The sequence below is a fragment of the Staurois parvus genome, unplaced genomic scaffold (assembly GCF_062004578.1).
Source record: "Staurois parvus isolate SC_StPar_1 unplaced genomic scaffold, SC_StPar_1.0 ptg001245l, whole genome shotgun sequence".
In the NCBI taxonomy this organism is placed as follows: Eukaryota; Metazoa; Chordata; class Amphibia; order Anura; family Ranidae; genus Staurois; species Staurois parvus.
This window is the reverse complement of record NW_028319041.1, coordinates 853,746-925,834: the sequence shown is the minus strand read 5'-3', so window position 1 is coordinate 925,834 and position 72,089 is coordinate 853,746. Positions and strand designations below refer to the sequence as shown.

The 72,089-nt window shown below is 49.2% G+C and overlaps 2 protein-coding genes across 3 annotated transcripts in view; both read left to right on the top strand.

Moving 5' to 3' along the window:
• LOC149437922 (gap junction gamma-1 protein-like) overlaps nucleotides 1-1,050 on the top strand; it is a 1,764-nt gene extending 714 nt beyond the window's left edge. Inside the window, exon 1 of the mRNA XM_089660484.1 lies at nucleotides 1-1,050. This exon is cut by the window's left edge and continues 714 nt beyond it. Coding sequence (XP_089516610.1) covers nucleotides 1-538 — 538 coding nt within the window. The 3' untranslated portion in view covers nucleotides 539-1,050.
• Nucleotides 1,051-43,714: 42,664 nt separating this feature from the next.
• On the top strand, nucleotides 43,715-62,788 carry LOC149437921 (iron-sulfur cluster assembly factor IBA57, mitochondrial-like). Of its 2 annotated transcripts, none has more exons than XM_089660482.1 (3): nucleotides 43,715-43,979; nucleotides 49,363-49,703; nucleotides 62,179-62,788. In XM_089660482.1, the coding sequence occupies exons 1-3, from the start codon at nucleotides 43,747-43,749 to the stop codon at nucleotides 62,568-62,570; spliced, it is 966 nt and encodes a 321-aa protein (XP_089516608.1). In that variant the 5' UTR covers nucleotides 43,715-43,746; the 3' UTR covers nucleotides 62,571-62,788. The 2 variants fall into 2 exon arrangements, with proteins under 2 accessions (XP_089516608.1, XP_089516609.1); XM_089660483.1 differs by lacking the exon at nucleotides 43,715-43,979 and adding an exon at nucleotides 45,784-46,386.
• Nucleotides 62,789-72,089: the final 9,301 nt, after the last annotated feature.

The following is a 72,089-nucleotide window of genomic DNA, read 5'->3' as shown; positions in this document are numbered from 1 at the left end:
GCTGATTATGTATGCTGTGAGCTGCCTGTGCTTGTTGCTCAATATCTGTGAGATGTTTCACCTCGGAATTGGGACCCTGAGGGACGTAATTCGCAGCAAGAGGACTACTACCACCAGGCAGCCACCCTACAATTATTCATACCCAAAGAATATCACTTGCCCTCCAGAATACAATATGGTGGTGAAGTCCGACAAGTCCACAAAAGTGCCCAATAGCGTCATGGCCCATGAACAAAACTTGGCCAACGTTGCCCAAGAACAGAATTGCACAAGCCCTGACGACAACGTTCCATCAGACCTCACCACCTTACATAAACATTTGAGGGTTGCCCAAGAACAGTTAGACATTGCATTCCAGAGCTATAACTCTCAGGTCAATGGCCAGACATCAAGGACCAGTAGTCCTGCTTCTGGGGGGACGGTGGTGGAGCAAAATCGGGTAAACACTGCACATGAAAAGCAAGAAACAAAGCCCAAGGCTAGCTCAGATAAAAGTAGTACCAGCAGCAAAGATGGAAAAACTTCCGTATGGATTTAATCTGAGATTTAACAGGAAAGAAAATATTAAAATCCACTGGAATTCTGAATTTTTGTTAACATGCCAGTAATGGTTCCTTAGTTCAGGACCGAAGCACAATTTAAAATAAAATACTAAATACAATTTTTTACTTTTTTTCTACTTTTTTTTTTTCTAACCAAATACCAAGTATATGGCTTTATACATTCATATCTACTTACATTTTTCTAACTATCTGGAGAAACGGGGTAATACTCGATACTTTCAGGATTTACCACCATGAAGGACTACAAACAATCGCTTCGAGGGCCTCTCACTTTATTTCTACTCTATAGAATGGGTAATTCCCAATTAATTCCTCAACGGGACCCCTGGTTCTGTAGACTGAAAAGTCAGCTGGAATAACTGCTTTGCACAAAATAACTAATGGGATACAGACTGGGAAATGACAATTTATTCTGTAACTGAAATGGTTTTTTTTTGTTTAATTTGTAAGATATTGTTTTTATATAAAAAAAAGAACGTGGTTCAAATCATGTCTGAGTGTCTTTTACTTTTGTGACTGTTCTGTTGGCTCCAATCTAAGCATTTATAGTGTGATCTCTGGAACTTACAGTTGTGATGAGATAGCGATAACTTCAACCTCTGATGGATACCACAGTCAGTGACTCAATGAGAATGTCATCTTGTAGATCTTGTGAATTTTATTCCATAAACTGAGAGAATCTTACAACAATGAAATTCCATAGGTCAAAAGAACATGCTGTTTCCTGCTCCATGCCATGAGGCTTACTGCAATGTATCTCTGAGAAAGGGGGAGGGCCAGGGGCGGACTGACAACTCATGGGGCCCCCGGGCAATAGGGGATCATGGGGCCCCTGTGTCCTTGCCCAAACTCATAAAAGCCTATGAAAAAGGACCAGGGGCATCTCATGGGGCCCCCTACTGACCCCGGGCCCTTTGGGCAGTGCCCGAGTTTCCAAATGGTCAGTCCGCCCCTGGGGAGGGCTATCTATGCAACATTAGCTAAACTAAAGGAAAGGGAGGAGCAGAGTCAAAACACTGAAAACATTTAAAGGCATATGACAGTCAACATGACAGTCATGTGAAACATGGCAGTGACTTATTGGTACATGAAATGGGAAACATGAAAGAGAAAGAGAGGTCTTTGATCAAAGCATATATTCCATTTTCCAGTGGTGGAACTACCAGGGTCGCAACGGTCACACTTGTGTCCTTGCCCTGGCACTCTGCCACTGAGGGGGGACCTAAGATGGCAGAAACGGGGCCTGCTGCAGAACATGCAATGGGAGTAGAGATCAGTGGGAAGGGTCCCAGGCCTGGAGGGAAGGGCCCCAAGCTCACAGGGAAGGGCCCTGTACTCAGAGGGAAGGGTCACAGGACTAGAGCAAAAGGCCCTGGGAACGATGGGAAGGGCCCCAGGACCAGTGGCAAAGGCCCGGGACCGATTGAAAGGGACCTGGGATGGGGTCAGAGGGACTCTTCACTGTGTCTTACACTGGGGCCCTGAAGGGTCTAGTTATACCTCTGACATTTTCCCTAACTTTCTTAACAACAAAAAGTGAGAAGGTATCTCTTCAAAGAGAGACAGTTGTCACAGATGAATTTTCCTACCAAATTTACTCCAGGTGACAATGGCCACAGTGCAAGTAGAGAGGGTGAATCTCCCGAACAGGTATACCACTAACAATAAAAACCTTACAGGGGTTTAATCCAAGACACGTAACAGTCCCAGTAACAACGTTTGAAATCCGTTAGTTATGCTCGACCAGGGGCGGACTGACAACTCATGGGGCCCCCGGGCAATAGGAAATCATGGGGCCCCTGTGTCCAAGCCCACACTCAAACCACACCCAAAAAAGCCTATGAAAGGTACCAGGGGCATCTCATGGGGCCCCCTACTGACCCCGGGCCCTCGGGCAGTGTCCGAGTGGCTAAATGGTCAGTCCGCCCCTGCGCTCGACTCTTCAAAAATCTAGGGAGGTGTGTGGGACCTTGCTTCAAAAATAACTGCTATCAAGCCCATGCATAATTGTACCATAAACCCTATGGCAATTCTTCCATGCAGGACTCGGGCAATTCGCCCCATTAGGTAACCAGAGCGAGGAATGTAAATTAATTTAATACCATAGTATGCGGCCTAGTTATGCACCGATACCCTTTTTTTATTGGCGAGTATGAGTACCGATACTTTTGGTCAAGTTCTCGCCGATTCTGATTACCGATACTTTGGGGTGCGATTTGCGTCCATACAAAATGTATGGACGCAAAATGCACCGCAAAGAACAGCATGCAATTTGAACAGCAATGCGATTCTTGTTCAAATCGTATGGGGTTTCCCCACTGCTCCTGTGTGAACCCAGGCTGTCATAGGGTGTGGGGATGTATACTGTGGAGGCAGGTGCTCCATATTCCCAGTGGTAGGAGAGATTCTCCTCTCCTTGCAGGGATGACAGTTCGGACTAGAGGGATTTTGATTGGTCAGCACTGTCACATGGAGGAGGGTGAGGGACAGACTGACCAGAAAGTGATTTGTTGGGGGTGGAAGTTTAAGAGAATCTGTATTGAGGGGGGGACTTTGGAGGGGAGAGGACCTATGCTAGAAGTGGGGGTTTGGAGTTGAAATACAACCCTCCCCCCCACAAGAGCACAAGCCCTCTTCCCTCCCAAAGCGCCCCCCAGCATATATGTGATCCCCCTTCCATCCTACTAGCACAAGTGGAGAGAGGGGTGTCTAATGAGGAAAGGGGGGTCTGTACTTAGTGGAGGGGGATCTGTACTTAGTGGAGGAGGGTCTGTACTGAGGAAGTGGGGTGTGTACTTAGTGCAGGGGGACCTTTACTTAGTGAAGGGGGAGGTCTGTACTGAGGAACGGGGTCTATACTAAGGGAGGGGGGTCTGTACTTAGTGGAGGGGGGGGTGTCTGTACTTAGAAGAGCGGGGTCTGTACTGAGGTAGGGAGGTCAGTACTTAGTGAAGGGGGGGGTCTGTACTGAGGGAGGGCTGTCTGTATTTAGTGGAGGGGGGCCTGTACTTAGTGGAAGGGAATCTGTTCTGAAGGAGGGGGGGTCTGTACTGAGGACGGGGGGTCTGTACTTAGTGGAGGGGAGTCTGAACTGAGGGAGGGGGTTTGTACTTAGTAGAGGGGGTCTGTACTGAGGGAGGGGGGGGTCTGTACTGAGGAAGGGGAGTCTGTACTTGGTAGGGGGGTCTGTACTGAGGAAGGGGAGTCTGTACTTAGTAGAGGGGGGTCTGTACTGAGGGAGGGAGGTCTGTACTGAGGAAGGGAAGTCTGTACTTAGAGGAGGGAGGTCTGTACTGAGGAAGGGGAGTCTATACTTAGTGGAGGGGGGCCTGTACTTAGTGGAGGGGGAGTCTGTACTTAGTGGAGGGGAGTCTGTACCTGGTGTAGGGGGGTCCGTACTGAGGGAGGGGGGTCTTTACTGAGGAAGGGGAGTCTGTACTTAGTGGAGGGGACTCTGTACTTGGTGTAGGGGGGTCCGTACTGAGGGAGGGGGGTCTGTACTTAGTGGAAGGGGGTCTGTACTGAGGAAGGGGAGTCTGTACTTAGTGGAGGGGGAGTTTGTACTCGGTGGAGGGGGTTCATTGCAAAGTATCAGTGTCCGGTATCAGGAACATTTTTGTGAGCGTGAGTACTCGTGATAATACTTGGTATTGGCACCAATACCGATACTGGTCTCAGTATTGGTGCATCAATAATATGGTGAGTTCAGGAGATCTTGCGTGATTCTAAAGATGTTTATCTCAGCTGGCACAAGGCCATCATTTCACAGCAGGGATGAACTGCAGATTTGGAAGATAATCCAGTGTCCCATATTCTGCTGAATTTAGGAAGGCAACCCCTGGGTTCACAGATGGTCTTCCACAGTGGCAAAGCTGTTTGGGAAATATTCTCCAGAAGCCACATGTTGAAGATGAAGAGTAAATAGAAGCCCAAGAAGGTTCTGGCATAGTTGGAAGTAGCTAGAGCAGCCTTTCTCAGCCAGGGTTCCTCTAGAGGTTGCTAGGAAAGGAGCAATTTCTGCCTCTCAGATAAGTTGCTATTGATTGCACTACTGACCACTAATGATTGCATTGTTTGCCATGATCACCTTTGTAAGGAACATCCTTCCTACTAACCATCAATGTAAGGGACATTCTTCCCACTGACCCCCAATGTAAGGGACATTCTTCCCACTGACCATTAATGTAAGTGGCATTCTTCCCACTGACCACCAATGTAAGGGACATTCTTCCCACTGGCCCCCAATGTAAGGGGCATTCTTCCCACTGACCACCAATGTAAGGGACATTCTTCCCACTGACCACCAATGTAAGGGACATTCTTCCCACTGGCCCCCAATGTAAGGGGCATTCTTCCCACTGACCACCAATGTAAGGGACATTCTTCCCACTGACCCCCAATGTAAGGGACATTCTTCCCACTGACCCCCAATGTAAGGGACATTCTTCCCACTGACCATCAATGTAAAGGGCATTCTTCCCACTGACCCCCAATGTAAGGGGCATTCTTCCCACTGATCACCAATGTAAGGGACATTCTTCCCACTGGCCCCCAATGTAAGGGGCATTCTTCCCACTGACCATCAATGTAAGGGGCATTCTTCCCACTGACCATCAATGTAAGGGGCATTCTTCCCACTGATCACCAACGTAAGGGGCAATCTTCCCACTGACCACCAATGTAAGGAGCATTCTTCCCACTGATCACCAACGTAAGGGGCATTCTTCCCACTGATCACCAATGTAAGGGGCATTCTTCCCACTGACCACCAATGTAAGGGGCATTCTTCCCACTGACCACCAATGTAAGGGGCATTCTTCCCACTGATCACCAATGTAAGGACATTCTTGCCACCGATCACCAATGTAAGGAACATTCTTCCCACTGATCACCAATGTAAGGGACATTCTTCCCACTGATCACCAATGTAAGGGACATTCTTCCCACTGATCCCCAATGTAAGGGACATTCTTCCCACTGACCATCAATGTAAGGGACATTCTTTCCAATGATCACCAGTCAATGTAAGGGGGCATCTTCCCACTGACCACCAATGTAAGGGGGCATCTTCCAACTGACCATCAATGTAAGGGGCGTTCTTTCCACTGATCACCAATCTAAGGAGTATTTTTCTCCTTTACCATTCCACAGGGGATTCCCTGAGACCAGAAAGTTATTGCAAGAGTTCCTCATGTTAAAAAGTTTGAGAAAAGCAGAGCTAGAGGCTCCACCAGACCCAGGATACACAAAATAATGTTTAGCGGCGGGTGGTCAAGGTGATGATGATATCCACAATTGCAGACTAGAATGCCTGGATTTTAGGACATCCTTAAAATACACATACGTATAAACAGGGGTGGACTGAGAACTCATGGGGCCCCTGGGCAAAAGGAGATCATGTGTCCCCACCCACACTCAAGCCACACCTACACAAAGCTCATTGCCCTGCCTACATTACTTGCATTTGTGGCAGCCATCGTCCACATATTGCAACCCAGCTGCACAGAAGGGCCCGTCAGCAAACTGTGGAAGCTGTTGGGCCCTCATGTTCAGGAATGAGCCAATGTCCAATTCTTGCCTGCAGCTTAGGCTCACAGAGATTGCCCTTGCCATTGCTGGGAAGCCACCAAACACACGACAGGTTCAAAGGTGACAGCCATTTGAGAACCTGTCAGGTGCCCGTAGGCTTCCCAACCATGCCTCCAGGAATCTCTGTGAGCCTCATCATCTGGTTATTATAGCTCAGCTGCATAGATGGGGCATTTAAATATCCACCGCAGCATAGCCTGCATGGAAGGTCCTGGCTTCCTTCTGTAGAAGCCGATGGGCACTTTCAGGTTTAAAGATGGGCGGCAGGCATCTTTATGACGCAACCAGGGGCGTTTTATGAAAAGTGGGCCTGTGTACAAGATCATAATTTGGGCCCTAATACTAGATAAAGAAGCGCAGCGCACGGAGCGAGCTGATACAAAGTTTGATGTGGATTTCAGGGTCCGTAGGTAGCACCTGCTGGCTGTACAGTAAAGATGCCTGATGATTGAAGGGTTAAAGTGATGGTAAAGGGCCAAGATCTGTTACCTTCATGCATTCTATCCAGGGTCGGACTGACAACCCATGGGGCCCCCGGGCAATAGGGGATCATGGGGCCCCTGTGTCCTTGCCCATACTCAAAGCACCCCCCAAAAAGCCTATAAAAAGGTACCAGGGACATTTCATGGGGCCCCCTACTGCCCTGGGCCCTCTGGCAGTACCCGAGTGCTCCAATAGTCAGTCCTCCCCTGATTCTATCCATTAAACACATTAAATCACGGCACAGAGCAGGTAAGTATGACATGTATGGTACTTTAAAGGACGAAAATCTGCCTTTACAATCATTTTGACCGCTTTGTTCGGCCATTTCGGCTCCCACTCAGGTCCTTGCTCCTTGTTGCCAACCCCCCCCCCCCCCCCAACTACTTTTTTTTTTTTTTTACATGGAAACTACTGACAGAATGTATTTTTTACTGAGATTGTGAATTATGACAGAATTTCCCATTAGAAACAGCTTTAAGGTGGATGTCTCTCCTAGACGCACAGCGGGGTGCTTTCTAGCTGTTTTGGCGTGTTGTATAATGAGGATGGAATACGTTGTGACTCATCCGCACGTCTTGCATCATTCCCGGCTTTATTTATACAAAGAGGAATTCCAGTCAATAAGAAACAGAAAAAAAATCAGCTTTCGGCCGTGGCTTCCCTAGCAGAGCGCTTCCTTTTCATGCTGCGAGTGCGCTCTATGGCCGTTACTACTTTGCAGGGCTTTTTTTTTCTCTCAGAGAATGGGTGCAGGTACTCCCCCCTTCTGAGTCACCCTTGTCTCCACCCCCTACCACTTCGGAGCACCATCCCTTGTCTCCACCTACTACCCACCTCCGAGCACCGTTCCTTGGTTCCACCCCCTACCCACCTCCGAGCACATCCCTTGGTTCCACCCCCTACCCACCTCCGAGCACCATCCCTTGTCTCCACCTACTACCCACCTCCGAGCACCGTCCCTTGGTTCCACCCCCTACCCACCTCTGAGCACATCCCTTGGGTCCACCCCCTACCCACCTCCGATCACCATCCCTTGGTTCCACCCCCTACCCACCTCCAAGCACATCCCTTGGTTCCACCCTCTATCCAACTCCATGCACCGTCCCTTGGTTCCACCTCCGAGCATTGCCCCTTGGTTCCACCCCCTACCCACCTCTGAGCACTGCCCCTTGGTTCCACCCCCTACCCACCTCCGTGCACGGTCCCTCGACTCTACACCCTACCCACCTCCGAGCACATCCCTTGGTTCCACCCCCTACTCACCTCCGTGCACTGTTCCTTGGTTCCACCCTCTATCCACCTCTGTGCACCGTCTCTTGGTTCCACCCCCTACCCACCTCCGAGCACCATCCCTTAGTTCCACCCCCTACCCACCTCTGAGCACCATCCCTTGGTTCCACCCCCTAACCACCTCCATGCACCATCACTTGGTTTCACCCGCTATCCACCTCCGAGCACCATCCCTTGGTTCCACCCCCTACCCACCTCCAAACAGCGTCCCTTGGTTCCACCCCCTACCCACCTCCAAACACCATCCCTTGGTTCCACCCCCTACCCACCTGCTAGCACCATCCCTTGGTTCCACCCCATACACACCTCCAAACACCATTCCTTGGTTCCACCCCCTACCTACCTCCAAGCACCGTCTCTTGGGTCCACCCCCTACCCTGCTACCCACCTCTGAGCACTGTCCCTTAGTTCCACCCCCTACCCACCTCTGAGCACCATCCCTTGGTTCCACCCCCTAACCACCTCCATGTGCCATTCCTTGGTTTCACCCGCTAACCACCGCCAAGCACCTTCCCTTGGTTCCACCCGCTACCCATCTCCGAGCACTGTCCCTTGGTTCAACCTCTTACCCACCTCCGAGCACTGCCCCTTGGTTCCACACCCTACCCACCTGCTAGCACCATCCCTTGGTTCCACCCCCTACCCACCTCCAAACACCGTCCCTTGGTTCTACACCCTACCCACCTCCGAGCACATCCCTTGGTTTCTCCCCCTACTCACCTCCGAGCACTGTCCCTTGGTTCCACCGTCTATCCACCTCTGTGCACCGTCTCTTGGTTCCACCCACTACCCACCTACCCACCTCCAAGCACCGTCCCTTAGTTCCACCCCCTACCCACCTCTGAGCACCATCCCTTGGTTCCACCCCCTAACCACCTCCATGCACCATCACTTGGTTGCACCCACTACCCACTTGCGAGCACCTTCCCTTGGTTCCACCCCCTACCCATCTCCTAGCACTGTCCCTTGGTTCCACCCCCTAGCACCATCCCTTGGTTCCACCCCCTACCCACTTCCAAACACCGTCCCTTGGTTCCACCCCTACACACCTGTTAGCACCATCCCTTGGTTCCACCCCCTACACACCTCCAAACACCATCCCTTGGTTCCACCCACACCCACCTCCAAGCACCGTCTCTTGGTTCCACCCCCTACCCTGCTACCCACCTCTGAGCACCGTCCCTTAGTTCCACCCCCTACCCACCTCCGAGCACCATCCCTTGGTTCCATCCCCTAACCACCTCCATGTGCCATTCCTTGGTTTCACCCGCTACCCACCTCCGAGCACCTTCCCTTGGTTCCACCCCCTACCCATCTCCGAGCACTGTCCCTTGGTTCAACCCCTTACCCACCTCCAAGCACTGTCCCTTGGTTCCACCCCCTATCTACCTCCAAACACCGTCCCTTGGTTCCACCCCCTCCCCACCTCCGAGCACCGTCCCTTGGTTCAACCTCTCACCCACCTCCAAACACCGTCCCTGGGTTCCACACCCTCCCCACCTCCGAGCACCGTCCCTTGGTTCCACACCCTCCCCACCTCCGAGCACCGTCCCTTGGTTCCACACCCTACCCACCTGCTAGCACCATCCCTTGGTTCCACCCCCTACCCACCTCCAAACACCGTCCCTTGGTTCCACACCCTACCCACCTCCAAACACCATCCCTTGGCTCCACCCCCTACCCACCTCCAAACACCGTCCCTTGGTTCTACCCCCTACCCACCTCCAAGCACCGTCCCTTGGTTCCACCCCCTACCCACCTCCAAGCACCGTCCCTTGGTTCCACCCCCTACCCACCTCCAAGCACCGTCCCTTGGTTCCACACCCTACCCACCTCCGAGCACCGTTCCTTGGTTCCACCTCCTACCCACCTCACAGTACCGCCCCTTTTAGAGAATACAGAACCAAGTATATTGTGGTGCTAAGTAATTTTTATGGAATTTGTTAATGTTAACAAGAAAAGCAGAAAAACAGATCCCATGCAGTCAGCAACAATACATCCCCTGGCAACAATAGATCCCCTTAGCAACAATAGATCCCCCAGCCACAATAGATCCCCCTGGCAACAATAGACCCTACAGCAACAATAGACCCCCTGGCAACAATAGACCCCCCTGGCAACAATAGACCCCCATAACAATAGACCCACGTAACAAAAGACCCCCCGTAACAAAAGACCCCGGCAACAATAGATTCCTCAGCAACAAAAGGTCTCCCCCAGCAACAATAGATCCCCTCAGCAACAATTGACCCCTCAGCAGCAACAACAGATCTCTAAACTCTATAGAGGGGTAGTGAAGGATCGTGTGTCCCGGCAAAGCTGAGAACACGATCCTTCACTTACCCTAGTACAAGCACCACCCAGTGTACACCAAGCACATAGCTAGGCACACAGTTAACCCTTTGATCACCCTAGATGTTTAACCCCTTCCCAGCCAGTGTCATTAGAACAGAGTCAGTGCATATTTTTAGGACTGATCACTGTATTAGCGTCACTAGTTCCCAAAAAGTGTCAGTGAGTGTAAAAATGTCCGCCGCAATATCGCAGTCCCGCTATAAGTCACTGATCGCCGCCATTACTAGTAACGTAAAAAAAAAAAATTCTAGTATATGTCCCATAGTTTGTAGATGCTATAACTTTTGTGCAAACTAATCAATAAACACTTATTGGGATTTTTTTTTTACCAAAAATACAGTATGTAGCAGAATAGATTTTGGCCTAAGTTTATGAAGAAATATGATTTTTTACATTTTTTGCTATTGGATATGTTATATAGCAGAAAATAAAAAATATTGTGGGTTTTTTTTTCAAAATTGTCAGCCTTTTTTGTGCAGAAAAGTGAAAAACACAGCGGTGATCAAATATCACTGAAAGAAAGCTCTATTCATGGGGAAAAAGGACGTAAATTTCATTTGGGTGCAGCGTTGCATGATTGCGCAATTGTCAGTTGAAGTAACGCAGAGCCGGAATGAAAAAAATGGCCTGGTCAGGAAGGGGGGGGCTCTTCCAGAGGTCAAGTGGTTAAACCAGCGTTGTGGAGTTAAAAATTGAATAATCAATCTATTAAATTTTTTTCTATTATATTCTTTTCTATTCCTATTGTTTTCTATTCGATTTTTTCTATTATTTTATTCTCTATTCTATTATTTTCTTTGCTATTTTATTCCATTCTCTTTTAATCTATTCCTTTATTTTCTATTCTATTTTATTCTATTTTTATTCTCTCTTCTGTTCTTTTCTATTCTATTATTTTCTTTTTTATTCTATTCTGTTTTATTTTATTCTATTCTTTTTTAAATTTAAATTTTAGAAGACGGTTATACAAATTCTATTTTATTCAATTCTATTCTATTAAATTTGTTTCTATTCTATTCTATTTCTAATCTATGTCTATTCTATTTAAGTCTATTCTTTTATTCTCTATTCTATTTTATTATTTTCTTTTCTATTTTATTCTGTTTTCTTCTATTCTTTTCTTTTTGAAATTCACATTTTGAAAGATGGCTATATTTTCTCTATTTTATTCCATTCTGTTCTATTCTATTTTGTTCTATTCTATTCTTTTCTATTTTATTCTATTCTATTTCTCTATTTTCTGTGTTATTTAATTATATTATTTTCTATTCTATCATCTATTTTAGTATATTCTATTCTATTATATTCCTTTTTCTATTCTATTTTATTTTATTCTTTTCTATTCTGTTCTGTTTTATCTATTCTGTTCTATTTTATTCAAAATGAAAATTTTTGGAGGATGGCTATATTCTAACACTAATACACATAGGGGTTTATTTACTAAAGCTGGTCCAGTCAGAATCTCATGTACTTTTGTATGGAAACCTATCAGCTTCCAGTTTTTCTTTTCAAAGCCTAATTGAACAAGCTGAGGTTAGAAGCTGATTGGCTCCCATGCACAGATGCACCAGAATCTGAGTGAACCAGCATTAGTAAATACCCCCCACCCCCCCAAATACTTAAGTCCCCTCCTGATTCTGCGATGTGCACTGGAGTCTCAGCTATCCTGGGCCATCCTCCTCTCATTGGCTGAGACAGAAGCTGGAGCCATTGGCTTCCGCTGCTGTCAATCACAGCCAGTGAGCCAATGAGAAGAGAGAGCGGACGGGGCCGAGCCATGGCTCCATGTCTGAATGGATACACGGAGCAGCGGGTGCCCCCACAGCAAGGTAAATCCTTCAGTCAGCTCCAGCAAAGTTCAGCAGAACAGGTCCCCCAGCTAGCATAGCTGGGACCTCGATGAGCAGTAGAAAAGTGGACTGCCTAGATGGGCGGCGGCCCTTCAGGCTGGGATCTCCTCCTCCTCAACAAGAGCCCCTCTCTCTAGGTCTCAAACTATTTATGCTTCCTCCCAGCCACCTTCTGGGAACCTTTCCCAGGGATTGGCTGGAACTGAACAGCTGCACTGAATGAATGGACAGGAATAGTTCTGTATAGAGCTTCCCCTCCATTCACAAACTGAAACATAGTAAACACAGTTACATCCGTGACATTTCCTGGCTACTAAATATTCCACGCTCAACTGTTAGTGGGATTATAACAAAGTGGAAGCAACTGGGAACAACAGCCACTCAGCCACCAAGTGGTAGGCCACGTCACATGACAGGGCGGGGTCAGCGCATGCTGAAGCGCACAGTGCGCAGAAGTCGCCAACTGTCTGCAGAGTCAATAGCTAAAGACCTCCAAACTTGGTGTGGCCTTCAGATGAGCCCAACAACAGTGCGTAGAGAGCTTCATGGAATGGGTTTCCATGGCCGAGCAGCTGCATCCAAGCCTTCCATCACCAAGTGCAATGCAAAGCGTCGGATATCGTGGTGTAAAGCACGCTGCCACTGGACTCTAGAGCAGTGGAGACGTGTTCTCTGGAGTGACCAATCATGCTTCTCTGTCTGGCAATCCGATGGACATGTCTGGGTTTGGTGGTGGTCAGGAGAACGGTACTTGCCTGACTGCATTGTGCCAAGTTTGGTGGAGGGGGGATTATGGTGTGGGGTTTTTTTCAGGGATTGGGCTTGGCCCCCTAGTTCCAGTGAAGGGAACTCTTAAGGTGTCAGCATACCAAGACATTTTGGACAATTTCATGCTCCCAACTTTATGGGAAGAGTTTGAGGATGACCCTTTCCTGTTCCAACATGACTGCGCACCAGTGCACAAAGCAAGGTCCATAAAGACATGGAGGAGCCAGTTTGGGGTGGAGGAACTTGACTGTCCTGCACAGAGTCCTGACCTCAACCCCATAGAACACCTTTGGGATGAATTAGAGTGGAGACTGTGAGCCAAGCCTCCATCCCCGACATCAGTGCCTGACCTGACAAATGTGCTTCTGGAAGAATGGTCCAACCTTCCCATAGACACCCTCCTAAACCTTGTGGATGGCCTTCCCCATAAGAGTTGGAGCTGTTATAGCTTCAAAGGCGGGGCCAACTCAATATTAAACCCTACGGACTAAGACTGGGAGGCCATTAAAGTTCATGTGCGTGGAAAGGCCGGGGCCAACTCAATGTTGAACCCTACGGATTAAGACTGGGGGCCATTAAAGTTCATGAGCGTGGAAAGGCCAGGGCCAACTCAATATTGAACCCTACGGATTAAGACTGGGGGGGCCATTAAAGTTCATGAGCTTGTAAAGGCAGGAGGCCCAATACTTTTGGCAGTAAAGTGTATATGTCCGCGGGCATCAGAGCTTTCTGTGCTGAGTGTGAGCTCACAGCTCAGTGACTGAGGTGTCAAAGACAGCTCTCGGTCTCTGCTAATAATCAGTAGCCAGCGGGACTGGCTCCCAATCACATGACCACTCTGACAGCCAATCACGGTGGTCACACGATCGACCAATCCTGCCCACCACCTAGCACAAGGCCCTTGTTTAAGGGATGCTGGCTGGCTGGGAAGGGGTTAAGATACTGCATACCACTTTTTTGCATGAGAAAATATTATTTTTGATGCTTGACCTGGCAGAGCTCACCAACCATAACCAGCTTAGTTTTTGTTTAATTTGTCTGCTGACTCCAGCTTTATAAATTTATCCCGTGTCTCCAGCGTAAGAACAATAATCATGGAAGATTAGAAGTCATTTCGGAACACTCGACTCCTCGTTTACTTAAGAACGTTTTCTGCCTTGTAAAACCAAACAAGAGATGGGAATAAAGTAGAAGGACCATTAACGAGCTGACGATGATGCCACTATTAAATGTCCCTGGGGACGAAGTGACAAAGAATTATTAAGGGAAGGGCACCATCGTTTTATTGGCGATCTCAATTCTGCTTTATCTTTTGCCTTAAAAGGGCTTTTTTTTATCATTCAGGCCCGGTTTTCCCATAGTAACAAATAGGGTTGACGGGAAGCAAGATCACATTGTTGAAGAGAAGACCAAAACAATCTGAAATGAAACCATATTTTCTGTATTTGTGTCGGCTTTGGTATGTAATCACCAATAGCTGGTTTGATATCTTCTATTTACTTTGTACTAAACATCAGACATATTATGCAAAGGGAATGTGGCCAAAGGATTGTGGATACCTGAACATCACACCTATGAACATCCCAATCCAAACCCATGGCCAATAATATGGAGTTGGCCTCCCTTTGCAGCTATAACAGCCTCCACCCAACAGGGAAGGGTTCCTATAAAGTTTTGAAGCACGCCTGTGGCAGTTTGTGCCAATTCAGCCAAAAGAGTATTTGTGAGGTCAAGTACTGATGCTGGATAAGAGGATGTTAAGTAGGGCTGACATTAGATACTGAGGTTGGATGAAAAGACCTGGCATTCCAACCCATCCCAAAGGTGTTCAGTAGGGTTGATGTCAGGACTCTGTGCAGGACACTAGAGTTCCTCGACACCACATCATCGTCTTTATGAAGGCTGTTGTGTACACAGGGACACAGTCATGGTGGAATGGAAAAGGACCTTCACCAAACTGTAACCCATATGACCTTGGCGGACATCCCATTCCAAAACCATGGCCAATAATATGGAGTTGGCCTCCCTTTGCAGCTATAACAGTCTCCACCCAACAGGGAAGGGTTCCTATAAAGTTTTGGAGCGCGCCTGTGGGAGTTTGTGCCCATTCAGCCAAAAGAGTATTTGTGAGGTCAAGTACTGATGCTGGATAAGAGGATGTTAAGTAGGGCTGACATTAGATACTGAGGTTGGATGAAAAGACCTGGCATTCCAACCCATCCCAAAGGTGTTCAGTAGGGTTGATGTCTGGACTCTGTGCAGGACACTAGAGTTCCTCGACACCACATCATCGTCTTTATGAAGGTTGTTGTGTACACAGGGACACAGTCATGGTGGAATGGAAAAGGACCTTCACCAAACTGTAACCCATATGAACTTGGTGGACATCCCATTCCAAAACCATGGCCAATAATATGGAGTTGGCCTCCCTTTGCAGCTATAACAGCCTCCACCCACCTGGGAAGGGTTCCTATAAAGTTTTGGAGCGCGCCTGTGGGAGTTTGTGCCAATTCAGCCAAAAGAGTATTTGTGAGGTCAAGTACTGATGCTGGATAAGAGGATGTTAAGTAGGGCTGACATTAGATACTGAGGTTGGATGAAAAGACCTGGCATTCCAACCCATCCCAAAGGTGTTCAGTGGGGTTGATGTCAGGACTCTCTGTAACCCATATGACCTTGGCGGACATCCCGTTCCAAAACCACGGTCAATAATATGAAATTGGCCTCCCTTTGCAGATAGAACACCCTCCACTCTTCTGGGAAGGATTTTTACAAGGTTCTGGAATGTGTCTGTCAGGGCTCTGTCCTTGGGCGAGTTGCAGGCTGTCTCGTGCATGGTCTAAGCAAGCAGCTGAGCGAACCCCCACTGTAACCTTCGGGGCAACACAGGACTTTGCCTGATGACACTCCAATCCACCCTCCTGGCTGTGTGTTTTGCCCCCTCAATCCCCGGGGTTCCAGATTCTGGGCACCATCTCCAGGCCGAGAGCCAGGGGACACCAATAGAACTCGCACTCCAATAGAAAGATACAGTTCAGTGCGAATAGACTCTTGTTCCCAGTTCTGCCAGTGGCTGCTCTTGTTTCTGCATTAGATGTTCTGCCTGACCCGATATGGTGAAAACGCAGGGGTAGTCTAGCTCCATGGCTCCCTTTTCTCTCTCTCTCTCTAGGGGCTATAATGCAGATCCCCAGGCTACTCTGCCCTCCCCCAGGATGGGGGAGAGCAGTAGAGGACTGTAGATGATGTTGGCGCTTCCTTCCCTAAACTGCCCACCTCCAAACTAGGTCCTGCCTAGTCTCCCAGCCTTCTCCCAGAGGGAGAAAGGACCTTAAAGAAGAACCCACTCTACCACCTGCCTACAAGCCTGTTACCTGGAAATTACAACAGGTTCCTCAAAAACTGCCCTAATTAACATGGAACTAAAGCATTTAGAAAGCCTTCAGAAATCCATTAAGGAACAATGTTTGAAAGATCTTTCGAAAGTCTTTTCTTGGTTGCAGTTCCTTCTCGCTTCTCAACAGAGCAAATGATGTTGAAACAAATCACCAGTTGCAATCATCACCTCTGCTACCCTTATTCCTACAAAAACTGCTCTAATTAGCTTGGAACTAAAGCATTTATAAAGTCTTCAGAAATCCATCAAGGAGCAATGTTTGAAAGATATGGTTCTTATGGGAGTTCTTTAGAAAATTTTTATTTGGTTTCAGTTCCTTCACGCTTCTCTTCAACCATGAAAGTAACTTTGAAACAAGTCTCCAGTTGCAATCATGACCTCTGCTACCCTTATTTCTTCAAAACTGCCCTAATTAGCTTGGTTCTAAAACATTTATAAAGCCTTCAGAAATCCGTCAAGAAACAATTTTTGATAGATATGGTTCTTGAGGGAGTTCTTTAGAAAATCTTTTTTGGTTTCAGTTCTTTTACGCTTCTCAACAGAGAAAACAATGTTGACCTCTGCTACCCTTATTCCTCCAAAACTGCCCTAATTAGCTTGGATCTAAAGCATTTAGAACGTCTTCAGAAGTCCATCAAGGGACAACGTTTGAAAGATATAGTTCTTGAGGGAGTTCTTTAGAAAGTCTTTTTTTGGTTTCAGTTCCTTCACGCCTCTCCTCAACATACAAAGCGATGTTGAAGCCAGATACATGTTGGGTTTCGCCCAGCTAAATTCATCAACCGATGACCCCCACCGTTACTGATCAGCAGGAAGCGGCCATGGAAATGTCAACACAGATTAACACCATCAAAAACTGAGAGGATGTGTGTACACACCGAGTCAGGAAATAATTGTCCAGTGTATTTCCCATCATATTATACATAAGCCCTCTATAAATGAATGAGCTCCAAGGCCTACACCTCTCCAATTAGCCTTCGATTAAGACGTTCCATTGGCTTTATAACGCATTCCTCATTTGGCAGGAATGTAACGTGTAATCGGAAAATAAAATTTCAGAATGTTGCCAAAGGAATTGAACTGGTGAGAAATACCTTGAAAAAAATCTTTAGCTAGTTGAGAGAGCCAAACATAATATCAAATTAAGTACACCATGGGGCAGCTTTCCTTTAATCACCCCAACTACATTAGAAAATTTACAGAAGATAAGAGCGTGGAATTCGGATAAGATGTAATATTTCCATATGCCAGTGGGAGGGACGGGCTCATTAAAGATTGGAAAACATTGAAATTTTATGTAGAATGTTTCCAACATTTTCTTTCCTGAAGACATCATGGCAGTTACTAGCTTCAATGGAATGAACCCTTTAGCAACTTGAGGTTCCCCAGCAGAAGCTGGTGGTGTATAGGGTGCCTCAGATCACCAGTGGGCAAATCTCAGGAACCAAGTAGACAAAACCCAATATAAAAGTTTGGCTCATCGACACCAATAAAGAGTCAATGTTTCCAGCTCGGTGTCCGCTACATTGAAGGGATACAGGATTCTACATGGATTTGTCCACCATTGCTTAGGGGTTTACAGTTGCAAGAAAAAGTATGTGAACCCCTTGGGATTACGTGGAGTTTTGCATGAATTGGGCATAAAATGTGCTCTGAACGTCATCTAAGTCACAACAATAGAAGAACACAGTCTGCTGAACATAATACTACACAAACATTAGATGTTGCCATGGTTTATGGCACATAACATGTAAACATTCACAGTGCAGGCAGGAAAAAGTATGTGAACCTTTGCACTTAATGTGGACTTAATAACTGGTTGACCCTCCTTTGGCAGCAATAACCTCAACCAAACGTTTCCTGTAGTTGCAGATCAGACCTGCACAACGATCTGGAGTCATTTTGGACCACTCCTCTTCACAAAACTGTTTCAGTGTAGCAATATTCTTGGGATGTCTGGTGTGAATCGCTCTCTTAAGGTCATGGCACAGCATTTCAATCGGGTTGAGGTCAGGACTCTGACTGGGCCACTCCAGAAGGCGTTTTCTGTGCTGTTGCAGCCATTGTTTTGTTGAATTACTTGTATGCTTTGGGTCATTGTCCTGTTGCATCACCCATCCTCTGCGGAGCTTCAGTTGGCGGACAGATGGTCGTACGTTTTCCTGCAAAATGTCTTGATAAACTCTGGAATTCATTTTCCCATCAATGACAACAATCCGTCCAGGCCCTGAGGCAGCAAAGCAGCCCCAAACCATGATGCTCCCTCCGCCATGTTTCACAGTGGGGATGAGGTTTGATGTTGGTGTGCTGTGCCTTTTTTTCTCCACACATAGTGTTGTGTGTTCTTCCCAAACAACTCAATCTTGGTTTCATCTGTCCACAGTATATTTTGCCAGTAGTGCTGTGGAACATCCAGGTGCTCTTTTGAAAACTTCAAACGTGCTGCAATATTCTTTTTGGACAGCAATGGCTTCCTCCGTGGTGTCCTCCCATGTACTCCATTCTTGTTTCATGTTTTCCTTATTGTAGATGTGTCAACAAAAATGTTAGCATGTGCCAGAGATTTCTGTAGGTCTTTAGCTGACACTCTGGGATTCTTCTTTACCTCATGCAGCATTCTGCGCTGTGCTCTTGCAGTCTTTACAGGACGACCACGCCTAGGGAGAGAAGCAACAGTGCTAAACTTTCTCCATTTGTAGACAGTCTGTCTTTCCGTGGACACATGAACATCAAGGCTTTTGGAGATACTTTTGTAACCCTTTCCAGCTTCATGCATGTAACAATTCTTGATCGTAGGACTTCTGAGAGCTCTTTTCCGCGAGGCATGGTTCACATCAGACAGTGCTTCTTGAAACCAGTAAACCCAAAACAAGTGTGTGTTTTTTAAGGGCAGGACAGCTGTCAGCAACACATCCAATATCATCACACTGATTGGAGTCAAGGTTGGCTCACTCCTGGCTCCAATTAGCTCTGGGAGAAGTCATTAAGCTAGGGCCTCACATACTTTTTCCTCCCTGCACTGTGAATGTTTACATGTTATGTGCAATTAAACCACGGCAACATCTAATGTTTGTGTAGTATTATGTTCAGCAGACTGTGTTCTTCTATTGTTGTGACTTAGATGACGTTCAGAGCACATTTTATGCCCAATTCATGCAAAACTCCATGTAATCCCAAGGGGTTCACATACTTTTTCTTGCAACTGTATATGTTGGACAATTTACCACCAATACTGTCATTATGTGATGATGATCACCTCGCACTTTATATTTATTCATATATGCATTTATTAATATATTTTACCTTGTTTTAGCGCTGCACTTATTTTATTGAGATTGACAGCTTTCTGTTCAGCACTCTTATGCAGGCCATACACGGGTCAAATTCCAAACAACTTTTCTTTAGAAAATTGGAAATTTAGTGCATTTTGTAATCCAATGGCACCACCATTGATGTCGAAATTCAACCAGCCAAGCCTTCAATTTCACATGTTCTACAGAAAAGAATTTTCTTGGCCAAGAATTTTCTTTTCTTTCCAAGTCACAGCTCATTACTTTTTCCCCGCACGATTCTCCCATCATTGATTCGAAATTCGTTAATTTTTCAAAAAATTTCCAACATGCCCAATCACTCAAATTGTGACCCACTAATGGTGCGAAATTCGAATGAAATTTCTTAGAAAAGACTTTCGAAAGAAAATTCTTTCAGAATTCGACCCGTGTGTGGCCGGCTTTAGTTGTTAAGGAACTGGTATTCTAACAACCATTGACTTATCCCCACCAGGCACAATCAGCTGTCAATCAGGAATTTCAGGCTGACAAGTAAATGTAAACAAAGAGAAAACTTGAGATCCTCCCCAAAATTCATACCAGGGTTTTCAGGTCTCATATAAAATTGAAGGATGGTCCCATGAAAAAAAAAATGGAGTGGTGGGTGACCTCAAAAATCCCTACCAGACCTATATACAGGTGCAGGTTGACCTCCCTACACAGGTGGTGCTGTTGCATTCACCTTGCAGGGAGAGTGGAGGAGAGGAGGAATACCCATTCCTCTTGTGCCTCCATACGTGTCATCGGATGGGCTGTGTGATGAACGCGGTGCCCAACCCTTGCCCGTCTCACCAACTCGTGACCAAGGTCCGGCCAATCTCAAACCGCGTTGTCACTTGCGTAATGATACCACTCTCAGCTGCACCCTGCACAGAGATTTTCCAGCTCGCAGGACCACAATCTAAGTGCCAGTGTTACGGATCCGCCAGGTGGCACCTCTGGCAGCCCACTAGGCGGAATCACCCAGAGCGTGGGGTCTAAGTCCCGGTCTGCGTTTTCACCAGGGCCCCTGATGGTGGGGATGGACTTGGAGCAGAACCAGGACCAGGTCACGACCTCCGAGCAATACCACCCGTGGCAGAGGGAGCCTCCTGGGATAGGAGTAGGACAGAGTAGAGCCAGATGTGAGGAGGCCGGCAGGACCCGGCAGGATAAACCGGCGGTTGTCACCGTGGGAAATGGCGTGGTACCGAGACAGTAGGCAGAGAGTGGTCAGGTCGCACGCAGGGTCAGTTACCGGAGTCAGTCCGCAGAATGGTCAAACAAGCCGGGGGTCGGGACAGGAGAAGGCAGCGTAGTCAGGGACAATCCGGGTCAATCACCGGGGAAGGCAGCGTAGTCAGATAATCCGGGTCAGGGCAGGAGCAGGCAGAACGTCAAACAATCCGGGTCACAATCACAGGGAACACAGGTATCAGATCAGACCTTGCGGCGATTTGTGACAGTGCAGGGCATCTTTAAATATCGCGCCCTGCACTGTCATTGGCCGCCCAGGACGCGCCCCCGGGCTGTCATTGGTCGCCCAAGGCGCGCCCGCGGCTCCTACTGCGCATGCGCGGCCTCCTGTTAGCCGCGGCCCATCGGGATCTGGTGCCTGTGTCCCGGCATGAGCCGCCGCTATTGCGCATGCGCCAGGGACGGAGCCGCGGCGGACCCTGACAGCCAGCAGCCTGACAGCGATTGCCACTGGGTTAAGTTCCCATATGGAAGAAAAATATATTTGAAATATATTTTAAAAATATTCTTCCCAAATATATTGACATATATTTGAAATGCTGCAATTTTGGCCATATTCAATATATTTAAAAAAAAAAAAAAAAAAATATATATATATATATATATATATATATAAACAGTATATATGTATATATATTTATTGAAATATATTGAATACGGCCAAAATTGTAGCAGTTCAAATAAATGTCAATATATTTGGGAAGAATATTTTTAAAATATATTTCAAATATATTTTTCTTCCATGTGAGTTCACTAAGCAATTAACTCTTTAAACTCCAAACTGCCACGAGATAGCTTTGGGCCGATCATCCCTTCACAATATTAGCAAGAACAAGTATGCGGTCAGGTGCATTGCTTTAGCCAATCAAAATGCACTGTCAGGGCGCAGTGCATTGTGGGGCTGTTTGCCCGCCGAACGCACTTGCTGTCCGTGTGTTCACTGAATGGCTGATGTTCGAGTCGAACTAACAAACAGCCCATTTCTAAGGTCTGATTGCTCGAGCTTACGACGGTGACAGTTTTATTAGGGTTTCCAGAAATTGTGGGTTGGGTGATGGGCAGATCCGTGAGTCCGGCCAATGGGCTGATAAGAAAGTCCTGGCATCAGTTAACATTTGTGTATTGTGCAGGCTTCCTGGGGGGATGTAAAAGGAGACCACCACTGCCATTAGGCCCACTTGTGTCATGGGTGAACTCCGGACAACATGGCTGCCACACACACACAGCCATTCGTGTGCCTACGACGCGCAACCATGACAGCCTGCTGTTCCATTGGTCACTCGGGTGACCTCTGCGGCCATCTTTAGTGAGGGCAGAGCTTACAAAAAGCCCGAGTTCACTGCAGTTGGCACACATTCTGCGGGTGGCTAGGTTAGGGACAGGAACTGGCTTGAGAGTGCCTAGCATAGGGAAAGGTTCTGGAGGAGGAAGGACAGTCATCAGAACTCTATGGGGAACTTGTTATGGCTAAATGGTTAGTACTCGGGTCATTGGTTCGAATCCCAACCACAGCACCACCTGCCTAAAGTTTGCATGTTCTCCTTGTGCCTGTGTGGGTTTCCACCAGGTACTCCAGTTTCCTCTCACACTCCAAATACATGCTGGTAGGTTAATTGGTCCATCTAAATTGGCCCTAGTATGTGTATGTATGAGAGTTAGGGACCTTAGATTGTACGCTCCTCGGGGGCGGGGACTGATGTGAATGTACTATCTATATGTAAAGCGCTGCATATATTGACGGCGCTATATAAGTACCTGAAATAAATAACTTTTCTGCTGCTTATGCTCACATCAAGTCCCACATATTGCCTGTTTCTTACTGTTGGATAGACTCTGCCACTGTATCTAGAATGGTTTGCCAATAGAACCCCCGATTTCCAACCACTGCGTGTGCCATGCCTTCCCTCTGGGCCATCCCCCACCCCACAGCCTACAGACCCTTTGAGCCTGATATGGATTTTGAAGGGGAACCCCCTCCACACAAAAAATAAGAAAAAAAAAATGTGGGGTTCTACTCCAAAAGAAAAAAAAAACCCCATACCAGAACCTTATGCAAGCACGCAGTCTGGTTGGCTCCTCAACCCCATCCATGCTGATGAGGACAAGGGCCTCTTCCCCACAACCCTGGAGCAGTGGTTTTGGGGGTCTGCAGGTAGGGGGCTTATTGAAATCTGGAGACCCCCTGTAAAAATAAGAGATCCCCTAGATCTTGCCCCCTCCCATGCGAATGTGTAAGGCCCCTTTCAGACGGAACGGATCCATCAGGGTGACCTGCCTGCTCAGTGAGGGGATCTCTCCGCTGATTCCTACTGGGCAGGCGGATGACAGGTCTCTGCCCATTGTTTTCAATAGGACGGTCGGATGGAAATGGACCGCCTGTCCTATCTGATTGTCATCCGACCCGATCCGCCGGATGCATGGGGAACTGATCCCCATTCGTCTGTTTTTGGCGTACAGGATCAGGTTGGATGCTGGCGGATGTCAGCGGACTATTGTCCATAGAAGTCTATGGATGGATCATGAAACGGACAGGCGGACCCCATCGGTCCATAGAAGTCTATGGATGGACCATGAAACGGACAGGCGGACCCCATCGGTCCATAGAAGTCTATGGATGGACCATGAAACGGAGAGGCGGACCCCATCGGTCCATAGAAGTCTATGGATGGACAATGAAACGGAGAGGCGAACCCCATCGGACCATAAAAGTCTATGGATGGACCATGAAACGGACAGGCGGACCCCATCGGTCCATAGAAGTCTATGGATGGACCATGAAACGGACAGGCGGACCCCATCGGTCCATAGAAGTCTATGGATGGACCATGAAACGGACAGGCGGACCCCATCGGTCCATAGAAGTCTATGGATGGACCATGAAACGGACAGGCGGACCTCATCGGTCCATAGAAGTCTATGGATGGACCATGAAACGGACAGGCGGACCCCATCGGTCCATAGAAGTCTATGGATGGACCATGAAACGGACAGGCGGACCCCATCGGTCCATAAAAGTCTATGGATGGACCATGAAACGGAGAGGCGGACCCCATCGGTCCATAAAAGTCTATGGATGGACCATGAAACGGACAGGCGGACCCCATCGGTCCATAGAAGTCTATGGATGGACCACGAAACCGACAGGCGGACCCCATCGGTCCATAGAAGTCTATGGGTGGACCACGAAACCGACAGGCGGACCCCATCGGTCCATAGAAGTCTATGGATGGACCATGAAACGGACAGGCGGACCCCATCGGTCCATAGAAGTCTATGGATGGACCATGAAACGGCGAGGCGGACCCCATCGGTCCATAGAAGTCTATGGATGGACCATGAAACGGACAGGCGGACCCCATCGGTCCATAGAAGTCTATGGATGGACCATGAAACGGCGAGGCGGACCCCATCGGTCCATAGAAGTCTATGGATGGACCATGAAACGGACAGGCGGACCCCATCGGTCCATAGAAGTCTATGGATGGACCACGAAACGGACAGGCAGACCCCGTCGGTAAACAGAAGTCTATGGATGGACCATGAAACGGACAGGCGGACCCCATCGGTCCACTCATGTGAAAGGGGAACGGAGAGGCGGAATGTATGTCTATGTACAGTATGTGAATGTATATCTATGTATATCTATGTATGTGAATGTATGTCTATGTATGTGAATGTATATCTATGTATGTGAATGTATGTCTATGTATGTGAATGTATATCTATGTATGTGAATGTATATCTACGTATGTGAATGTATATCTATGTATGTATGTCTATGTAAGTGAATGTATGTCTATGTATGTGAATGTATATCTATGTATGTGAATGTATATCTATGTATGTGAATGTATGTCTATGTAAGTGAATGTATGTCTATGTATGTGAATGTATGTCTATGTATGTGAATGTATATCTATGTATATGAATGTATATCTATGTATGGGAATGTATATCTATGTATGTGAATGTATATCTATGTATGTGAATGTATGTCTATGTATGTGAATGTATGTCTATGTATGTGATCAGGTGTAAAAACTCCTGCTTGCAGCATCTTTGGTGAGTTAAAAAAGCCCCAAAATGCCTCTTCTCATTGACATCAATGGAAAACGCCTGAAAAGCGCCTAAAAACACCCCTGGTGCAGTTGTTAAGTCATGTGTTGTTTAAAAACGCTCAGAAAGTGTGGCAAAAGCGCAGTAAAAATGCCTACACATTTTTGCGGCGGATCAGAGTGACCCTAGATTCACACCCAAGCATTTTCCGCAGTGTTTTGCAGGAACGCAGTACAGTCCATTTAACATGATTTCCTCTGAGACAGGTCCACATCTCCACGTTTTCACGCGGTGCGTTTTTTGGAAAGGGGCGGGGACTTTTTTTTAATGCAAAATGTTGCATTTTTGTTTCAATAGCCTTCAATGGGAACGCTGCAGAAAAGCATGTATTGCATTTTTGCCACGTTTTTGATGCGTTTTGCTAGCAACAAGAAAAGAACAAAAAAAAGAAAAAAAAATGCAAAAACAGAAAAGCATGTATTGCGTTTTTGCCGCGTTTTGCATTTAAAAACTGCCTAGCAACAAGAAAAGAACAAAAAAAAATAATGCAAAAACAGAAAAGCATGTATTGAGTTTCTGCCGCGTTTTTGATGCGTTTTGCATTTAAAATCTGCCTAGCAACAAGAAAAGAACAAAAAAAAATTTAAAAAATGCAAAAACAGAAAAGCATCTATTGAGTTTTTGCCGCGTTTTTGATGCATTTTGCGTTTAAAATCTGCCTAGCAACAAGAAAAGAACAAAAAAAAAAAAAAAAAAAATGCAAAAACAGAAAAGCATGTATTGAGTTTTTGCCGCGTTTTTGATGCATTTTGCGTTTAAAATCTGCCTAGCAACAAGAAAAGAACAACAAAAAAAAAAAAAGCAAAATGCATATAAAAAAATCAAAAACGCGTCAAAAATCCCAAGTGCAAAAACCGAAAGCGCAATGCAAAACGCAATGCAGAAACGCATCAAACGCAACCTGCATAGGTGTGAACCTAGACTAAAAGCAACCTTTATCCGTATCGTCTAAGTCTATGCAGGTTGCGTTTGATGCGTTTCTGCATTGCGTTTTTGGCGCGTTTCGCTCTTTTTTTGCCATCTTCAACAAATGTTCCTTGTTGCTAGGCAGATTTTAAACGCAAAACGCATCAAAAATGCAGCAGAAATGCAATATATGCTTTTCTGCAGCGTTCCCATTGAAGTCTATAGAACCAAAAATGCAACTTATTGCGTTCAAAAACGTCCCCGACCCCGACCCTTTCCAAAAAACGCACCGGGTGAAAATGCGGAGATGTGAACGCGTCCCATAGGAAATCATGTTCAATGGACTGTACTGTGTTTCTGCAAAACGCGGCAGAAACGTTTCGGTGTGAACCCGGGGTGGGGGGGGGTAACAATTTTTTGGTTCTCTCGGCAGCCTGCCATTAGCCCCCCTAGTATAGGCTGGAGGTCTATGGGGGGGTCTCTGTGCGCATGGCGGCTGGCCCAGATGTTCGCCCTCCAGACCTCCGTGTGGATCATGAACAGGGAAGGGTCGCGGTCAGAGACAATTCGGGAAACAGGCGCAGGAAGTGACTGCGGTGTGTTTGTAGACATTGTCTTCATGGATGGTGAGGACGGTCAGATGGGAGTCCCATCACTTCCTGGGGTTCTCAACCTCAATAGTCGCCCGCCGCTGCCATTCGCGCACGCGGGGGGGGGGGGCTTGACAACAGCCCGCTATTGTCAGCATTTGTGTCAGAGAAAAAAAAAAACCTCTTTAGATCACATTCAGTGACGGTCAGATTAGTGTTCAGGACCGTGGAAGCCTGGGGTTCCTCAGGAGGTTCCAGTGAGCAATGGAGGATCGACTTCCCATCTACACTGACCACCTATGTAAGGGGGCGATTGTTCCACTGACAAGGGGTCACCTTTCCGTTCATCGCATGATGTCACCGGCTGTATGCGCTTCGTGTGGTTAGAATTCATTATTCTGTTTTTAGCGTACAGCAGTGGTCTCCAAACTGCGGCCCGGGGCTGACACCGACAGGGGGCACTATTATTACTAATCCGCCCACTGACACCAAGGATGGGGCACTATTCCTCCCACTGACACCAATGATGGGGCATTATTCCTCCCACTGACACCAATGATGGGGCACTATTCCTCCCACTGACACCAATGATGGGGCGCTATTCCTCCCACTGACACCAATGATGGGGCGCTATTCCTCCCACTGACACCAATGATGGGGCGCTATTCCTCCCACTGACACCAATGATGGGGCACTATTCCTCCCACTGATACCAATGATGGGGCACTATTCCTCCCACTGACACCAATGATGGGACACTATTCCTCCCACTGATACCAATGATGGGACACTATTCCTCCCACTGATACCAATGATGGGGCGCTATTCCTCCCACTGACACCAATGATGGGGCGCTATTCCTCCCACTGACACCAATGATGGGGCGCTATTCCTCCCACTGATACCAATGATGGGGCACTATTCCTCCCACTGATATCAATGATGGGGCACTATTCCTCCCACTGACACCAATGATGATGCACTATTCCTCCCACTGACACCAATGATGAGGCACTATTCCTCCCACTGACACCAATGATGATGCACTATTCCTCCCACTGACACCAATGATGGGGCGCTATTCCTCCCATTGACACCAATGATGGGACCCTATTCCTCCCACTGACACCAATGATGGGGCACTATTCCTCCCACTGACACCAATGATGGGACCCTATTCCTCCCACTGACACCAATGATGGGGCACTATTCCTCCCACTGACACCAATGATGAAGCACTATTCCTCCCACTGACACCAATGATGGGGCGCTATTCCTCCCACTGACACCAATGATGGGGCACTATTCCTCCCACTGACACCAATGATGGGGCACTATTCCTGCCACTGACACCAATGATGGGGCACTATTCCTCCCACTGACACCAATGATGGGGCACTATTCCTGCCACTGACACCAATGATGGGGCACTATTCCTCCCACTGACACCAATGATGGGGCACTATTCCTGCCACTGACACCAATGATGGGGCACTATTCCTCCCACTGACACCAATGATGGGGCACTATTCCTCCCACTGTCACCAATGATGGGGCACTATTCCTCCCACTGACACCAATGATGGGGCACTATTCCTCCCACTGACAACAATGATGGAGCAGTATTCCTCCCACTGACACCAATGATGGGACACTATTCCTCCCACTGATACTAATGATGGGGCACTATTCCTCCAGCTGATAGATTCCCCAGCAACAATAGACCCCCCCAGTAACAATAACCCCCCCAGCAACAATAACCCCCCCAGTAACAATAACCCCCCCAGCAACAATAACCCCCCAGCAACAATAAACCCCCAAGCAGTAATAGACCCCCCTAGCAACAATAGACCCCCCTAGCAACAATAAGCCCCCAAGCAACAATAGATTGCCCAGCAACCAGAGCCCCCAAGGAGCTTTAGACCCCTCAAGCAACAATAGACTCCCACCCTCAACAGTAGAGCCCTTCTGGCAACAATTTCCCACCCAGCAACAACAGACCCTCCAGCCTTCCTTGCCATTACATACATTCAGTGGCGGAGGTGCCGGGACTGCGTTCCCCCACGTTCACGCTGGAAAAAAGTCCTGTATACCATCTCCAGAATATGCTCCTTCTTAACCAATGAGATCGCAAAACTCCTAATTCACTCCCTGGTTATCTCTCGCCTCGACTACTGCAACTCCCTCCTCATTGGCTGACATCTACATAGGCCACACCCCCTCCAGTCCATCATGAACGCTGCTGCCAGACTCATCCACCTTACCAACCGTTCAGTGTCCTCCACCCCTCTCTGCCAATCCCTCCACTGGCCTCCACTCAGTGTCCTCCACCCCTCTCTGCCAATCCCTCCACTGGCCTCCACTCAGTGTCCTCCACCCCTCTCTGCCAATCCCTCCACTGGCCTCCATTCAGTGTCCTCCACCCCTCTCTGCCAATCCCTCCACTAACCTCCACTCGGTGTCCTCCACCCCTCTCTGCCGATCCCTCCACTGACCTCCACTCAGTGTCCTCCACCCCTCTCTGCCAATCCCTCCACTGGCCTCCACTCAGTGTCCTCCACCCCTCTCTGCCAATCCCTCCACTGGCCTCCACTCAGTGTCCTCCACCCCTCTCTGCCAATCCCTCCACTGGCCTCCACTCAGTGTCCTCCACCCCTCTCTGCCAATCCCTCCACTGGCCTCCACTCAGTGTCCTCCACCCCTCTCTGCCGATCCCTCCACTGGCCTCCACTCAGTGTCCTCCACCCCTCTCTGCCGATCCCTCCACTGGCCTCCACCCCTCTCTGCTGATCCCTCCACTGACCTCCACTCGGTGTCCTCCACCCCTCTCTGCCGATCCCTCCACTGACCTCCACTCGGTGTCCTCCACCCCTCTCTGCCAATCCCTCCACTGGCCTCCACTCGGTGTCCTCCACCCCTCTCTGCCAATACCTCCACTGGCCTCCATTCGGTGTCCTCCACCCCTCTCTGCCAATCCCTCCACTGGCCTCCATTCAGTGTCCTCCACCCCTCTCTGCCAATCCCTCCACTGACCTCCACTCGGTGTCCTCCACCCCTCTCTGCCAATCCCTCCACTGACCTCCACTCGGTGTCCTCCACCCCTCTCTGCCGATCCCTCCACTGACCTCCACTCGGTGTCCTACACCCCTCTCTGCCGATCCCTCCACTGACCTCCACTCGGTGTCCTCCACCCCTTTCTGCCGATCCCTCCACTGACCTCCACTCAGCGTCCTCCACCCCTCTCTGCCAATCCCTCCACTGGCCTCCAATCAGCGCCCTCCACCCCTCTCTTCCAATCCCTCCACTGGCCTCCAATCAGTGTCCTCCACCCCTCTCTGCCAATCCCTCCACTGGCCTCCAATCAGCGCCCTCCACCCCTCTCTTCCAATCCCTCCACTGGCCTCCAATCAGTGTCCTCCACCCCTCTCTGCCAATCCCTCCACTGGCTTCCACTCGCCCAATGAATAAAATTCAAAATACTAACAACAACTTACAAAGCCATCCACAACTCTGCCCCCGGCTACATCACCAACCTGGTCTGACAATATCAACCAAACCGCTCTCTTCGATCCTCCCAAGACCTTCTGCTCTCTAGTTCCCATGTCACCTCCTCCCATGCTCACCTCTAGGACTTCTTCCGAGCTTCTCCCATCCTATGGAACTCTCTACCCCAATCTGTCTGGCTGTCTCCTAATCTATCCACCTTTAGACGATCCCTGAAAACCTTTCTCTTTAAAGAAGTCTATCCTGCGTCTACCATTTATTTCCTCCATCAGCTCCTCCCCCACACAGCTATTACCTCTTGTATCACTCAACCCTTCCTCCTAGATTGTAAGCTCCCAGGATCAGGGCCCTCTGTTTCCTCTTGTACCAAATTGTATTGTAACTGTCATGTCCGCCTGCATTTTGTAAAGCGCTGCGCAAACTGTTGGAGCGATATAAATCCTGTATAATAATAATAATAGTAATAATTATATATATATACATAAAAAAATATTTCTATAATATGTTATATAATTATATAAATGGGCCCTCACCAATCGAGGAAATTTAATATAAAATATGAAGAGCCTTCTGTGCGCTCAGCTAATCATTACCCCTCCTAGAGGGCCCGCCGCATTCTATTACCAGTGGCCCTGTGCCCGGTCGTAAATCTGGGTGAGATTGCATTGTGCTGCTGCCCCCTACTGTTCTCTGTATTCCCAGCAGGCTGGCTGATAAAAAAACGAGACGGTCAATCTGATTGCACGCAGATTAGCGTGTTTGGTAGTCTCTTGTATGTGCCATAGGCAGGGGCAGTGGCAGGGGCGGACTGACAACTCATGGGGCCCCCCGGGCAATAGGGGATCATGGGGCCCCTGTGTCCTTGCCCAAACTCAAAAAAGCCTATGAAAAAGATACCAGGGGCATCTCATGGGGCCCCCTACTGACCCCGGGCCCTTGGGCAGTGCCCGAGTTTCCAAATGGTCAGTCTGCTCCTAGGCAGAGCTCACTGCCAGTAACACGGTATGGCTGCCTAGCGAACCAGTCAGCTGGCAAACTGCAGGGGGCGGCCACAGGGGCGGACTGACAATTCATGGGGCCCCCAGACAATAGGGGATCATGGGGCCCCTGTGTCCTTGCCCAAACTCAAAAAAGCCTATGAAAAAGGTACCAGGGGCATCTCATGGGGCCCCCTACTGACCCCGGGCCCTCGGGCAGTGCCCGAGTTTCTAAATGGTCAGTCTGCCCCTAGGGCGGACCGACAACTCATGGGGCCCACAGGCAATAGGGGATCATGGGGCCCCTGCGTCCTTGCCCACACTAAAAAAAAGCCTATAAAAGGTACTAGGTGCATTTCATGGGGCCCCCTACTGACCCCGGGCCCTCGGGCAGTGCCTGAGTTTCCAAATGGTCAGTCCGCCCGTGGGCCGAGCTCACTGCCAGTAACACGGTATGGATTCCTAGCGGACCAGTCAGCTGGCAAACTGCAGGGGGCGGCCATATGGGCGGACCAACAACTCATGGGGCCCCCGAGCAATAGGGGATCATGGGGCCCCTGTGTCCTTGCCCAAACTCAAAAAAGCCTATGAAAAAGGTACCGGGGCATCTCATGGGGCCCCCTACTGACCCCGGGCCCTCGGGCAGTGCCCGAGTTTCCAAATGGTCAGTCCGCCCCTTGGCAGAGCTCACTGCCAGTAACACGGTATGGCTGCCTAGTGGACCAGTCAGCTGGCAAACCACAGGGGCGGACCGACAACTCATGGGGCCCCCGGGCAATAGGGGATCATGGGGCCCCTGAGTCCTTGCCCACACTAAAAAAAAAAAGCCTATAAAAGGGACCAGGTGCATTTCATGGGGCCCCCTACTGACCCCGGGCCCTCGGGCAGTGCCCGAGTGCTCGAATGGTCAGTCCGCCCCTGGGCGGCCAGCTATCCCGAGTTGTGCGTCTACTACGCGTGGGCCACAATTGCGCAAGTATTCCAGCTGACGGGATAGCTGAGGGAATCTCACCCAACTGACACTGATTGTATCCGGCCAGCTAGAGTTTGGGTTTTCCCTTGCGATTCCCTCTAGTGGTGGCTGGTGGTATTTCAGGCTGCGATAAATGTGTCTTCCCTCCCCAAGGCAAGATCTCTCCATGTCCCTCCTCCACCAAACAAGGATCTTGTTATTGAGTTACTTTGGGCGTGATTTCTTTGTGGCTCCTCCTGGCAGTGTGTGTGTGTGTGGTCTTTTGGTATCCTACTTGTCCAGACCGGGGAATTTGGGGCACTCATGATCAGGGGTGGACTGACAACTCATGGGGCCCCTGGGTAATAAGGGATCATGGGGCCCCTGTGTCCTCGCCCACACTCAAACCACACCCAAAAAAGCCTATGAAAGGTACCAGGGGCATCTCACGGGGCCCCCTACTGAGCCTGGGGCCTCAGGCAGTGCCTGAATGGTCAGTCCGCCCCTGCTCGTGATAATTTATCAGCATGCTGATCAATTTCCAAGGATGCGTGCCAGACAGCGATACCTTACCCTTTAATGCTCTGTGACAGATGCTGGGCTTGCTAAACAGCCTTGTGGGTGATCAGCTCTGTTCCTGAGCTTCCTGAAGAGAATACAGAACAGTATAAATAAATACAAAACAAGATCACTGAAGATGTTTTCCATGCTCACATGCACAGCAGATGACACATCTATACCCCTGGACCCTCTGTACCCTTGGTCAGAGACAGATGCTGGGCTTGCTCCGATCTCCCTTGTCCCTGGGCCCTCTGTACCCCTGGCCTGTGACAGATACTGGGCTTGCTCTGATCTCCCTTTGCTCCTGGACCCTCTATACCCCTGGCCTGTGACAGATGCTGGGCTTGCTCCGATCTCCCTTGTCCCTGGACCCTCTGTACCCCTGGCCTGTGACAGATGCTGGCCTTGCTCCGATCTCCCTTGTCCCTGGGTCCTCTGTACCCCTGGGCTGTGACAGATGCTGGGCTTGCTCTCATCTCCCTTTGTTCCTGGACCCTCTATACCCCTAGTCTGTGACAGATGCTGGGCTTGCTCTCATCTCCCTTTGCTCCTGGACCCTCTATACCCCTAGTCTGTGACAGATGCTGGCCTTGCTCCGATCTCCCTTGTCCCTGGGCCCTCTGTACCCCTGGCCTGTGACAGATGCTGGGCTTGCTCTGATCTCCCTTTGTCCCTGGGCCCTCTGTACCCCTAGTCTGTGACAGATGCTGGGCTTGCTCTGATCTGTCTTTTCCCTGGACCCTCTCTACCCCTGGCATGTGACAGATGCTGGGCTTGCTCGGATCTGTCTTTTCACTGGACCCTCTCTACCCCTGGCATGTGACAGATGCTGGGCTTGCTCTGATCTCCCTTTGTTCCTGGACCCTCTATACCCCTAGTCTGTGACAGATGCTGGGCTTGCTCCAGCCTCCCTTCTCCCTGGACACTTTGTATCCCTGGTCCATGACAGATGCTGGGCTTGCGCTGACCTTCTTTGCCCCTGGACCCTCTGTACCCCTGGGCTGTGACAGATGCTGGGCTTGCTCTCATCTCCCTTTGTTCCTGGACCCTCTATACCCCTAGTCTGTGACAGATGCTGGGCTTGCTCTCATCTCCCTTTGCTCCTGGACCCTCTATACCCCTAGTCTGTGACAGATGCTGGCCTTGCTCCGATCTCCCTTGTCCCTGGGCCCTCTGTACCCCTGGCCTGTGACAGATGCTGGGCTTGCTCTGATCTCCCTTTGTCCCTGGGCCCTCTGTACCCCTAGTCTGTGACAGATGCTGGGCTTGCTCTGATCTGTCTTTTCCCTGGACCCTCTCTACCCCTGGCATGTGACAGATGCTGGGCTTGCTCGGATCTGTCTTTTCACTGGACCCTCTCTACCCCTGGCATGTGACAGATGCTGGGCTTGCTCTGATCTCCCTTTGTTCCTGGACCCTCTATACCCCTAGTCTGTGACAGATGCTGGGCTTGCTCCAGCCTCCCTTCTCCCTGGACACTTTGTATCCCTGGTCCATGACAGATGCTGGGCTTGCGCTGACCTTCTTTGCCCCTGGACCCTCTGTACCCCTGGTTTGTGACAGATGCTGGGCTTGCTCTGACATTCTTTGCCCCTGAACCCCCTGGTTTGTGACAGATGCTGGGCTTGCCCTAACTTTTCTTGCCCCTGGACACCTAGCCTATGACAGGTGCTGGGCTTGTTCCAGTCTCCCTTGTCCCTGGACCCTCTGTACCTCTCGTCCATGATAGATGCTGGGCTTGCTCTGAACTTCCTTGTTCCTGGACTCACTGTACCCCTGGTCTGTGACTAATGCTGGGCTTACTATGATCTTCCTTGCCCCTGGACACCAGACCTGTGACAGGTGCTGGACTTGCTCCAGTCTCCCTTGTACCTGGAACCTCTGTACCCCTGGTCCATGACAGATGCAGGGCTTGCTCTGACCTTTCTTGTCCATAGACTTTGTGTGCCCATAGCCTGTGACTGATGCTGGGCTTGCTCTGACCTTCCTTTCCACTAGATCCTCTGGACACCTGGCCTGTGACAGGTGCTGGGCTTGTTCCAGCCTCCCTTGCACCTGGAACGTCTGTAACCCTGGTCCATGACAGATGCTGGGCTTGTTCTGACCTTCCTTGTTCATGGACTGTGTACCCATGGCCTGTGACTGATGCTGGGCTTTCTCTGACCTTCCTTGCCCCTAGATCCTCTGGACACCTGGCCTGTGACAGGTGCTGGGCTTGCTCCAGCCTCCCTTATACCTGGAACCTCTGTACCCCTGGTGCAGGACCATGACAGATGCTGGGCTTGCTCTGACCTTCCTTGTCCATGGACTCTGTGTACCCATGGCCTGTGACTGATGCTGGACTTGCTCTGACCTTTCTTGCCCCTGGATCCTCTGGAAACCTGGCCTGTGACAGATGCTGGGCTTGCTCCAGCCTCCCTTGTACCTGGAACTTCTGTTCCCCTGGTCCATGACAGATGCTGGGCTTGCTAAAAAAGCCTTGTGAATGACCCAGCTCTGTTCCTGAGGCTACCGAAGCATCCCAGTTTAAAGATTCCAGAAGGGAGTACAGAACTGTATAAATAAACACAAAACAGAATCTCCGAAGATGTTTTTCATGCTCACATGCACAGCAGATGACACATAAAGAGAGTTTATAAAAAACAATCCAGAGCAGAAGATATAAACCAGACAAGAATGAGGCCGTGTGTGTGTACAGGCACAGAGCCCAGCACTCCGCAGAGCCCCCGGATCCTCCGAAGGAGCAAACAGCGAGCCAGGGAATTCACAATCTAGGTCGGTCCTCCATCATGGCCCTGTACAGCGCTCCTCTGTATATCTCACGGCTTTAAAGGGACCCAACCATCCAAATATGAAAGGTTATAGAATGCTATGGAAAGCAGAGTGGTGACTACCAAATCCACAAAAAAATCTGTAAATTCTGATATTCGATTCCTATAGAAGGGGCGTCCCCAGGCAGGTGTGGGGGGTGAGCGCCGCTCCAGGTGACACCTATCGCACGGGGTGACACCGGACCCGCTCCACCAAAAGGTACGTTTTAAAGCAATCCAACGATCCCCGCAGGATGGATCGGATCTGCAGATTGAGCATAATGGATCGGAGTCTGATCCATTATCCTCCCCAATCCGCAGATCCCATCCATCCTACGGGGATCGTCGGCTTGCAACCTATATGGTGTTAACTGATCTCTCCACGAAAAGGAAAGTTTTAAAGCAAACCAACGATCCCTGCAAGATGGATATGATCAGGGGAGCATAATGGATGGGACTCCAATCCATTCTGCTCAATCCGCAGATCCGATCCATCCAGCGGGGATCGTCGGCTTTCTTTAAAACTTACCTTTTCGTGGAGCGATCAGTTAACCCCGTATAGGTTGCAAGCCGACGATCCCCGCAGGATGGATCGGATCTGCGGATTGGGGAGGATAATGGAGCGGACTCCGATCCATTATGCTCAATCTGCAGATCCGATCCGTCCTGCGGGGATCGTCGGAGGGGGCGTCACCAAGTGTTACCGGGTGACACCAACCCTAGGGAGGCCCCTGCCTATAGATGCAGTATGTACAGTATAGATATCCCAAATGCAACACTGTAGACACCCAGCACAGTGGCCCCTGTTCCCACTGGACAGCACAGTGGTTCAAAAGATGCTGCTAGGTAAATGGGCTCTAGTATGTGCACAGCAGGGCTCAGACTGGGAGAGGGAGAAGCAGCACATGTCATTTCATGACAAGTAGCACACTAATAGGAGATAAAGGTGAGAGTGAGGGTAGCTTCAGAATGTTCTGCCCTATAGCCGACATGCAGCGGTGCCATTATTGGTGAAGGCTACCCCACGCATCTACTAATGCATGTGCCCAGGGCTGCTGTTAGAAACCACGGGGCCCCATACAGCCAACCCGGCAGACCCCCCCCCCCCCCAAAAAAAAAAAAGTTTACTAGGCTTCAGTTGTGAATGAACACAGTTAGTAATTAGTACCGATCACTCATTGTGTTCATTCAGGAAAAGAAGGAGCTATTAAATGTGAAATATTTACTGGAACTTCACCTACTCTCCATTCTGAAGGATCCTATTGTGTGCTTGCAGCTGCCTGTGGAAAGGAGTCGAGGCAAACTGGCAACGCTGTGGGGGTGGGGGCACACATGGGGGGCCTGGGCAGCAAGGGGGAAATGTATGGTGCACAGGGAGGGTGATGAGCGCGGCAGGGGGGGGCAATCACTGGAACCGATCCCCTGTATGGTTCCCTCTGCAGCAGCTGAGAACCAGCGGGAAGGAGAGGAGAAGCCAGCTTTCAACTGCTGCAGAGAGCCATACAGGCAGGGGCGGACTGACCATTTGGAAACTCTGGCACTGCCGAGGGCCCGAGGTCAGTAGGGGGCCCCGTGCGATGCCCCTGGTACCTTTTCCATAGGCTTTTTTGAGTTTTGGCAAGGACACAGGGGCCCCATGATCCCCTATTGCCCGGGGGCCCCATGAGTTGTCAGTCCGCCCCTGCATACAGGGGATCGGTTCCAGTAATTGCCCCCCCAGCCGTGACGATCACCCTCCCTATCCACATCTGATTCACCCAGCTGCCTGGGCCCCCCTGCTGTCCTGTGCCCCAAACAGGAGGCCTGGTGGTACCCCATTATCCAAGGCCCTGCGTGTGCCACACTGTATGGTGCTGCAGGACTAGTGATGGGCCCAAAACCCCCGTTCGGTTTGTCGTTGAACATTCAAACCTAACGAAAGTTCATGTCTTTGGGAGTGTGGGAGGAAACCGGAGTACCCGGAGGAAACCCACGCAGGCACAGGGAGAACATGCAAACTGCAGGCAGGTGGTGCCCTGGTTGGGATTTAACCTGACGATTCTAGTGCTACTAGGCGGAAGTGCTAACTACTTAGCCACTGTACTTCATCACATGTGGATGGTCTGCATGCAAATACAGCATGTCTAGGAACTCCTACTCCTCCAGACAGCTACCTGTTCATTTTGTATATTTGCATACGTCTTACACTGCATAGAGAAGCACAGAGGCCCAGTGATGATGTCAATGGGTCTGAAATAAAATAATAATGAAAAACCAGCAAATTTTAATAGAATGTTGATGTGCGTGTGTGTGTGTGTGTGTGCGGGGGGGGGCAAGCGGTAAATTTAGCATGAATAAAACTCAGTGTAATATGATCATTGTGGTGTGGAAGGGGCCAGGTCACTGGTGTGTACTTTGCTGCCCTCTACTGGACATACAGTATCTTTTCGCTTTGGAAAATTCTAATTGAGGTGATTGCATATTAGTGCTGAATTGTTTGTGTCGAAAATTCTAATCAAATTCGAAAGCAAGCCTAGGATACACAGCTAAACGACTCTGAAAACAAATTTAAATAACAAAATTGAAACAAAATTTTTCGTTCTGCACATGTCTATTTTTTTTTTGATTGCCTGACTGATTTAATAACCTTTTACTGTGATTATTACTCTACTGGAGCTTGGTGGAGAGGACATGTGGAGGAAAATTCACTCAGCAGAGATGATGTCAGTGGGGCCCAATGGTCAATTTTTTTTCATAGTTCGTGTTTTGTAGCCTCCCTAGCGGTCTGATTATGTCAGTATTTCTGTGCTCAAAGCGGTACGTTTTTTTGCATGGAAATATGTATTTTTTTTATTGTAGGCCTGTGATATTTAGGAATAACTCACTGAAATCTGTCCGAACAAGAGTCTAGTAAACATCCCGGGGATGATAAAATTTGAAACACGAAATCATAAATTATAATTTAATAATCATAAAATATAATAATAATAAATGTAATTCAATAATATAATCAAACCAAAAACACTGAAATGTGAAATATAGCGCCAAGTTCGCACATCGCTGAGCAAAGTCGCAGAATCGTTTTCAGTGTCTGATGAGGAATTTCCCCCACGAATCATTATCACTCAATTCTGCAAGTGGTTCTGATTTACTATCGCTGTTCTCTAGCCGGTCTAAAACCGCGTCTGACCTAAAGGGACACTTTTTGGACGCCATGGACGTTTCTCAGTCTCCAGGCAGAAAGAACAGTAAAAATGCAGGCAGGGCGCCGGACAAAGCACTCGGGACAAAATGTATGTGAAATGGTTTGATACAGGAATGTGATTTTAGTGGATTTAGTGAATGTCACTTTTTCACATTTTTGAATTTCCCACCAGTTCCGCCCCCGTACGTCCCGACGTCGCAGGGACCGGAACCTGGAAGACAGATGCCGGCATCAGCCGGAGGACATTGCCGGGGACACTGCAGGGGGGACATCACGGGAGCGCAGGACAAGGTAAGTGAAGAAGAGATCCCGGAACAACTCTGCAGTGTATTCCCGAGTGTAGCTCGGGGGGGGGGGGGTTACCGCTTGTGGTGCTGAAACTTTACCCCGAGCTACACTCAGGAATACCGCCAGGGGGGTTAAATAGCACAACAGCATTGGAAAATGTCCAAGAAAATGTCGTCTGATATACATAAGCGCGATCGACACGCTCAATTGACCGTAAGAGACAAAGGACAGGATTGTAATCCAGAATAAGAAAACAACTGCTGCAAAAGTGACTGCAGAGCTCAATCCCAGTCTTCCGAAGCCCGTGTCTACATAAACGGAGGGAAGTCCACGGGGCGAGCTGAATCGCCAAACCACTAGTGACCGATATTAATGCTCAGGAGAGGAGCGACGCAGTCGCCGGACCTCAATATCATAGTCGGTGTGGTCAATTCTGGAGAACAAGGTTCGGTCTCGTTTTCCGCCACCGGCATCTCTACGAAAACTGGAATGATTTTTGCATGAAGAGTGATTATCAGATTACATTATCCACCATCCAAGATTTATATTTGTCAGTTCCCAGGAGAATTCATTCCGTCTTGGATGATAAAAGGCGGTCCTACACCATATTAGGAGACGATTTCATTGTTTTACCTGGTGTTTCCATAATTTTGTCCAGCCCCTGTATATATACAATCTCCTAGATTGTAAACTCAAAAGAGCAGGGCCCTTGAACCCCTCATGTATTGTATTGTTACTGTATTGTCTCATGTTCTGTCCCCCTATAATGTACAGCGCTGAGCAAACGTTTTGGCGCTATATAAATACTGTATAAGTCCGTAGGGTTCAATATTGAGTTGGCCCCGCCCTTTGCAGCTATAACAGCTTCAACTCTTCTGGGAAGGCCGTCCTCAAGGTTTAGGAGGGTGTCTATGGGAAGGTTGGACCATTCTTCCAGAAGCACATTTGTCAGGTCAGGCACTGATGTCGGGGGAGGAGGCCTGGCTCACAGTCTCCCCTCTAATTCATCCCAAAGGTGTTCTATGGGGTTGAGGTCAGGACTCTGTGCAGGACAGTCAAGTTCCTCCACCCCAAACTGTCCTCCATGTCTTTATGGACCTTGCTTTGTGCACTGGTGGGCAGTCATGTTGGAACAGGAAGGGGCCATCCCCAAACTCTTCCCACATAGTTGGGAGCACGAAATTGTCCAAAATGTCGCCTTAAGAGTTTCCTTCACTGGAACTAGGGGGCCAAGCCCAACCCCTGAAAAACAACCCCCCACCATAATCCCCCCTCCACCAAACTTTACACTTGGCACAATGCAGTCAGGCAAGTACCGTTCTCCTGGCAACCGCCAAACCCAGACCCGTCCATCGGACTGCCAGACAGAGAAGTGTGATTGGTCACTCCAGAGAACATGTCTACTGCCCTAGAGTCCAGTGGCGGCGTGCTTTACACCACGGCATCCGATGCTTTGCATTGCACTTGGTGATGGAAGGCTTGGATGCAGCTGCTCGGCCATGGAAATCCATTCCATGAAGCTCTCTACGCACTGTTGTTGGGCTCATCTGAAGGCCACACCAAGTTTGGAGGTCTTTAGCTATTGACTCTGCAGACAGTTGGCGACTTCTGCGCACTGTGCGCTTCAGCATGCGCTGACCCCGCCCTGTCATGTGACGTGGCCTACCACTTGGTGGCTGAGTGGCTGTTGTTCCCAGTTGATTCCACTTTGTTATAATCCCCCACAGTTGATCGTGGAATATTTAGTAGCCAGGAAATGTCACGGATGGACTTATTGCACAGGTGACCACCTATCACGGGACCACGCTTGGAGTCACTGAGCTCCTGAGAGCGACATATTCTTTCACCAATGTTTGTAGAAGCAGTCTCCTCCGTCAGCTCGGGCACACTGCTGTGGATGGCTGGGCAAAGCACAGCCATCCAAAGCAGTGTGAGTACAGTGAAGCACACAGACACTGCCACCTAGTAAAACACGCCCAGCACATAGTTAACCCTTTGATCGCCCTTCATGTTAACCCCTTCCTACCCAGTGCCATTACAGTAGTACAGTGTCAGTGCTTTTTTTTAGCACTGATCACTGTATTGGTGTCACTGGGGATGTCAGTGACACCAAGTCAGTTTCCCAACAGTGTCAGAATGCCCGCCGCAGTCCCGCTATAAGTCGCTGATCGCCGCCATTACTAGTAAAAATGAAAAGAAAAAAAATCCCAGTATATATTCCGCCATTTGTAAACGCTATAACTTAAATGGAAACCAATTAATTTACACGTATTGGGATATTTTTTTTTGTCAGAATACATTTTGGCCTAAATTTATGACGAAATTAGATTTTTTACATTTTTACTGGACATGTTTAATAGCAAAAAGTCAAAAATATTGTTTAGTTTCTTTTTCAAAATTGTCTTTTTTTGCTTATAGCGCAAAAAAATAAAAACCGCAAAGGCGATCAAATACCGCCAAAAGAAAGCTCCACTCGTGTGGGGAAAAAAAGAATGTAAATTTCATTTGGGTGCAGCGTTGCATGACCGCGCAATTGTCAGTTAAAGTAACGCAGCGCCGTAACGCAAAACAATGGCCTGGTCAGGAAGGGGAGGGGGGGGGGGAATCCTCTGGAGGGTGAGGGGTTAATAAATTATATATTTGTGGGTTTCCAGCAAAAAAAATAAATAAATACTGTAAACAAAAAGTGGCAGAGAAAGAAGCCTGGTCCTCAAATGGTTTTAACCGTTGCGCCGCTACGTACAGACCTGACAGTGAGGGGGGGGGGGCTGCAGCCACCGGGAATGTGTATAGAACTGACAGGCAGACTGTTGCCTATGATTTGGAAGCAGCTGAGCGGCTGCGTTGCTGCCCGATCGCTTCCACAGCCCCCCAGTACCGCCCCCCCCCGCATGTGTGCTCCCGCCACATATCCAAGACCCGCCTGCCCATCTGCGGGCCCGGGGAGCACCATAGACGTATGTCCGCATTCCTACGCTTCTTTCTGTGACCCGGGAAGGCGACATGTGTGACGTCCAGGGGCGGACTGACCATTTGGAGGGCCCGGGGTCAGTAAGGGGCCCCATGAGATGCCCCTGGTACCTTTTTCATAGACTTTTTTGAGTTTGGGCAAGGACACGGGGGCCCCATGATCCCCTATTGCCCGGGGGCCCCATGAGTTGTCAGTCCGCCCCTGGTGACGTCATTTCCACATCACGGATGTCATTTTCTCAGCTAGCACAGCCGAGAAGCAATGTATGGCGATACACTGAGAGGAGCCCAAAGGAGACATTGGGGGTCTTTTAGACCCTGTATGTCTCAATAAAGAGAACCTGTCACCTACAAATCATCAGATAGGGGACTTTGTGTCCGTTATGTGATAAAGAAAAAAAGTCAAGTACAAAAAAAAAATTTTTATTGCAAAAAAATAAAAGTTACACCCAAGCACATAACATCCCCCCCCCCACCCCCACATGTACAAACATAAGCGCATATGTCAGGGCACCGATTGTGATACACGTTACATATAGCTGCGCACGACAGAGAGCAATAATTCTAGCGCCAGACCTCCTCCATCACACTATAGTGTAGTCCTATACTGATGACCGGTAGGGAGCTTTTGAAGCATCGCCTATAGAAAATAAAGGGTAACGCAGGTTTGCCGCCATTTCCCAGGTGCACACAAATTTAAAATGTTACTAAACCCAGGACAAGAGTTGCCACCTCATCCCTTTAAAACTAAACACCGCTCCGGACACTTTCCCCCCCTTCCGGTCCGGACACTTTCCCCCCCTTCCGGTCCGGACACTTTCCCCCCCTTCCAGTCCGGACACTTTCCCCCCCTTCCGGTCCGGACACTTCCCCCCCTTCCAGTCCGGACACTTTCCCCCCCTTCCGGTCCGGACACTTTCCCCCCCTTCCGGTCCGGACACTTTCCCCCCCTTCCAGTCCGGACACTTTCACCCCCTTCTGGTCCAGACATTCACCCCCTTCCTGTCCGGACACTTTCCCCCCCTTCCAGTCCGGACACTTTCACCCCCTTCCGGTCCGGACACTTTCCCCTCGTTCCAGTCCGGACACTTTCACCCCCTTCCGGTCCGGACACTTTCCCCCCCTTCCGGTCCAGACACTTTCACCCCCTTCCTATCCAGGCCAATTTTCAGCTCTGTCACACTTTGAATGACAATTGCGCGGTCATGCAACACTGTACCCATATAAGTTTTTTTAGCATTTTTTTGAGACAGATACAACTTTATTTTGGTGGTATTTATTCACCGCTGGGAGTTTTATTTTTTTTGCTAAATAAATAAAGTCCAAAAATTTTGAAAAAAAGTGCTTTTCTTATAAAAATTTTGCAAACAAATAATCTCTCTTCATAAATCTTGGCCAAATGTATTCCGTTATCTTTTTAGTAAAAAAAAATAACCCAAAATTAGTTTATACCCAAAAATTATAATTTTTAAAAAACATTTTTTACATTATTATATTATTTTTTTAAACATAATGTCACCCTAGCAGTACAGTGTCACCATAGTGACACTGTACTACTTGTGGGGGGGGTGAAGATTTTTTTTTTTATATACGGACACGTTCACCCCCTAGGCAGGAAGGGGGTAGAAGTGGCCAGTAGGCAGAAAGGGGATGAACGTGCCCGGTAGGCAGGAAGGGGATGAACGTGCCCGGTAGGCAGGAAGGGGGTGAACGTGCCCGGTAGGCAGGAAGGGGGTGAACGTGCCCAGTAGGCAGGAAGGGAGTGAACGTGCCCGGTAGGCAGGAAGTGGGTGAACGTGCCCGGTAGGCAGGAAGGGAGTGAACGTGCTCGGTAGGCAGGAAGGGGATGAACGTGCCCGGTAGGTGAGGGGTTAACCTTTTCGGTAAGTGTTGTTACTGCTGGAACCGAATTGATACATTTTGTAACTTTTGAGAAACCTGCAGTACCGCCTCCCCGCCGGCAGAGGGTACGCCGCAGCTAAAAGGCCACGTCACGTGAGAAGGACGTCCACGTGACTGACCGGAGTCATGGCGTGGCCGCGGCTTCTCTCCCTCCTGAGCCGTCCTTGGGTCCGCCGCCTGAGCGGCAGTTGCTATCCGCTGAGGGAGCACCGGGGGCTGCTGCGGCTCCGAGGCCCGAACACCCCGGCTTTCCTGCAGGGTCTCGTCACCAACGACACGGAGCGGCTGGAGGAGGGCGCCGTGTACGCTCACCTGCTCAACGTGCAGGGGCGGAGCTTGTATGATGTCATCCTGTACAGGTAACGTAAAGCGTGAGTACGCAGGGGCGGCCATCTTTACTCCGGGAAAAGGCTGGCAGTTTGTGTCCAATGTTGTCAGTGTTGGTGATGACGTGTACACATTATTGACTCCGATCGGTTTACGGTTGTAGATCATCAGAGGAATGACAACCCGCGGCAGGTTCTGGCACTAGTGATGACGTCATCATCCTTCCTATGAGATCATGGGAAAGCTCAGCCCAAGCTAAAGTGCCGGGGTCAGGAGTATGTAATTACAGAGTGTAGGGGGTCGGGAGTTCAGAGGTGTTCAGAGTGTAGGGTCAGGAGTATGTACTGTACAGAATGTAGGGGTCAGGTTTATGTAATGTACAGAGTGTAGGGATCAGCAGTGTGTAATGTGCAGAGTGTTGGGGTCAGGAATGTGTAACGTACAGAGTGTAGAGATCAGGTGTATGTACAGAGTGTGGGCCAGGATTGTGTATGTGTAGTGTAGGGGTCAGGAGTGTGTAATGTACAGAGTATAGGGGTAAGGTTTATGTGATGTACACTGTACACTACACACTCCTGACCCCTACACTCTGTACATTACACACCCCTGCCTCTACACTACACTATACATACACCTGATCTCTACACTCTGTAAGTTACACACTCCTGCCTCTACACTCTACATTACACACTCCTGATCCCTACACTCTCTACATACTGCTGATCCCTACACTCTCTACATACTCCTGATCCCTACACTCTGTACATCACATACCCTTATACTCTGTACATACACACTTCTGACCCCTACACTACAATATACATACATAATCCTGGCCCCACACTCTGTACATACACTTGATCTATACACTCTGTACGTTACACATTCCTGACCCCAACACTGCACATACATACTGCTGATCCCTACACTCTGTACATTACACACTCCTGACCCCTGCGCTCTGTATGCACATACTCCTGACCCCTGCACTATGTACATTACACACTCTTCACCCCTGCACTTTGTACATTATACACTCCTGACCCTTACAGAGTGTAGGGGTCAGGAGTAATATGTACAGAGTATGGGGGTCAGGAGTGTGTTTGTACGGAGTGTATGGGTTAGAAGTATGTACAGAGTGTAGAGGTCAGGTGTATGTATGTACAGAATTAAGGAATGTGTAATGTACAAATTGTAGGGGTCAGGAGTATGTATGTACAGGGTGTAGGGGTCAGGTGTTTATGTACAGATTGTAGGGGTCAGGAGTATGTATGTACAAAATTTAGGGGTCAGGAGTATGTATGTACAGAATTTAGGGGTTAGGAGTATGTACAGAGTGTAGGGGTCAGGAGTGTGTAATGTACAGATTGTAGGGGTCAGGAGTGTGTAATGTACAGATTGTAGGGGTCAGGAGTATGTATGTACAGAATTTAGGGGTTAGGAGTATGTATGTACATAGTTTAGGGGTTAGGAGTATGTACAGAGTGTAGGGGTCAGGAGTGTGTGTGTACAGAATTTAGGGGTGAGGCGTATGTATGTGCAGAATGTAGGGGTCAGGTGTGCGTGCTGTAAAGAGCATAGGGATCAGGAGTGTGTAATGTACAGAGTGTAGGGGTTAGGAGTATGTATGTACAGACTTTAGGGGTCAGGAGTATGTATGTACAGACTTTAGGGGTCAGGAGTATGTATGTACAGAATTTAGGGGTCAGGAGTCTGTATGTACAGAATTTAGGGGTCAGGAGTATGTGCATACAGCATGCAGGGGTCAGGAGTATGTATGTACAGACTTTATGGATCAGGAGTATGTATGTACAGAGTGTAGGGGTCAGGAGTCTGTGTGTACAGAGTGTAGGGGTCAGGAGTCTGTGTGTACAGAGTGTAGGGGTCAGGAGTCTGTGTGTACAGAGTGTAGGGGTCAGGAGTCTGTGTGTACGGAGTGTAGGGGTCAGGAGTCTGTGTGTACGGAGTGTAGGGGTCAGGAGTCTGTGTGTACGGAGTGTAGGGGTCAGGAGTCTGTGTGTACAGAGTGTAGGGGTCAGGAGTCTGTGTGTAGAGGTCAGGTGTGTGTGCTGTAAAGAGCATCGGGAGTGTTTAATGTGCAAAGCACAGGGGTCAGCAGTATGTAATAGGGCACCAGGTAAGAGATGCGTCTCATAGAGGCAGCCGGCAGCCATGACACACATGAGGGAGATCCCTCGTCTGGAAGACATAGACACGGTTGTTGGAGTTCAGAGATAAGAAAGAAGCAGCAAAGGGCTGACGTGGCTCTTCTCCTCCGCAGATCTCCGGCTGTGCCGTGTCAGGAGAAGCAGAGCCAGCCCAGGATTTATCTGAGATGAGCGGCAGTGCTCTGGGTTGGCGAGATAAAGTATCTGCACCCCTCCCACCGCCACATCCATGGAGTTGGAGTAAAGATGGACACCTCCAGCTCCATCCTGTGTACGCGAGGACGTCACACCGTGTTCTGTGTTTGATAGGAATACTAATTATACAAAAAAGAGCAAAAAATTAATTACACCCAAATGCTTCCAATAACACCAAACTTTTTTCATTTTGGATAGAGCCAGGGATGGATATGACCCCGGTCAGGTGTATTTTTCTTTGTTTTTTTTTTCATCTGTGTCCCATAGGGGAGATTTACCTTCACTTCCTGTCCCATCTCCAAACAGGAAGTAAGAGGAAATCTCTGACAAGGGAATTTCTAGTGGAACCTGCAGCCCCACCCCCTTTAGGTCACCAGAACCAATGTCCCCATTGGAAGATTTCCCCTCTCTTACTTTTTCAAAATTTTGGATTTTCTTTTACTTTCAATGATAATAGAGAGGATGAATCTCCGTACGTCTCGGTTTACACCTGTGCACTTGGCGTTTGATCCTTTTTTTTGGTGCGCTTTTTTTTTTTTCCCAACTTGTTGCTGGGCAAATTAAAACGCATCAAAAATGCACTACGTGGTTTTCTGCGTTTCCATTGAAGTCTATAGAACCAAAAACGCAATGTTTTTTCTTTAAAAAAAAAAAGTCCCCGACCCTTTCCAAAAAAACGCAGCTAGTGAAAACGCGGAGATGGGAACGTGTCCCATAGGAAATCATGTGAAATGGACTGTACTGCGTTTCTGCAAAACGCTGCGGGGACTTATGGGGACACAGACAGCAATAAAAACCTGACAGGGGGTCTTTCTCCATTCTATCCAAAACTAAAAAAAAAAAAAAAAATTACTTTAGTTATACTTTAACCCCCTCCCAAAAAAATGTGGACCCCCCCCTCCCCACATACATACGCATGCAAGTGCAACCGGCACATACACTATATTGCCAAAAGTATTGTCCCCGCCCTCCAAATTATGTGATTCAGGTGCTCCAATCCCCTCCCAATCATGTGATTCAGGTGTTCCAATCCCCTCCCAATCATGTGATTCAGGTGTTCCAATCCCCTCCCAATCACGTGATTCAGGTGTTCCAATCCCCTCCCAATCACGTGATTCAGGTGTTCCAATCCCCTCCCAATCACGTGATTCAGGTGTTCCAATCCCCTCCCAATCATGTGATTCAGGCGTTCCAATCCCCTCCAAATCATGTGATTCAGGTGTTCCAATCCCTTCCCAGTCATGTGATTCAGGTGTTCCAATCCCTTCCCAGTCATGTGATTCAGGTGTTCCAATCCCTTCCCAGTCATGTGATTCAGGTGTTCCAATCCCTTCCCAGTCATGTGATTCAGGTGTTCCAATCCCCTCCCAGTCACGTGATTCAGGTGTTCCAATCCCCTCCCAGTCACGTGATTCAGGTGTTCCAATCCCCTCCCAGTCACGTGATTCAGGTGTTCCAATCCCCTCCCAATCACGTGATTCAGGTGTTCCAATCCCCTCCCAATCACGTGATTCAGGTGTTCCAATCCCCTCCCAATCACGTGATTCAGGTGTTCCAATCCCCTCCCAATCACGTGATTCAGGTGTTCCAATCCCCTCCCAATCACGTGATTCAGGTGTTCCAATCCCCTCCCAATCATGTGATTCAGGTGTTCCAATCCCCTCCATGGACACAGGTGTATACAATCAAGCCCCTAGGCATGCAGACTACTTCTACAAACATTGGTGAAAGAATGGGTCGCTCTCAGGAGCTCAGTGACTCCAAGCGTGGTCCCGTGATAGGTGGTCACCTGGGCAACAAGTCCATCCATGACATTTCCTGGCTACTAAATATTCCACGCTCAACTGTTAGTGGGATTATAACAAAGTGGAAGCAACTGGGAACAACAGCCACTCAGCCACCAAGTAGTAGGCCACGTCACATGACAGGGCGGGGTCAGCGCATGCTGAAGCGCACAGTGCGCAGAAGTCACCAACTGTCTGCAGAGTCAATAGCTAAAGACCTCCAAACTTGGTGTGGCCTTCAGATGAGCCCAACAACAAATAAATAATCTTCATGCCTAAAATTGTTTTTTAAAAGTGTGTGGCTCTGGCAGCAGAAGGGTTAAACATCACTATTCACAGGTAGGCTATAACTTTCTGACACCCCCCCCCCCCCCACCTAATATGCAGTAGGCCCCACCCCCCTTTTGCCATCAGAACAGCCCTGACCTGTCCAGGCATGGACTCCGCTAGACCTCTGAAGATATCTGTGGTATCTGCCACCAAGCTGTCAGTAGCAGATCCTTTAAGTCCTGTAAGTTGGGAGGTGGAATTTCCATGGATCGGACTTGTTTTTCCAGCACCTATCGCAGATGCTCGATTGAACTGAGATCTGGAGAACTAGGAGGCCAAGGCAACACCTCAAACTCTTTATTGTGTTCCTCAAACCATTCTTGGACCATACTGCATCCCGGTGCCATCTCTTCCCTGGTAAGTGACGCACGCCCCCCCCCCCCCCCCCCCCCCAGCCATCCACATGATGGAAAAGAAAACGTGACCAGACCAGACCACCTTCTTCCATTGCTCCGTTTTCCAGTTCTGATGCTCACGTGTTCATTGTCGGGGCTTTCGGCTGTGGACACGGGTCAGCATAGGCACCTTGACTGGTCTTCAGCTATGCAGCCCCATACACAACAAAACTGAGATACCCATTGTTTCTGCTTTCAACACATCAACTTCAGGGACAACATGTTCCCTTCAGGGGTGGACTGACCATTTGGAAACTCAGGCACTGCCCGAGGGCCCGGGGTCAGTAGGGGGCCCCATGAGATGCCCCTGGTACCTTTTTTCATAGGCTTTTTTGAGTTTGGGTAAGGACACAGGGGCCCCATGATCCCCTATTGCCCGGGGGCCCCATGAGTTGTCAGTCCGCCCCTGGTTCCCATGCTGCCTAATATATCCCACCCACTTTCAGATGCCATTGTCACCAGATGATGTTATTCGCTTTGCCCGTTTGTGGTCATGTTGGCCGATCAATGTATATTATAACCTCCGATTGCTTCGTCTTCCAGGCTCTCCTCAGAAGCGGATGGACAGTCTGATACCCTACTAGAGTGTGACATCCAGGCGTTGGGGCCCATCCAGAAACATCTGCAGGTCTACAACTTCCGGAAGAAGGTGGAGGTGGCGCCCTGTCCGGAGCTGTCGCTGTGGGCCGTCCTTCCAGGTCAGAAACCGCAGGATGGTCTCGGGGAGAGGGCGCCGAGCCCGGTGGTGGTGTGCAGCCCTGACCCTCGAGTGCCGGCGATGGGATGGAGGATTGTGGCCCCGACAGACGGGAATATCACCGACCTGCTGCCTGGAGCTCAGCCGGGAAACTACGAGGAGTACTGCAAGCACCGATATGAACACGGTAGGTGTGGAGATGGAGAGCTTCCAGAGATGGAGAAGATCAGCGTGAGCCCGGGTTCACATATATGCGGTGCGGTACATCACATGTGATTCGTGCAGGAACCGCGCCGCATTCCTGTGCAGATCACATGCGATTTGTGTGCGGTGCGATCGGAGTCGTACATTTTGTATGGTTCAAATCTCACCGCACCTGCACCAAAAACGTGCAGGACCCTTTTTTGGTCCGCATTAGAATCGGATCACACGGGTATTCACACCTATACGATCCGATTCTGCACATCGCACTGCTTGTTAAGATACACACCCGCTGCGGTTCGCAAGAACGAAACGCGATTCTGATGCGGTGCGGAAAACGCTGCAAATTCTGCACCGCATCAGTGTGAACCCAGCCGCAACGCGCACAGACTCTGCTGATTGGAAGGCTCTAGCTCTGACTCAGCAGGGGGAGCGGACTTCTGTAAAGAGACATTTTATTTTATTTCATTTTATGTTTGATTTATTTAGTTATTTACATTTATTTTTATTAATTTTTCCCGAGTCATCTTCTAGGACAGCTCACTTGAGAGATAGGGCTCCTCCCAGGAAACACCCGCTCCACCTTTTTTTTCCCCTTTATAGGCGTCCTCTCTCCCATTGGCCCCCAGTTTTAGTGTTTCCTCCGGCCAGGAAGGAGCTACGCCCGTTTTTTATTTTTTATCTAGGCTCTCTGGCGGAGTACAGAGGGTCCCTGGCTGGGGCCCCCCCCCCTTCCTCCAAGCAAGGCAGGGGCCTTGTGAGGGGGGGGACCTTTCAGCCAGTTTCACCAGGGATGCCCGTTGTGGGGTGGGGGCGTCGGCCGCAGATGGTCCCAGCGGGGCTCTCCAGGGGGGTAGAGCCCGCTCCGCCGACCGAGGCATTGGTGCCTTTCCCTGGGGGTTCAGGTAAGTCTTACCTGCTCCTGGATCCCGGCAGCATGGCCAGGAGGCTCGGCTGCGGTGGGTCTGGACGCTGCGATCGCGTCACTTCCGGGCGCCGGGTGTCGTCACTTCCGGGCGCCGGGTGTCGTCACTTCCGGCGCAGGAGCAGGGAACGGCCGCCGCCATCTTGGAAATGGGCGGCGGGCCGTGGAAGGAACCCATGCCACGGCCGCTTCCCCACCGGCGGCCGTGAGAGGGGGGTCGGCGAGGGGGGATCGCAGGGGGGGGGCGGAGCCCACCAGCCCCTGAAAAACCGTCGCACCGAGGCAGAGTCTGCGGCGGCATGGAGGCAGATCTGTCAGGAGCGGGGGAGGCCTGCAGTAAGGTAAGGGCCTTGTTTGGCAAACTTTCTTTTGTTTTTACCCCCCTCCTCCCTCTCCCCCCTCCCCGGGATGATTGGGTACCCCCCACGCACACACAGCCCCCCTCTCCCCCCCCCCCAGGCCCACAGCTGGAGCTTGCACAGTGGCACAGGGGGGGAGGCGTTGCTGTTACAGACGCATGAACGCGTGTATCTCCTTGTCCCCAGATGGGCCCACAGGAGGAGGATAGAGGGGAGAAAGAAGCTCCTTGTGAGCAGAAAAAGAAGTGTGCCACTTGTAGGAAGAAACTGGCGAGCTCCTGGAGGAAGCAGCTCTGCCAGGGGTGCATAGACAAGCTCATCAAGAAGGAGTCTGGATCTCTTTTTAAAGACTTCCTACAGAATATGACACAAGAGATGTCCAAGACATTTCAAAGCTTCAGAGAACAGAAGCCGGGACCGGCCCAGGATGAGCCCCAACCGGGCACTTCTGGCACCCAAGGGGGGAAAAAGAGGAAGCTGGTAGCGCCGGTAAGGGACTGGGAGGACGAACAGTCGGACACCTCAGACTCGGAGGAGGGTGAGATTGAGGCTCAGGGCCCAAAGGCAGACAGGTTCCTTTTTCAGGTGGAAGACACGGAGGACCTGTTAAAGGTGATCTATGAGACCCTGGATCTGGAGGAAGAACAGCAGGACCTCTCCCTCCACGACCAACTGTACGCAGGGCTACAGGCAAAAAGCAGCCGTACATTCCCAGTACACCCTGCCCTATGGTCCACGATCAGGAGAGAATGGGAAGAGCCAGAGAAGAAGGCTTTCCTTCCCAAGAACCTCAAGAGACGTTTCCCCTTTAAGGAGGAAGATGCCTCGGTTTGGGAGACTTGCCCAAAGCCAGACGCCCCTCTCTCGAGGATCTCGAAGGACACGGATCTGTCCTTTGAAGACGGTGGGTCCCTAAAAGACCCGATGGATCGGAAAGCGGACGCCTTCCTGAAGAGGGCATGGGAAGCGTCCGCAGTGAATTTTAAACCTGCAGTGGCAACGACCTGTGTGTCCAGAACCCTGGATGTGTGGTTGGGGCAGCTCCGTTCGCATCTGGAACAAGGCACTCCGGGGGAAGAGATTCTGAAGTCCCTTCCGGTGCTGGAGAAAGCGGTAGCCTTCATCGCGGACGCATCAGCAGAGACCATCAGACTCTCTGCTAGATCTACAGCGCTCATAAACACGGCAAGGAGGGCTATCTGGCTGAAATCGTGGCAGGGGGATCTGCCCTCCAAATCTAAACTCTGTGGCCTGCCGTTTGAAGGTAAACTCCTTTTCGGCCCGGAGCTGAATTCAGTCCTGGAAGGGTCGGCCGACAGGAAAAAGAGCTTCCCGGTCCCCAGCAGGCAGGTTGGACGGAAGGGGTTTCGCCCATCCAGGCGATACGCGTCAAGGGAAGCTAGGTTCCAAACCCAGCGCCCAGGCTGGGGCGCAAGAAGAGGCAGGAACGAGCCGAGAGGCAGGGGAGGTTTCCTTTTCAACCCCGGCCAGAATAGACCCAAAACCCAGCCGAAGTGACTGGAGAGGCCAGGTGGGAGCGAGACTGGGGCGCTTCCACGCACAATGGCTAAGGATAACCCAGAACACCTACATTCTGGAGGCCATCCACAGGGGGTACAGAATAGAGTTCACAAGGGCCCCCCCTCAGAGATTCTTTGCAACACCCCTGCCAAAGGACAGGGCTATGGCGGATGCGCTGGTGGACCTCCTACAAAATATGCTCAGTCAGAACGTTATCTGCCAGTTGAGAGAAGAGGAAAGGGGAAGTGGATTCTTCTCCCATTTCTTTCTAAGGAAAAAACCGTCAGGTACTTACAGGATGATATTGAATCTGCGGAAGGTGAACGAGTTCGTAAGGCCCAGCAAATTCCGTATGGAATCCATATACACGGTGAAGGAACTCCTTTCACCTGGGGTGTTCATGGCCTCGATAGATCTGCAAGACGCATACCTACATGTCCCGATAAGAGAAGATTCCAGGAGATTCCTGAGGTTTGCGCTGGAAGGAGAAAAGGGTCCGGTGCTATTTCAGTTCAACACACTCCCCTTCGGCCTGTCGTCGGCCCCGAGGATATTCACCAAGATTTTAGCGGAGCCTTTAAGAGTTTTGAGACTGGAAGGGATAAACATTATCCCCTATTTGGACGACCTGCTTGTATTTGCGGACACAGAGGGAGGCCTGAGATCGCACATCGAACGTACGATATCTTTTCTGGAAAGTCTGGGGTGGCTTATCAACAAGGAGAAGTCACAGCTAACCCCCTCCAAGAGGATTACGTACTTGGGGTACGTCCTGGACTCCGCACAGGCCCGATCGTACCTAACATCAGAAAAAGCCCTCAACCTGCGGCAGGACACAAGGGCCCTCCGGAGGATGTCGACCTGCACGGTCAGGACCGCGATGAGAATAATCGGGCGGATGACAGCGGCAATTCCAGGGGTGCAATGGGCGCAACTTCACTCCAGGGTGCTGCAAAATCACACCTTTTCCCACTGGGACGGCAGCCGAGCAGGTCTGAGTTCCAGGATCCGCATCACGCACGAAGTGAAGGAATCGCTAAGGTGGTGGGGAAGCAGCCTCACCTTGGAACGAGGAAGAAGTTGGAGGCTGGCCAACCCACTGCGGATCACCACGGATGCAAGCATGACTGGTTGGGGCGCCCATATGGAAGACGGCCTGGCCCAGGGCACGTGGAGTGCAGTAGACTCCAGCAGGTCGTCAAATTACAGGGAGCTGCTGGCCGTTTTCAAGGCACTTACGACCTTTCAGGAAAAGATAAGGGGGAGAGGTGTCCAGATTCTCTCCGACAATACCACTGCAGTGGCGTATTTGAACAGGCAGGGAGGCACAAGGTCCCCAAGGCTGATGGAGTTGGCCGGATCCCTCCTGAGCTGGGCGGAGGAAAACCTGGAGTTCATCACGGCAGTACATCTGAAAGGGGACCTGAACCAGTTGGCGGATCAACTGAGCCGAAGAGAGGTCATCCAGACAGAATGGTGCCTCAGCCAGTCAGCGTTCGATCAGATTTGCGCCAGGTGGGGCTCCCCCTCCATCGATCTATTTGCCAACGGCCAGAACACAAAGCGGGAAAGGTACTTCTGCCTGCAGAAGGACCCCAAAAGCGAGGGGATAGATGCGCTAGCCCAGCAGTGGGAAGGAGACCTCCTTTATGCCTTCCCTCCATTCAGACTACTGCCGAAGGTGATTCAGAAGATCCGGGTGTCTCAAGCCAAAGTTATTCTGATCGCGCCATTCTGGCCCAAGAGATCTTGGTTCTCCCGGTTGAAGGAGCTCAGTTTAGCAGACCCTTGGATGATACCACCCACGCGCGATTTACTCAACCAAGGGAGGGTGATGCATCCTCATCCAGAAAGGCTGTCCTTAGCGGCGTGGCTTCTGAGCGGGACAGGCTAGCGGAAAAGGGGCTCTCGGCAAGAGTGGTCGCCACCCTTTTGGATGGCCGGAAGAGGTCGACGAACGCCTTGTACGACAAGGTCTGGAAGAAGTTTTCCGCCTGGAAGGTCAGAAACGAAGCACCGGGCACGCCCATTTTGCATACAGTTCTTGAATTCCTTCAAGCCGGGGCGGATAAGAGTCTGGCCGCCAATACCCTCAAAGTACAGGTAGCGGCTCTGTCTAACTTTCTCGAGCTGAGGTTGGCGGCAGACCCATTAGTAATCAGATTCCTGAGGGCTATCTCCAGGCGCCGTGCCCCGTCCTTGCCAAAACTTCCATCATGGGACCTGGGCACAGTCCTGAAGAGCTTTCAGCGGGGGCCTTTCGAACCGCTGGATGAATGTTCGCTCAGATCTTTGACTCTTAAAACCATCCTCCTCACGGCACTAGTTTCTGCCCGCAGGGTCAGCGAGTTGCATGCCCTTTCAGTGATCGAGCCATACTGCACCATCTTATTGGATAGAATCATCCTCCGCACGGACGCGGCCTTCCTGCCTAAGGTCGCGTCACACTTCCATAGATCTCAGGAAATAGTAATACCTTCCCTGGAGGCCGATCCGGGCAGCGCGGAGGACTGTAGCAGGTTAGACGTAAGACGGTGTTTGATCACGTACATCGAACGCACAAAGACATGGAGACGCTCGTCCCGGCTTTTCGTCCTATTCCAGGGGCCAAGGAAGGGGGACGGTGCCTCCAAGGGCACCATCGCCAGATGGATCAGAGAGGCAGTTTCGGAAGGTTACAAGTCGGCAGGCCTGTCACCACCGCCCGGCCTAAAAGCCCACTCCACAAGGGCCACTGCGGCTTCCTGGGCGGAAAAAGGGGGGGCCTCCCCCGGACAGATCTGCAGAGCCGCGACGTGGTCCAGTTTCGCCACCTTCACTAAACGTTACAGGCTGGATCTGATCGGCAGCAAGGACCAGGCATTTGGCAGGAAGGTCCTACAAGCAGGGTGCCCGCCCTAATGTACGTATTTCTATTCTACTCCTCTCAAGTGAGCTGTCCTAGAAGATGACTCGGGAAAACGCAGTTATTTACCTGTTAACTGTATTTCCAGGAATCTTCTAGGACAGCGTAACTCCCCCCCGATTACTGTTTGATCACACGATTATGTGCAGGTATGTTGCGAACCTATGGGGGATATCTTTATTACTGGTTTTCTTCTTTGTTTTTCTCCTAGGCCTTCGGTCATATTCTTATACTGGGGGCCAATGGGAGAGAGGACGCCTATAAAGGGGAAAAAAAAGGTGGAGCGGGTGTTTCCTGGGAGGAGCCCTATCTCTCAAGTGAGCTGTCCTAGAAGATTCCTGGAAATACAGTTAACAGGTAAATAACTGCGTTTTCTTCTTATGTTTTCTTATCCTTTTTTCTCTTTTATTTTTTCTCTTTTTATTTTTTTAAAAGAGAAAAAAAGAAAAGAGAGAAAAAAGAAAAGAGAAAAAAGTATATCTTTTACCAATGCAAAAATGGGCCGTGTGTCGTTTAGTGTCCGGTCATACCGGTGCGATTTCAGGTGCAATTTGCGAATTGAATTTGCACCTAAAATCGCATTTAGCACCCGGGCATACCAGCATCTAATGAATGTGAGCCCGGATTCACACCGATGCGGTGGGACACATCGCATGTGATTCGCACAGGAACCGCACCGCATTCCTGTGCAAATCACATGCGATTTCTGTGCAGTGCATACATTTTGTATGGCTCAAATCACATCGCATCCGCACCAAAAAAATGCAGGACCCTTTTTTAGTCCGCATCAGAATCGGATCGAAACTGTTGACACCCATGTGATTGTTTGGGTCAAGGTCAGGGTCAAAGGTCAACGTCAAAGGTCTGGATTTAAAAAAAAATTGGTATCCGTGTCAGTTAGTGTCAGTGTCAGTGTGTTTTAGGTTAAAAAAAAAAGATAAAAACAAAATGCGCACTATTGTTTCTGGGCTGCACCCCGGGTACAAACAACCAATAACGTGCACATATATGGTATCGCTGCGATCGTCAAGAGCTGGAGAATTTTGGGTTGTTCTTTGGCGGTAGGTTATGGTAGTAACACGAAACACACAGCTAAATTAAGATATATATATATATATATATATATATATATATATATTTATTTATTTATTTATTTTTTTTTTCTTTTTTTTTTACACTGATTGCTTTTACACCCATAAAGGCTGTAAAAGCAATCATTTCTCCTTCTCTCTGGCTGCATTCTTGCAGCCATTGAGAAATATTGTGTGAGCTGTGATTGGTCACAGCTTGTCACATGGTACAAGGTTGTTGTGAATAGCCCTGTACCATGTGACCTCTGTGATCATTCACAGATTTCGCACGTAGTAAGCAATGATGTCAGAAGTGACATCTTGCTTACTACTGTTCATGTGATCACTGATTGGCCTATCAGTGATCACATGAATCGGGACCTCACACAGAGGTCCCGTACGACGATCGGTGTTCCTTTGTGTCCGGAGGACACAGCGGGCACCGGATCGCGGTGCCGTGCCCCTTCAGGGAGCGCACACAATTCAAAATCCTGTACTGCCACCATCTGGCCGTTTATATACAGCGGCCGGACGGGAAGTGGTTAAACATTAAAACGGTGTCTGCAGCCTGGTGTGACCTCCAGAATGGCCAATCCCACGTCAAACCGATGTCCTATCTTGGGTGGATGCGAGTCGGATGAATCACATTTCATTTTTTTGTTTTTTTTAATCTTTGGAGACTCTTGCAGGAAATTCTTTCTGGTAAAGTTCTTGTTTATGCCCCAACCCCCCTCCCCCCCCACCTCTACTCATTGCACGTGTCGTTCTCCCCACCAGATTTTCATTGTATTTGTTTATTGGACGTCACACGGCCTCCAGCTGGAGAAGTCTTGTAAAGGATGCGGCTGGGAGAGTTTATCTTGGGGATTCCCGAGATATTTAGGAAGCTTCTGGATAAATCTATCTCTGGCCTTCCTCTCCATCTCGCACAGTTGTAGCGGCTCCTCTCCTGGAAACGGCTTCCTCTGATTTCCCCGCACACTGTGAGCTTCTCACCATGTGCATTGGAAGCATTAGAAGCTGCAGCAAGTCAGACATAGCTCCGCCCCATTTGCTGGCTGGAGGACGCCCAGCACCTTCTAGCCCTTTGCTCCCCTGGCCCCGCCACTTTCATTCATTGGATTTCAGATCTGTCAATCTTGTAGGCTCAGCATCACAGGTGGGCGTTACCAAGGGTGGTCTACTTGCCAAGGAGCCCCCAGTCTTCCAGACTGACCCCCCCCCCCCCCCCCCGCCAATCAAGGCATTTTGATATTTGCATAACCGCTCCCAAGAGCCAGCCCACTGCGTCAGGACTTGAGGGCTGGGATGTTCTCAGGAAGCTATGTACAGCACCCTGCCGGCCCCTCCCACCAGCCATTCGAGAATAGAGAAGCATAGAGACCCAGTGATGTCATCACTGAGCCTAAAATAAGGGATGTCATGAAAAGAGGTTGTAGAGGGGTAAGTTTTTTTTGTTTTTTTTTTTCTTTTTTCTTTTTTTTGTATTTTCATGCATTCTGTGTGCAGCTCCCCCCCACAATACTCGCCTGTGCCTGATCTCGGTCCAGCGATGTACAGGAGAGCAGTGGCTCCCCTGGGTCTCTGCCTCCTTATTGGCTGAGGCACAACAGCGGCTGTCAATCACAGCCAGTGTGGAGGGAACTGTTACAATTAAGCACGAGATCATCATGTGAAACGGGTTAACAGGTCCTGTATACAAGTCCTGGTGTTTTATGTGTCCTATGGATCAATAAATATTCACTATACTCATCCTCCAGTGTGCGGCTAACCCTTCTTCCTATTGGAGGGGGCAGGGCCAAGCTGCGCTCTGCCGTGTCTTATGGATACAGAGAGAAGGGCTCGGGAGCGAGCACGCACCAGTGTCTCCCCATAGCAAGGGGGGAGGAGCCACAAGCATCGGCGGGGGACCCAAGAAGAGGAGGATCACAGCTGCTCTGTGCAACACCATTACACAGAGCAGGTAACTATAACATGTTTGTTATTTTAAAAAAATAAAAAAACTAACCTTAACTATCACTTTAGTTTACAAATTTCAAATTTCATTTTTCATTCCCAGTGACACCAATACAGTGATCAGTGCTAATAAAAATCACTAACACTGTACTAATGGCACTAGGCAGGAAGGGGTTAATATCTGGGGCGATCAAAGGGTTAATTGTGTGCTGTTTCACTGTGTGCTGTATGTGTGCTTCACTGTAAGCACCCTGCTGTGCAGAGCCATACAAAGCAGTGTGCAGGAGCTGACAGGGGAGAGATCTGTGTTGTGTATACACAGGTCTCTCCCCCGTCCGAGATAAAGGGAGATCCGGGTGCCTGCGAGGAATCACCGGCTAGGACCCAGTGATTGACAGCCGAGGCCACGAATGGCCTCCTACCTGGAACTGCAAGATCACGCATATATACACGTGATTATGTTGCACCCGTGCCACCCTGTAGTAGTATTTCTGCTATAAAACGATGCAGGTTAAACTGTGTAGGGGGTTCTTTACTGTTAGTTGGGTAAAGATGTGGAACTCCCTTCTACAGTTGGTGGTGTCAGAGTGTAAATAAGATCAAAAACCTTTTAGATACGGCGGGTAAAATAGCTATTGAACACTTCATCATTTTTTCTCAGTTAAATTGAAAATTTCCTTTCAAATACTTACCGTAATTTTCCTTTCCTGATGGACTCCATGGCAGCATAGGTATGTGTTAGTCCCACGCTCTCCTCTCCTATAGGACCCCTCTCCCATAAATCTTTGCTCCTCGCCAGAGGCCATGTTCCATAACTAGCCTACTCATGGCATTGGGAGGGTACTCCTGCTGCTATGGAGTCCATCAGGAAAGGAAAATTACAGTAAGTAGTTGATAGGAGATTTTCCGTTTTCCTGACAGACTCCATGGCAACATACGTATGGGAAATAACTAGCCATACACACACGGGTGGGCAGTTACTCAAATAAAGACTTTAATTTGCCAAGTCAACCAACAGGACTTTCAAACCAAAATTAACAAAGGATAAGGAGGCAGGCTCTACACAGTAATGAGACATAAAAGTGTTGATTGAGGACCATGAGGCCACTCTGCAGATCATCTCAGGGGCGACATGCCGGGAAGCTGCCCAGGATGTAACCACACTTCTGGTTGAGTGGGCGGTCACCGCCTCCAGAGGCACCAAGCCCTTACCTCTGTGTAGGCCATCTGGATGATCCAGGCCGTGTTTGACCTGAGAGACATCTGGTCTCCTTTACTCTACTCTTCCCATGGAAAAGGATGAAAAGACTTCACCATCAGTGCTGTGGACACCATGTTGCCAGTGATCTTCAGGCTCTGGAGGGCATGAAGGTGTGAAGAAGACAGGGCAGGTAGTATTCAGCTCTGGATCACCGAAATCTCCACGGGCAGGGAGATAGTGGTGCCGATCGTTTTGAAATGTGCCCTGATAAATATTAGAGACCACGTGGGCTCCAACTGGCTCTTGTGGGCCCTATGCTGTAGTAGCTGTACTCTGTCCTGGGATAGAAGGAGCAGGTCGTCTAGGTAGAGGTGACATCGAAAGCCCAAAGGGGAGACACACAAACTGGAGATACTGATTGTCCACAGCGAACCAGAGGAATCTCTGAAAATCTCTTGCAATGAGCACATGAAAGTAGGCGTCCTTCAGATCTATAGACAGGAGCCAGTCGACTGGCTGAATTGCTTGTTGAATTGTGAACAGCATCTCCATCTTGAATTTTGACTTCCTGATCAATTAATTTAGATGGGTCAGATCTATGACCATCCAGGCCCCGTTTCCTTTCTGGACCAAAAAGAAGGGAGAGCACATGTCCTGAAATTCTTCGCCCCCCGGAACCGGAAAGATAGCGACCTGTACTAGCAGAGAGTCCACGTAGGACAACAGGAATTCCCTGCTTTCTTTGGAATGTGGAAGGGCCGTGGGGTGAACCTGAGATGAGGAGGGCTCTTGAACACCCAAGTATGCCCTAAAGATACCATGTTGACGGCCCAGGCATCCCGGATTGAAGCCGCCCAGACATGCCGAAAGTGGCGAAGGTCTGCCCCCACCTGGCCTGCTTGAGCGCGCTCATTCTCAAAAGGACTTTGTGGCCTCACAACCTCCAGAGGTCAAGCCCTTGGAGGATTTCTGAAAAGATGATCAGCTTCTCCTCCAGCTTCTCTTCAATTCGCGGCCTGGCTTGTAAAGGCGCACGTCCCTAGCTCATTCTGAGCCTTGACCTCTGGGCTGAGCCCTCTTCTGGCCTAGCAGACGCCAATCTTGGGGCAGGAAACCAGACCTCCAGCCTGTAGCCCAGGCTTTAGCTCTGTCCAGTTTGTTCCCAAACAGGGAGAAACCCTCAAAGACCATGCCTGCTTAGAGGCCAGATCAACCAACCAGGGCCGAAGCCACAACACACGTTTTGACTGTAATCGAGGACAGCATAAGCCGAGCCAGCAGACAGGTAAGGTCGAGTGAGCCTCCTCCAGGAAGGCAGTTGCCAACCTCAGCTCCCGAATTCCTGAATTCCTGGTCACCTCTTCCGGAACTCCTCTGAGGCCCACATCCACGTTATCTGACTACACTTCCATGGCTTTAGACAAGGCCGCTAAGGCAAGCGCCTGCTTGCAAGCCATCCCAGTTGTAGTGTAGATTCTCCTATCCATGTTGTCCTTGAAGGACACCAAATCTTCGAGACGGAGGGTAACGTGCTTGGCTAGTCTCATCAAGGCCACATCCACCAGAGGGGCCAATTCTTGATGTTTGATGTCCTCTGACTTGAATGGATAAAGCTTGGCTGCTTTATTCAGCAAGGAGGCCTTCTGATCGACATTGCTCCACTCCTCAAAGAAAATTTCCCAGAGTTCCTCCAGGAAACGAAAGTTTGTATAATCCTTAGATGTTTAAAGAATTTTCTGTGTTTAGGGGGAGACTCCACGTCTTTTTCCCACTTCAGGGCGAGACCAATGCGAAATCAAAGCCCACACACGGATCTTGACTCTCTGCCTCACTGTCTGAGGCTCCGGCTGACAGGTGGCTAGGTTGTGAAGGCTCCAATCCCTTCTGGGGATCTTTGGGAGGGGAGTACACCCCAACCAATGGACCTTGTGCGCAACTAATTAGAAAGCAATCCTGCTCCTTGTCAGTACAAATTAATATCAGCTGGTTTAGTCTCAACTAATGGCCTTAAAAAAGGTGTCTCATTACCAAGGTGACACACAAAAAACATCTCATGATGGGTAGCAATCTCAAGACCTTCTCAACCTTATTGTTGTAAAACATACTGATGGCATTGGTTACAGAGGGAATTCTCAACGTCTGAATGTTTCTGTGAGCACTGTTGGGGCCATAATCTAGAAGACCACTAAAAGAATTCCACAGCATGTTCCTCAGTATGTAGTAGCATTGGGCAACAAGATAGGCTCAGAAAATACACAATTCTAGCTGTTTGAAGTCCTACTATCTTCAGAAACAAAAGAAAAAATTGATACCAGGTTGTATGTTAAAATCTTGATACTGGGTTGTATGTTTAATTTCTGTTACTGGATTTTATTTTAAAATCTAAACAGCTCCATTACAAAAAAGAAAAAAAATTCTGCCTGGATCAACGTCCTTGTCCTCCTCTGAGCTTCTTGGGAGAACATCCAAACTTGTGTAAATGTGAATAATACAAACATTACTAACCTTGTGCTTCTTTTCCTAGGTATTCCAGAGGGGATGAAGGACCTTCCTCCAGGTGTGGCTCTACCGCTGGAATCTAACTTGGTTTACATGAACGGAATCAGTTTTTCCAAAGGATGTTACTTGGGCCAGGAGCTAACAGCCAGGACTCACCACACCGGAGTTATCCGCAAGCGTCTGGTGCCTGTGCACCTCTCATCCCCGTTACCAGCTGAATGTCAGGAATCAGAGATAGTCACGGCCTCTGGGAAAGCGGCTGGTAAATACAGAGCTGGAATTGGTGACTTAGGTCTTGCCCTGTTGAGGCTGGAACACCTTGGAGTAGACCTTCAGATAAAACTAGGAGGCCAGGAGCCAGTCAATGTGAAGGCCTCCACCCCAGAGTGGTGGCCAAAGCCTGAGAATACTTCATGACGAGACTACATCAATGAACAATAAGAGACCGCACTGTGACCGAAAGAGTGTTAAAGAGCATTGTATTTTTTTAATAAGCTACAAGACCGTGTTGTGACTTATTTCTCATTATCTATTATGGTTATTGTGCCTTTATAGGATCATATGTGGGAATTGCACTATTTAATTTTATTAGTCTATGTCGTACAAGCTTAATAAATAAAACAGCACAAACTGCATTCAGAATGGGCCAACCAATGCATCAACACCTCTCGTGCATCACTGAGTCAACTGATTAATACACCAGTCTTTTTCAACTAGGGTTCCTCCTGAGGTTACCAAAGCAAGGAGCAACCGATCCCATACACCAGCCGTTCTCAACTAGGGTTCCTCCTGAGGTTACCAAAGCAAGGAGTAACCAATCCCATACACCAGCCTTTCTCAACTAGGGTTCCTCCTGAGGTTACCAAAGCAAGGAGCAACCAATCTCATACACCAGCCTTCCTCAACTAGGGTTCCTCCTGAGGTTACTAGAGCAAAGAGCAACCAGTCCTATACACCAGCCTTCCTCAACTAGGGTTCCTCCTGAGGTTACCAAAGCAAGGAGCAACCAATCCCATACACCAGCCGTTCTCAACTAGGGTTCCTCCTGAGGTTACTAGAGCAAAGAGCAATCAATCCTACATACCAGCCTTTCTCAACTAGGTGTCAAGGATCTGGATATGACCAGAGATGTGTGGACTGACACAGGGAATAGCAGACTGCAGGAATGATGTAATAAGATAATTTATTAAGAGCTTACACCAATATACAGAAACGCATATGCAAACCAAAAACCAAACCTCCAACTAATAATTAGATGCTCGGGAACACAGGCGTAGACAGAGCTGAAGAAGTAGAATGGTCAGGCAGGCCGGGTCAGGATCAATCGGGCCGATAAGGTACAAAAGGAGCAGGCAGGAGAATGGTCAGGAATAGCTGGGGTCAGTGCAGGCGGAGTTCTGTCAGAGTCAAGCAGGGGAATCAGGCAGGTAGACAACAGGATGCAGATACAGGGGCTCATGGGAAAACACCAAGGCACTGATTGCAGGCCTGGTACTGCGTAAATACACCTCCTGCAATCAGCCTCAGGCGATGGCTTGATTGCAGGTTGAGATCCTGGCTTCTGAAAGCACCCGCTGGCAAGCACCGGTACTGCAGCCCACACGGCAGGTGAGCCCCAGTACCACCAGCGGTGAGTCCTTTCCTGACACTAGGGGTCCTCCTGAGGTTACCAGAGCAAGGAGGAACCAATCCCATACACCAGCCTTCCTCATCTAGGGTTCCTCCTGATGTTACTAGAGCAATCAATCCCATACACCAGCCTTTCTCAACCAGGATTCCTCCTGAGGTTACCAGAGCAAGGAGCAACCAATCCCATACACCAGCCTTCCTCAACTAGGGTTTCTCCTGAGGTTACCAAAGCAAGGAGCAACCGATCTCATACACCAGCCTTTCTCAACTAGGGTTCCTCCTGAGGTTACTAGGGCAAAGAGCAACCAATCCCATACACCAGCCTTCCTCAACTAAGGTTCCTTCTGAAGTTACTAGAGCAAAGAGCAAATAATCCCATACACCATCCTTTCTCAACCAGGATTCCTCCTGAGGTTACCAGAGCAAGGAGCAACCAACCCCATACACCAGCCTTTCTCAACTAGGGTTTCTCCTGAGGTTAATAGAGCAAAGAGCAACCAGTCCTATACACCAGCCTTCCTCAATGAGGGTTCCTCCTGAGGTTACTAGAGCAATCAATCCCATACACCAGCCTTTCTCAACCAGGATTCCTTGTGAGGTTACCAGAGCAAGGAGTAACCAATCCCATACACCAGCCTTCCTCAACTAGGGTTCCTCCTGAGTTTACCAAAGCAAGGAGCAACCGATCTCATACACCAGCCTTTCTCAACCAGGGTTCCTCCTGAGGTTGCTAGGGCAAAGGGCAACCAATCCCATACACCAGCCTTCCTCAACTAGGGTTCCTCCTGAGGTTAGTAGAGTAAAGAGAAATCAATCCTATACACCAGCCTTTCTCAACCAGGATTCCTCCTGAGGTTACCAGAGCAAGGAGCAACCAATCCCATACACCAGCCTTTCTTAACCAGGGTTCTTCCTGAGGTTACTAGAGCAAGTAGCCATAGTGAAATGATTTCCCTACACTGACCAGCAATAGGTGGATATTTCCCACTGACTACCATTGTAGTCATTTCTACACTGATCACTAAAGTTCGGAGAAACCACCATTTTTTTTTTTACTGTCAGCATTTCTTTTCACTATACCAATATGAATCGGCATTTCTCTCCTCTCGAGCTGTCACGCTCGAGGAGCGGAGAGCCGGTAATCGGCTTTCCGCAGAGGGGACATGAGTGTGCCCTGATGCTCAGTGTAGCCCCAGCAGTGCCACCTGTCAGTGTCCATCAGTGCCTTGTGTCAGTGCCCATCAGTGCCACATCAATTCCACATATCAGTGCCTACCAGTGCACATCAGTGCCCATCTGAGCTGCCTTTCAGTGCCACCTATGAATGCCAATCAGTGCTAGTCAGTGCCGCCTATCAGTGCCACGTATCAGTGCTGCCTTTCAGTGCCCATCAGTGATGCCTGTCAATGCCCATCAGTGCCACCTACCAGTGCCTCCTCATCAGTGCCACCTATCAGTGCTCACCACTGCAGCCTCATTAGCGCACGTCAGTGAAGGAGAAAAATCACTTATTTACAAAATTTTATAACAAAAACTAAGAAAAAACTTTTTTTTCCAAAATTTTTGGTGGTTTTTGGTTTGTTTAAGAAAAAATAAAAAACCCAGAGGTGAATAAATACCATGAAAATAGAGCTCTATATGTCACAAAAAAATGATAAAAATTTCATATGGGTACAGTGTTGCATGACCGCGCAATTGTCATTCAAAGTGTGACAGCGCTGAAAGCTGGAAATTGGCCTGGGCAGGAAGGGGGTAGAAGTGCCCTGTAGGCAGGAAGGGGGTAGAAGTGCCCTGTAGGCAGGAAGGGGGTAGAAGTGCCCGGTAGGCAGGAAGGGGGTAGAAGTGCCCTGTAGGCAGGAAGGGGGTAGAAGTGTCCTGTAGGCAGGAAGGGGGTAGAAGTGCCCTGTAGGCAGGAAGGGGGTAGAAGTGTCCTGTAGGCAGGAAGGGGGTAGAAGTGTCCTGTAGGCAGGAAGGGGGTAGAAGTGCCCTGTAGGCAGGAAGGGGGTAGAAGTGTCCTGTAGGCAGGAAGGGGGTAGAAGTGGCCGGTAGGCAGGAAGGGGGTAGAAGTGTCCTGTAGGCAGGAAGGGGGTATAAGTGTCTGGTAGGCAGGAAGGGGGTAGAAGTGCCCGATAGGCAGGAAGGGGGTAGAAGTGCCTGGTAGGCAGGAAGGGGGTAGAAGTGCCCGGTAGGCGAGGGGTTAAAGCGGAGTCGTTTTTGTGTTTATTAAAAGTCAGCAACTACAAAAACTGTATCTGCTGACTTTTAATAAACACACACTTACCTGTCCCGGGGTCCAGCGATGTTCTCACCTGTGCCGTCCCTTTTTCCCTTCTTTCCTCCACGGCTCCGGCATCTCTACTGTGGGCAGCAGGCTGTGACAGCTTGCGGGTTCACAGCCTGGTGCCCCCTGCGCATACACAAGTCACGCTGCGCCTCCTAATTTGTCCAGCAGTCTTCTGGGACCTGTGAAAGTTCCCAGGAGACTTGCGGGAGGGAGGAGGGGGCCAAACTACCGGCTCACTTCGCCGCGGCAAACTGAGATGGAAATGGGAGCGGGTACCTGTCAAAAACAGGTATCCGCTCCCCCCCAAAAGGTGACAAATATGACAGTGGAGGGGGGAGCAGGCAAATAAGCGGAGCTTCCAATTTTGAGTGGAACTCTGCTTTAAGGACACAGCGGCCGCCTGCTCCTTAACAACCATGTCGTTTACTGGTTGCTAAGGATGCCTGCGGCCGCCCTGTCTTTCACAAACAGCTTAATGTCACACAAAATACAACACGCAAAAGGCAACAAAATGCAAAAACATATCAAAAACGCAATACTTGCATTTTTGGTGCGGTTCCATTGAAGTCCATTAAATGCAAAACGCAATCTGCTGCGGGAAAAAAGTCCCTGACTCTTTGCAAAATCCGCAGCGGCTCAAAATGCACAAATGTGAACTATGATCCATAGGAAACCATGATAAATGAACTGTAAAAATGGAAAACGCACTGAAATCCACGTAACTGTGAACCTAGGGGGTAAGGTGGCCTCACCAACAGCTCATTGTTTCTTTTGCCCCTCCATGGCTTGCTTGGATTGCTGGAAGAACTGAGAATGTTCTGGGCTTCATGTGACAGTTTTGGATGCCGGATTGGCCAATCACCAAGCACCAGCACGGCAATGGAAGAGGGAGGCAACCGGAACAATACCAAAGCATAAGGAAAAGAAATGTAATCTCCAAACACGGAAAGGCTTCTTCACAGTCAGAGCTGTGAGAATGTGGAATCGACTCCCTCCAGAGTTGGTTGTGGCCAGCTCAGTGGATTGCTGTAGGAAAGTCCTGGATTATTTCTCGGATACACAGAATATAACTGGATATAACATTTATAGGTAAAGTTGATCCAGGGAATATCCGATTGCCTCTCGGGGGATCAGGAAGGAATTTTTTCCCCTGCAGGAGCAAATTGGATCGTGCTTTGCTGGTTTTTTTGCCTTCCTCTGGATCAACTGTGGTTGTAGGATTATAACTTTTCTATGGTTGAACTGGATGGACTTTTGTCTTTTTTCAGCCAGACTAACTATGTAATATCTAAACTAAAAAATGTAACATATTGCAGTTGATCAGTCCTTCGATCTGGTGGCTGTATTCGGTTTCAGATTTGACACTGGCCGGATCAACAGCAATTTTTCTGTACTTGCAGAAAATATTCTTTGCCTAAAAAAAAAATATTTCTGCTATAATTTGATTTTAAGTTATAGTTTTTTTTTTTTCATGTTTTTCACTAAAATCATACCCAGTAAGCCTGCCATGAAGGTTCTTGTTTAGATACTTCCTGTTGTAGGGTGACAACCAGGGGCGGACAGACCATTTGGGAACTCGGGCACTGCCCGAGGGCCTGGGGTCAGTAGGGGGCCCCATGAGATGCCCCTGGTACCTTTCATAGGTTTTTTTGGGTGTGGTTCGATTGTAGGCGAGGACACGGGCCCCATGAACTCCTATTGCCCGGGGCCCCATGAGTTGTCAGTCCGCCTCTGGTGACAACGCTTTGTCCCTGTCTCTCAATGGTGCGCCTGCGTTGTCACCTTGTTACACACGACCCCTGCTGGTGACTATAAGCAGGCATGCCAACACACCTTGCACAGGCATGGTCCACCACGGCCATTATCAAGAAGCCGGAGTAGAGCAATGATGTGCAGCTGACACTTGTAGAGAGGAAGTAGCTGGAGGAGATCACAAATGGGGAAAAAAAGGATGAAAAAAAAGGTGAAAACAGGATTTTATGGGGAAATAAAACACGGCAAACGTCTATGATACACAGCGCATAGAGCCAACAATAGGTCATCCAGTTAGGACTTGTAATATTCAGAGAAAACATGACAACAATGTGAAGAATTGAGCACATTTTTAAAATGTCATCTACGAAACGTTGCCTGCCGTCCCGCTGGAGTGAAATGAAAAATAGATTCTGCCTGGCCGAATTCCTGAGATACCGAACATGTCTGTTTTCACATTGTGGGTTTATGACTTGCCTTCAAAATACACCTGTGTACGCTGGGTGAGGGGGGGGGGGTAAAACTCAAAATTTTGTGTTGTCACCAGAACAGGTATAGAAGGGAAATCTTCCAGTCGGGACACTTATTCTCTCATGTCCTGTTGAATCTACAGGACAGGAAGTGAAGGGGAATCTCACAAATTGACACAGAAAAAAAAGACAGTTTTACCGTACTGCTACCCTATCCAAAATGAAAAAAAAAAAGTTTTGACTTTAAATACAGTATATACAATATATTGCCCCAAGTATCGGGCCGCCGGCCTTTCCATGTGAACTGTAATGGCCCCCCAGTCTTATGCAGGCCATAGACGGGTCAAAAATCGGCCGATATATCGGCCAAAAAAAAATCGACCGATTTTTGTACTTTAGTGGGTTAATTGGTCGGCCGTTTTTCGGGGTTTTGGCACTTTTTTTTATTGGTAAAGTTGGAAAATTCACGGCCAATTTTGATGATCGGCCGATTTTCCCAGCAATGATGGGCAAATTGGCTGATCGTTTTACCGATAAAAAATCTGCTCATGAGCCGTGACCTGCAAGAAGGAGAAGAGGAAGAAAAAGAAGAAGAAGAAGAAGAAAAAGAAAGAGGAAGGAGAAAAAGAAGAAGAAGAAAAAAATAGAAGAAAAAGAAGAAGAAAAAGAAGATGAAAAAGAAGAAGAAAAAGAAAGAGAAGAAGAAAAAGTAGAAGAAAAAAAGAAGAAAAAGAAGAAAAAAAGAAGAAAATGAAGAATAGTTGCAACAATGTATCCATTTGTATCCGAATAAAACCATCTGTATCCCAAATGGATACAAATGGATACATTGTTGCAACCGCAAGACTTTTCATATAAAATATAATAGCGGAGCTCTCTGCAAGGCTAAGAAGTAATTAAATGCCGGCCATAGACGGGATGAAAATCGGCCGATTTTTTTACCATTGGTGGTAACATCGGCCGATCGAACGACCGATTTTTCATTTTTGTTTATAAAAAAATGGCCGGTTTTCGAGCCGTCTATGGCCTGCATTAGGCTGGCCATACGCTATACAATTTTCTGCCCAATTTTCTTTAGATTTACCTTCAACTGTGTAGTGCAAGAGCCGGCCTAATTGGATACAATTGAAAGTGTTGTTTAGGTTTGACCTTATATTATATGGTTTTTGTTAAATCGAAAGCAATTTTCTAAAGAAAATTGAATAGTGTATGGCCAGTCTTAGTCCGTAGGGTTCAATATTGAGTTGGCCCCGCCCTTTGCAGCTATAACAGCTTCAGCTCTTCTGGGAAGGCCGTCCACAAGGTTTAGGAGGGTGTCTATGGGAAGGTTGGACCATTCTTCCAGAAGCACATTTGTCAGGTCAGGCACTGATGTCGGGGGAGGAGGCCTGGCTCGCAGTCTCCGCTCTAATTCATCCCAAAGGTGTTCTATGGGGTTGAGGTCAGGACTCTGTGCAGGACAGTCAAGTTCCTCCACCCCAAACTGGCTCCTCCATGTCTTTATGGACCTTGCTTTGTGCACTAGTGCACAGTCATGTTGGAACAGGAAGGGGCCATCCCCAAACTCTTCCCACAAAGTTGGGAGCATGAAATTGTCCAAAATGTCGCCTTAGGAGTTCCCTTCACTGGAACTAGGGGGCCAAGCCCACCCCTAAAGAACAACTCCACACCATAATCCCCCCTCCACCAAACTTTACACTTGGCACAATGCAGTCAGGCAAGTACCGTTCTACTGGCAACCGCCAAACCCAGACATGTCCATCGGATTGCCAGGCAGAGAAGTGTGATTGGTCCCTCCAGAGAACACATCTCCACTGCTCTAGAGTCCAGTGGCGGCGTGCTTTACACCACGGCATCCGACGCTTTGCATTGCACTTGGTGATGTAAGGCTTGGATGCAGCTGCTCGGCCACAGAAACCCATTCCATGAAGCTCTCTACGCACTGTTGTTGGGCTCATCTGAAGGCCACACCAAGTTTGGAGGTCTTTAGCTATTGGCTCTGCAGACAGTTGGCGACTTCTGCGCACTGTGCGCTTCAGCATGCGCTGACCCCGCCCTGTCATGTGACGTGGCCTACCACTTGGTGGCTGAGTGGCTGTTGTTCCCAGTTGCTTCCACTTTGTTATAATCCCACTAACAGTTGAGCGTGGAATATTTAGTAGCCAGGAAATGTCCCGGATGGACTTATTGCCCAGGTGGCCACCTATCACGGGACCACGCTTGGAGTCACTGAGCTCCTGAGAGCGACCCATTCTTTCACCAATGTTTGTAGAAGCCGTCTGCATGCCTAGGGGATGGATTGTATACACCTGTGTCCATGGAGGGGATTGGAACACCTGAATCACATGATTTGGTGGGCGGGGCCAATACTTTTGGCAATATAGTGCTTTTTAAAAGAGAACTTTCCTGAACTCATACTGACCTATGGTGGATGCAGCATCTGTCCCCCGTTGGCTCTAAGTTTGAGAACTCAGCAATCACATGACTGCTGATCGCTGAGTTCTCACCGCTGCAGTGGTCACACCGTGCATTTTTGGAAGAGGGTCAGGGTCTTCCTTTCCGTGCTTCAGTGAAATGAATGGGCTGCCCTACATGTGGTGAGCTGGCACCTGCCGAAAACGCATCCAAACCTCAGGGACTTCTTTTCTGCGTTTCTTGCACATATTGGATATTAAAAATAATAGGTTGCCCTGCACTCAGCGCATGGGAACGCATGAAAATACGTGCACTCTCAATCACACCTGTGGTCGGGAACTAAGCCTCAGGGACTGTTTTCAATGTTTCTCTTGCGTAGGGCGGGGCATTGAAATGAATAGGTTGCCCTACACGCAACACACTGGAACGTGCTGAAAACGCACGAAAATCTGCGTGCTCGGTCGCGTCTGTAAATGTACACCGAGCCTCAGGGTTGTCTTTTCTATGTTTGTCATGCAGAGGGCAGGACTTTGAAACAAATGGGTTATCCTACATGTGACATGTGGGAACGTGCCGAAACGCGTGCTCGCTTGTCGCATCTGTAGGTGTAAACAGGGGCGGACTGACAACTCATGGGGCCCCCGGGCAATAGGGGATCATGGGGCCCCTGTGTCCTTGCCCAAACTCAAAAAAGCCTATGAAAAAGGTACCAGGGGCATCTCATGGGGCCCCCTACTGACCCCGGGCCCTGGGGCAGTGCCCGAGTTTCCAAATGGTCAGTCCACCCCTGACACAGATACATGTACATACCAGGGGCGGACTGACAACTCATGGGGCCCCCGGGCAATAGGGGATCATGGGGCCCCTGTGTCCTTGCCCAAACTCAAAAAAGCCTATGAAAAAGGTACCAGGGGCATCTCATGGGGCCCCCTACTGACCCCGGGCCTCGGGCACTGCCCGAGTTTCCAAATGGTCAGTCCACCCCAAGGTGTAAACCAAGCCCCAAGCTGACCATACACCAGTGGAAATCTTTTTTTAAGAATGATCATTCAGTATCCTAACCATTTGGGCAAATTCGCACTATAGTGCAGAGCCGCCGAAGCGATTCACTGCTCCTGCAGTAGGGGGCAGTGTAGTGAGCGTTTCAGCGCACCACACACACCTCCTTTTTTTTTTCATTTTGAATAAACTTTATGTGACGTGTACAAAATGTACACTTCATTTACCCCAATAAAGGGCTGCACGATGCAATGCGCTGCCTTACATTGCAGTGCAATTCAGCACAGTGTGCTGCGATAAAATGCATCGTTTCCTTTGTGTCTCTGTGGTGACAGATGTGTGACACACTGCATGTGTGGTGACGTTAGCTGTGTAAAGTCATGTAAA

Bases quoted from the DNA above. Each gene is read 5' to 3' on its own strand.
- LOC149437921 (XM_089660482.1), top strand. From the start codon at position 43,747: ATGGCGTGGCCGCGGCTTCTCTCCCTCCTGAGCCGTCCTTGGGTCCGC. The intron at 43,980-49,362 runs GTAACGTAAAGC...TTCGTCTTCCAG, and splicing joins TATGATGTCATCCTGTACAG to GCTCTCCTCAGAAGCGGATG. The intron at 49,704-62,178 runs GTAGGTGTGGAG...TTCTTTTCCTAG, and splicing joins CAAGCACCGATATGAACACG to GTATTCCAGAGGGGATGAAG.